The 60,948-nt window shown below is 34.3% G+C and overlaps 2 protein-coding genes and 1 pseudogene across 2 annotated transcripts; all 3 read right to left on the bottom strand.

Moving 5' to 3' along the window:
* Positions 1-19,108: 19,108 nt before the first annotated feature.
* LOC107935123 (pectinesterase) lies at positions 19,109-21,136 on the bottom strand. Its single transcript, XM_016867678.2, has 2 exons — positions 20,005-21,136; positions 19,109-19,914 (listed from the first exon to the last, which is right to left on the bottom strand). Exons 1-2 carry the CDS (start codon positions 20,987-20,989, stop codon positions 19,214-19,216), a joined length of 1,686 nt encoding a protein of 561 aa, XP_016723167.2. The 5' UTR covers positions 20,990-21,136; the 3' UTR covers positions 19,109-19,213.
* A 1,303-nt stretch (positions 21,137-22,439) lies between these two features.
* On the bottom strand, positions 22,440-31,424 carry LOC121206064 (protein argonaute 4A-like; annotated as a pseudogene).
* Positions 31,425-44,330: 12,906 nt separating this feature from the next.
* Positions 44,331-46,354, bottom strand: LOC107935125 (pectinesterase). The gene is made up of 2 exons (XM_016867681.2): positions 45,227-46,354; positions 44,331-45,136 (listed from the first exon to the last, which is right to left on the bottom strand). The coding sequence occupies exons 1-2, from the start codon at positions 46,209-46,211 to the stop codon at positions 44,436-44,438; spliced, it is 1,686 nt and encodes a 561-aa protein (XP_016723170.2). The 5' UTR covers positions 46,212-46,354; the 3' UTR covers positions 44,331-44,435.
* Between the last annotated feature and the right edge of the window lie 14,594 nt (positions 46,355-60,948).

Genomic DNA, 60,948 nt, shown 5'->3' with positions numbered 1-60,948 from the left:
AAGGAAGCATGTGGTAAAATGGCTAAGTGACGCCACTGGGAATGCTATAAGTGGCGTGTGTATGATTGGGAGGACCCAGGTTCAAGTCACAATGACAACAAATAAGGGATTAATTTTTATGAATGGAACAGGTAAGTAGTGGAATTGAAGTGAAAGTCTGTCAGGAGAGGATTTAGGAGTTGATAAGGGATAGGATTTAGGAGCAGATAAGGAAGGAAATCTAAGAGCTGATCAATGAACAAGAGGTGGCCGGCCAAGGGACTTTGGCATGGGAATTTCGGCTAGGGTTAGTGCCAGTATAAATTCGGCATTAGTGGTAAGTGGTGCTGTTTTCTGACCATTCTCTTCTTCTTTTCTTTTTCTCTTCTCTCCATCCACTTATTCTTTTCTGCTTCTTTTCCCCATAGCCGAATCCTTCAGCCACTCTACTCTATACCACTTTCCTTCCATTATTTTTAAGACTATAGCCGATTGCCTCAAATCCCGAAATCCCGAAAACTTGACTCCTTTTGTACCGATTTTTCCCTAGCCAAATCTCTTATTTTTCTCATCATCTTTGGCTGATTCTCTCAACCTCTAAACCTTAGGTTTCTGTCGACAATACCACAAGTAAAAACCCTTATATTTTATCTTTCTCTACACTTTTGCAAAAAGTTGAAACTCCCACACTATCCTAGGGACATAGCCGAATACTGAGATCACTGAGGGCTCGACTTTTGTTAGCGTTTGAGGGCTTAGAACTGCATCAAAATCAAGTAGGAACTAAGGGGGAACGTTGACTGGAAGAATCGGTGGTAAGTCTTTCCAACTTAGTCTATCTTGCATATTTTAAGAAAAGCCGGAATCCCTAAAAGGTTAGGGAGGTTGTCGTTTTTTGGACTTGTAGCCCTATGGGGTTGTGATAATAGTATTATTTTGGTAATAGTGTGATTAAGAGGCTGTTGATCAAGGGCTCGGACAAGTGGAACGAACGGATCTGGATCGAGACACTATTTTTGGCAAAGGTAGGAACGCTAAGGCCTAAGGTGTTGTTGGCTGAATATGGTAAGAAGTTAATATGTAGTTCGTTTCGGTAGTAAGATTAACGTGGTAGTATTATAATTGTAAGCAGTTCGTGTGTGGATCTCATCAACGAATCGTCATAAAACAGGTTTGTAACTGACACCCTCTCATAGACAAGATCGACAAAAGGCGAAAAGCCGAAATGCCGGAAAGTTGGTATCTTGGGAATTTGTGAGTGTGCGAATGCTCGTAAGATAGTTGGGTTTGCATGTTTGGTATTTTGAAGGTAATAAAATGCAGTACGTGCGATTTTGTATATTTTGATAATGTGGGCTTAATGGGCCAAAAATCGGGTTCATGGGCCAACGGGCTCAATTTGGTAAGTATGCGCAGTAAGTATTCTGATAGTACGTAAATGGATAGGATATGCATGAAAACCCTAGAAGTAGCTAAATCACTACAATACCCTTATGTATGGAAAATTACCATGATACCCCTAGGTGTAAATGACCAATATGCCCTTAGGGTTAATTTTGTCTGAAAAGCATGTTGATTTAAATCTGTATGATGTATGCCATGAATGAATATTTGTTTCATGGGGACATGGGTTATATTTTGGAGGAAGCGTCCTAGTGGCTATGCCACAATCATCTGATCTGGTGGCTCTGCCACATATATCTGTTCTGGTGGTTCTGCCACGATTATCTGTATCTGGTGACTCTGTCACATTATCTGTTCTGGCAGCCATGCTGCATAATTCTGTGGCGTGTAGCGGTTGGGTGGGTCGAGTAGTCTCCCCACATGGTGAAAGGTTGGTAAGGGGGTGTATACGGTTGGTTATGTGTTGGGTTCTGCATATACATGAAATATCTGATTTGATCTGTTATGGGCCTATGGGCTTAATTCTGTATTCTGTTATGGGCTAAGGCCAATTTATTCTGTTTCTGTGGTTTGAGCTGATATGGGCTATGGTTGGGTTAATTTTACACACTGAGTTTCTCCAAACTCATCCCCTATTTTCATCCATGCAGGTAATCCCCAGCCATAGTGGGGTTGGAGCTGCGAGGGATTCGGAGTGGCCACTCGTTCTGCAATATGGATTTCTTCTGGTGATTTGGACTTCAATTTTCTTTACTTTGATGATTTGGGTTTTGTTATGTAATAAGGCCGCTTATGATTATTTTTAATTGGGTTTCGATTTATAACTTATCATGATGACCTTAAATTACATTAACTATCAAAATGGGCTAGATCTAGGGTTCGTTTTCCAAAAACATAAACTGATTTCGAAGTAACACGATTACAAACTAGGCTTCTGCTATGATAACATTTTACAAACTTAAATACGTTTTATTCTAAAATAGACATAATTTCAATGGTAACCTAAAAATATACGCGATGTTAGAGTGTGGCAATGGCGGTGTGCATGTCTAGGATTGGATCCGAAAGAGCTTGGTACTTAAGCAGTCCAATAGACTCACCTCCTTTTTCTGGTTTCCTACCTGGTGCACAGCTTCCATTCACTTTAACCCTTAATGAATTAATCCTTTGAACATCAAGTACGATTTTCTGAACTTAGAACGAAAAAATATTTTTAACGTTTTTGATGTGGCACGTCGGATCCGGTCATAACGTCTAAGCCGGGTTTGAGGTGTTACATTTTTTAGTATCAGAGCCAAGTTGCAACAACTCGGCTGTGGAATGAGTTTACAAAAACAAAGATTTAAAAAAAAATTCTGTTTTTAAAATCTGGACTTCTGAAGGTGGCATTCCGAATCTCCGGCCCAAGCCTGTAAGTATTCTGAATTTTTCTGAATATATTCTGAATTATCTGTCTGTACTGAAACTTTGCTGGAATACTCTAGATAGGATGCTACTGAAATCCTAGAAAAGCTTGCTAAAAGACTAAAACTGTAGCTAGACATCGATTCTGCGAAAACCAACTCTGAATTACTGTCTGAATCATAAAACATCTGTAATAAACATTGGAATGATATTAATGCATAAAATTCATAATCAGATAATACGATATGAGTACAAGTGCCACTCGTGGAAGAGGCTGTGGACGTGGCCGAGGAAGGGTTCGAGCAGTATCTTTATCTTCGGGACATATGCCGGTGGCAGATGCACCGGTACCATCGGCAACAGAAGTGGAGTCTTATGATCGTGGTGCCGGGGATGACGCCCTGTCGCAGGCTATGTTTTGAGTTCTGGAAAGGGTTGCCGGGGAAAGTACGGGCAACGGAGTTCGGGGGTCCATTTCGGAACTACTCCGGGCCAACGGAGCGGAGATTTTTAGGGGTGTGTCTGGTATCACTCCGAATGTGGCAGAATATTGGTTGGAGGCCACAGAACGAATTATGGATAACTTGGACTGCTCGGTGGAGCAGAAGTTGAAGTGGGCCGTATTACTGCTGCGAGATGAGGCTTATCAGTGGTGGCCCACCGTGAGGGATGGAACCCCTGATAGGGTTACTTGGGAGCTGTTTAAGACAGCCTTTAAAGGAAAGTACGTTGGGGCAAGTTATGTGGATGCCCACAGAAAGGAATTCCTAAATCTGGTCCAAGGATGTAAAACTGTTGCTGAGTATGAGGCTGAGTTTCTGAGGATGAGCCGGTATGATGTGGGGATAGTCGCTACGGAGTATGAGCGTAGCGTTCACTTTGAGGATGGACTCAGAGATGACCTTAAGGTGCTGATTACTCAGCAGAGGGAGCGGGATTTCGCGGTTTTGGTGGAAAAAGATAAAATAGCTGAGGAGGTAAAGCGTACTGAGAGGCAGATTCATGAGAAAGATCGAAACCATTTTCGGAGAGATTTTGGACCTTCGGGTGGAGCAAATAAGAATATCAAAAGGGCGAGAGTGGAGGAGCCAGTTCGGGCAGCTCCGGTGAATGTGGTTAGACTACCAATTTGTGGAGACTGTGGAAAGGTACATTTGGGTGAGTGTAGGAAACGTTCCGGTGCTTGTATCCGATGCGAATTTATGGAGCATAGAGTTAAGGACTGCCCACAGAGAGCTGATTAGGCTCAGGTTGCTGTACAGAGGGTTGTTTAACCCGCGAGAGGTGGACTACAACCACCGAGAGGACATGGACAAGGTAGGGGCGGAAATGAAAATGGAAATGGTTGAGGTTGAGGGGCGCCTAACAGGGGTGTCGGAAATGTTGAGGCTCAACAGCCAGTGTTGGTGTATGTGACTTGTCATCGAGAGGAGGGTGATGCACCTGACGTCATAACTGGTACGTTTTTGGTTTCTAGCATGCCGTATACTACTTTGGTGGATATTGGATCTACTCATTCCTATGTTGCATGTGCCATATCTGGGTCATTGGGAGTGCATTCTGAAAAGATAGTGAGTGGGGTCTCTGTGTTAAGTCTTTTGGGCCACTCGGTTAGGGTAGACAAACTGAATAGGGATGTACCCCTAGAAACTCAAAGTAGGATCTTTCCTGGAGATCTAATGGAGTTGCCGTTCGGAGAGTTTGACCTCATTTTGGGAATGGACTGGCTTGTTAAGCATAGGGCGACTTTGGATTGTGCTGCAAAACGAATGGTGTTAAGGACCACAGAGGTGAGGAGGTTATGATGATAGGTGAGCGAAGGGATTATTTGTCTAATGTGGTGTCCGCATTGAGGATCAAAAAGTGGATTCGAAAAGGTTGTGAGGCCTATTTGGCATTTGTAAGCCAGTCGGAAGAGAAGGGATTGACAGTGAAAAAGGTAAGAACCATAAAGGAGTTTTAGGATGTTTTTTCAGAGGAGCTTCCGGGATTACCTCCAAACTGAGAAGTGGAGTTTGGAATCGACTTGTTACCTAGAATGGCGCCAGTGTTTATCGCACCGTATAGGATGACACCGAAGGAGTTGGTGGAGCTAAAGGCACAAATTCAAGAGTTGTTGGATAGGGGCTTTATTAGGCTAAGCGTGTCTCCATGGGGAGCACAAGTGTTATTCGTGAAGAAGAAGGATGGTACAATGCGGATGTGCATTGACTATCGCCAGTTGAACAAACTGACCATTAAGAATAAGTATCCACTGCCAAGGATTGACGATCTGTTTGACCAGCTTAAGGAGGTTTCTGTATTTTCTAAAATCGACCTTAGATCTGGATATCATCAGTTAAGGGTCAAGGAGACGGATATCCATAAGACGACATTCAGGACTCGATATGGTCATTACGAATTTCTGGTTATGCCATTTGCGCTGACGAACGCTCCTGCGGCATTTATGGATCTGATGAATCGGGTGTTTCAACCATTTCTGGATCAATTCGTAGTTGTCTTTATTGACGATATTCTGGTATATTCTGAAACGGAAGCAAAGCATGATGGGCATCTCCGTATAGTGCTACAAGTGTTAAGGGAGAAGGAACTTTATGCAAAGTCCAGCAAGTGTGAATTCTGGTTGAGGGAGGTAACTTTCTTAGGACATGTGGTCTCTGCTGAGGGGATTAAGGTGGATCCTCGAAAAATTGAAGCAGTTTTGGAGTGGAAGCCGCCTAGGTCAGTATCGGAGATACGGAGTTTCCTGGGATTGGCAGGATACTACAGAAGGTTTGTGGAAGGTTTTTCGGTGTTGGCTGCACCTCTGATTAAACTCATAAGGAAAGGGGTACCATTTGTATGGAATGAGACCCAGCAAGAAGCTTTTGAAAAGTTGAAGAAAGTTTTGACTGAAGCACTTGTGTTAATTCAGCCGGAGTCTAGGAAGGATTTTACTGTGTACAGCGACGCATCACATGTAGTTTGGGCTGCGTGTTAATGCAGGAGGGTAAGGTGGTTGCATATGCGTCACGGCAGCTTAAGCCTCACGAGGGGAACTATCCTACTCATGATTTGGAATTAGCAGCAGTGGTTTTTGCACTTAAGATTTAGAGACATTACCTGTACAGAGAGAGGTGCACTATATACACAGACCATAAGAGTCTTAAGTATTTTTTGACTCAGAAGGAGCTGAACCTTAGGCAAAGGAGATGGATTGAGTTGCTTAAGGATTATGACTGTTCAATCAAGTATCACCCAGGAAAGGCTAATGTGGTAGCCGATGCTTTGAGTCGTAGAACCGTATCTGATCTGAGATCAATGTTTACTCGTTTGAGTTTGTATGATGATGGTAGGTTGTTGGCTGAATTGCAAGTAAGGCCAACCTGGGTGGACCAGATTAAGGAAAATCTGTTGGAAGATGAGTCTTTGGTCAATCGTTTTCAACAAGTTAAGGAAGGGAAAACTTCTGAGTTCAGTTTAAATGGTGATGGAGTTCTGTGTTTCCGAGGAATAATTTGTGTTCCGAAGGACTCTGACTTGAGGCAGACAATATTAAAGGAAGCTCATGGGGGACTATGTGCCATGCATCCTGGAGGGAATAAGTTGTATCACGACTTACGGGAATTGTACTGGTGGCCTGGACTTAAGCGAGAAGTGACAGAGTTTGTAGGAAAATGTTTGACGTGCCAACAAGTGAAAGCTGAGCATCAATTACCTTCTGGACTGTTGCAGTCGGTAAAGATACCACTTTGGAAGTGGGAGAGGGTAACCATGGACTTTGTGAGTGGGCTACTGTTGACACCATCGAAGAAAGACTCGGTATGGGTGATTGTGGATGGGTTGACCAAATCGGCCCATTTCATACCAGTACGTACCGACTTTTCGTTTCAAAAGTTAGCCAAACTGTATGTGGCAGAGATTGTGCGACTTCATGGAGTCTCAGTTTCGATTATCTCTGACCGGGATCCCAGATTCACATCTCGATTTTGGAAAAAGTTGCATGAGGCATTGGGGACGCGGTTGAACTTCAGTACGGCTTTCCATCCCCAAATTGATGGTCAGTCGGAAAGGGTCATTCAGATTCTAAAGGACATGTTAAGGGGATACGTGATTGACTTTCGAGGTAGTTGGGAGGACTACTTACCGTTGGCAGAATTTGCATACAATAACAGTTATCAGGCGAGTATTCTAATGGCACCGTATGAAGCACTATATGGTCGAAGGTGTCGTACACCTAGTTGTTGGACGGAGCTATGGGAGCGACAAGTTCTTGGACCGGAATTGGTGGCTGATACTGAGGCTAAGGTCAGAATAATTAGGGACCGTTTGAAAGAAGTATCTGATGGGCAAAAATCGTATGAAGATTTGAAGCGTAAGGAGATTGAGTACTTAGTAGGGGATATGGTCTTTTTAAAGGTTTCTTCTTGGAAGAAGATATTGAGGTTTGGTAAGAAAGGCAAGTTGAGTCCGCGGTTCATTGGGCCTTATCGGGTTTTGAAGCGAGTAGGCCCAGTAGCTTATCAGTTGGAATTACCTCCAGAGTTGGACAGGATTCACGATGTTTTCCACGTCTCCATGTTAAGGCGTTATCGTTCTGACCCTACTCATGTCGTGCCGGTTGTAGAAATTGAGGTGCAAACTGATTTGACTTTTGAGGAGGAGCCTGTGCAAATTTTGGATCAAGATGTTAATATTCTGAGAAGGAAATCTGTCCCATTAGTAAAGGTGCTTTGGCGTAATCATGGCAGAGAGGAAGCTACTTGGGAGCCAGAGGAGGCGATGCAGCAACAATACCCTCATCTGTTCGGACCAGGTAAATTTCGAGGACGAAATTTCTTTAAGGAGGGTAGAGTTGTAACGCCCCAATTTTCAGAAATTTTAAAAATGTTGGAAAATTTTAAAAATTCTGTGTCCTGTTTGTTTGTCGTAGGATTAAGTACGTTAGTGGGCCTCTAGAAGGCCCAAGCTTAAGTAAAACCCGGTAGTTTTAATTAATTTTAATTCTATAAGAAAAAGGGGTTCTGGTTAATTGGGCTTTTAGGTATTAATTGTGTAAAATAAATCACAAGGAAGCATGTGGTAAAGTGGCTAAGTGACGCCACTGGGAATGCTATAAGTGGCGTGTGGATGATTGGGAGGACCCAGGTTCAAGTCACAATGACAACAAATAAGGGATTAATTTTTATGAATGGAAAAGGTAAGTAGTGGAACTGAAGTGAAAGTCTGTCAGGAGAGGATTTAGGAGTTGATAAGGGATAGGATTTAGGAGTTGATAAGGGATAGGATTTAGGAGTTGATAAAGGATAGGATTTAGGAGCAGATAAGGGAGGAAATCTAGGAGCTGATCAAGGAACAAGAGGTGGCCGGCCAAGGGACTTTGGCATGGGAATTTCGGCTAGGGTTAGTGCCAGTATAAATTCGGCATTAGTGGTAAGTGGTGCCATTTCCTGACCATTCTCTTCTTCTTTTCTTTTTCTCTTCTCTCCATCCACTTATTCTTTTCTGCTTCTTTTCCCCATAGCCGAATCCTTCAGCCACCCTACTCTATACCACTTTCCTTCCATTATTTTTAAGACTATAGCCGATTGCCTCAAATCCCGAAATCCCGAAAACTTAACTCCTTTTGTACCGATTTTTCCCTAGCCAAATCTCTTATTTTTCTCATCATCTTTGGCTGATTCTCTCAACCTCTAAACCTCAGGTTTCTGTCGACAATACCACAAGTAAAAACCCTTATATTTTATCTTTCTCTACACTTTTGCAAAAAGCTGAAACTCCCACACTATCCTAGGGACATAGCCGAATACTGAGATCACTGAGGGCTCGACTTTTGTTAGCGTTTGAGGGCTTAGAACTGCATCAAAATCAAGTAGGAACTAAGGGGGAACGTTGACAGGAAGAATCGGTGGTAAGTCTTTCCAACTTAGTCTATCTTGCATATTTTAAGAAAAGCCGGAATCCCTAAAAGGTTAGGGAGGTTGTCGTTTTTTGGACTTGTAGCCCTATGGGGTTGTGATAATAGTATTATTTTGGTAATAGTGTGATTAAGAGGCTGTTGATCAAGGGCTTGGACAAGTGGAACGAACGGATCTGGATCGAGACACTATTTTTGGCAAAGGTAGGAACGCTAAGGCCTAAGGTGTTGTTGGCTGAATATGGTAAGAAGTTAATATGTAGTTCGTTTCGGTAGTAAGATTAACGTGGTAGTATTATAATTGTAGGCAGTTCGTGTGTGGATCTCGTCAACGAATCGTCATAAAACAGGTGTGTAACTGACACCCTCTCATAGACAAGATCGACAAAAGGCGAAAAGCTGAAATGCCGGAAAGTTGGTATCTTGGGAATTTGTGAGTGTGCGAATGCTCGTAAGATAGTTGGGTTTGCATGTTTGGTATTCTGAAGGTAATAAACTGCAGTACGTGCGATTTCATACATTTTGATAATGTGGGCTTAATAAGCCAAAAATCGGGTTCATGGGCCAACGGGCTCAATTTGGTAAGTATGCGCGGTAAGTATTCTGATAGTACGTAAATGGATAGGATATGTATGAAAACCCTAGAAGTAGCTAAATCACTACAATACCCTTATGTATGGAAAATTACCATGATACCCCTAAGTGTAAATGTCCAATATGCCCCTAGGGTTAATTTTGTCTGAAAAGCATGTTGATTTAAATCTGTATGATGTATGCCATGAATGAATATTTGTTGCATGGGGACATGGGTTATATTTTGGAGGAAGCTTCCTGGTGGCTATGCCACAATCATCTGATCTGGTGGCTCTGCCACATATATCTGTTCTGGTGGTTCTGCCACGATTATCTGTATCTGGTGATTCTGTCACATTATCTGTTCTGGCAGCCATGCTGCATAATTCTGTGGCGTGTAGCGGTTGGGTGGGTCGAGTAGTCTCCCTACATGGTGAAAGGTTGGTAAGGGGGTGTATGTGGTTGGTTATGTGTTGGGTTCTGCATATACATGAAATATCTGATCTGATCTGTTATGGGCCTATGGGCTTTATTCTGTATTCTGTTATGGGCTAAGGCCAATTTATTCTGTTTCTGTGGTTTGAGCTGATATGGGCTATGGTTGGGTTAATTTTACACACTAAGTTTCTCCAAACTCATCCCCTATTTTCATCCATGCAGGTAATCCCCAGCCATAGTGGGGTTGGAGCTGCGAGGGATTCGGAGTGGCCACTCGTTCTGCAATATGGATTTCTTCTAGTGATTTGGACTTCAATTTTCTTTATTTTGATGATTTGGGTTTTGTTATGTAATAAGGCCGCTTATGATTATTAATTTTCTTTACTTTGATGATTTGGGTTTTGTTATGTAATAAGGCCGCTTATGATTATTTTTAATTGGGTTTCGATTTATAACTTATCATGATGACCTTAAATTATATTAACTATCAAAATGGGCTAGATCTAGGGTTCGTTTTTCAAAAACATAAACTGATTTCGAAGTAACACGATTACAAACAAGGCTTCTGCTATGATAACGTTTTACAAACTTAAATACGTTTTATTCTAAAATAGACATAATTTCAATGGTAACCTAAAAATATACGCAATGTTAGAGTGTGGCAATGGCGGTGTGCATGTCTAGGATTGGATTCGAAAGAGCTTGGTACTTAAGCAGTCCGATGGACTCACCTCCTTTTTCCGGTTTCCTACCTGGTGCACAGCTTCCATTCACTTTAACCCTTAATGAATTAATCCTTTGAACATCAAGTACGATTTTCTGAACTTAGAACGGAAAAATATTTTTAACGTTTTTGATGTGGCACGTCGGATCCGGTCATAACGTCTAAGCCGGGTTTGGGGTGTTACATACTTGAGCATTAAAACTGAATTTCATACATTTAAATACTTTACATAAATATCTCGAAAAAGATTTCTCATTTCTTCATCATTACAATTTAGTTCATATCACACAATTCACAAATATCACATCTTTTTCACACATATACTTTTGGCACAACATTATTACTTAATGTTCAAAAAATATAACTTCTTATATTCTCCAATTATAATTTTCTTTTCAAATTTCATAATCCATAATCTATTATTATTATTATTATTATTTATTTACTTATAAATTTAAATATATACATATATATTACATTTTTATTTCTAAATAATTCTATACTACAATATAAACATCTAAATAAAATTAATTTAAAAAAAAATCTTGTAGTACTTACAACAAAAAGATTGAGATGATGTCTTCCTTCACTCCTTAGCCTTCTCTTTTCCTTTTTTTATAATTAGGTCCTCTCCTTTCTTTTCTTTCTCTTCAATTTCATATAAAACATATAACATTTATATGTTAGAGAAAAATAATTAAATGACTTTCCTATGCTATTAAAAGAAAATAAACATGTATGATATAATAAATTCATCATTTCTTATATTAGCTTACATTTCAATTTATTCCATAACTAAAATTGTTTCTATTTCTATTACAATCTATACTTTATTTTTACTTAAATTCTACTTATAACTTAGTTTAACTCCCAAATTTTCACTAATAAACCCCAATTTCAAACTTCTTATAATTTACTCCTTATTGCAATCTATTTCACAATTCAATTTTTTTTTCAATTCTAATTTGAATTTTTCATAAGTTCAATCTCTAATTTATCCATAAATTCAACATAAACTATATAAAAAAATCTACTAACTCTCAAAATTTCAACATATACCTAATAGTATTTTGTTCTAGGATCATAAAAACTCAATCATTACAAGAAAATAAATTAAATTGACTTACCAAATTGAATTTGAACCCTTGAAATCCCAAATTTTCTTTTTTCTTTTTCTTTCTCCCTTTTTCTCTATTTCGTCCCTGCTATTCTATTTTGTTTCTTCTTTTTATTCTGTTTCTTTACTTTACTTATGTTTTATATATTATATTATATATTATATAATAATATAATATATTATATATTAATACTTAAATATTAAGTTAATATAATATATAATATATATTTTTATATAAAAAATATCTTAGATTTTTTTCTTTCAATATTAAACCGCCTCATTTTATAATAATGGCATATTTCCTATTTAGTCCCTTTTATTTTCTTTAATCTATAATTAAACTTTCACACTTATTTCAACCTAATCCTTTTTCCTAATTACTTCTAATTAAGTCGAATTCACCTAATCAAAACCTAATTAGACACACAACTAGCTTCGTAAATATTTATAATAAATATTTACGAATCCGATTTATCGGAACGAAGTCCCAAGAATGCAATTTTTTCTTTCTTTCTTTTCTCTTTTTATCAATTTAACTATATAATCAATAAAATTTTCCTTTCAAAATTTTCATGCAGTATTCCTATCATAATATAGACTATGCCACAATATTAAAATAAATTTTCTTTCTAGATCGGATTTGTGGTCACGAAACCACTATTCCGATTTTACTGAAAATGGGCCATTACAGGCGGTAACCTAGAATACAAGACCCCGACACGACACTCAATTAGTGGTTTTGATTTCAAATTTATTCAATCGATGTTTAGAGCCGGGAACACTTACAGTAGTGTATGCACAACATAGCATACATAATACTTCATATTGTTGAAATATAATGAACCTTTCTCATGTCCACTATTTCTTTCGCTGTCTTAGGACAATCCTCTAAAGAAAGGTGAAATCTCAATATTAGAAGGTTGATTACCCTTTTTCAAATCAGTTATAGCTTAGCTATCCAATATCTTGCTATATATGAATCTTGCGATAGTGCTATCACTTTTTTCTTTCGATCCCTTAGGATTCGAATAACTAGAACAAAATTAGCTTCTCCCAAATCCTTCATCCTAAATTGTTGGGTTAACCATAGTTTAAATGATGAATATATCCCTACATCATTCTCAACTAGTAGAATTTCACCCGACATATAGAACGAGAAAGACCATGTAATACCCCTACCTGTATTCATTGCCGGAATAGGGTACGAGGCATTACCGGAGTTTACGAATTAATAAATTTTTTTTTATATTCAATATAGCCCTTTTATAAATATCTAACCTTCCCTGTAATATTAAATCGAGACCAATCCACATCAACCAAATCAATTCAACATATTTTCATGATAGATTCATGCATTTATATAAGATAACGTCATCACATATCTATAACCAGGTTTGTTAACCATACTAATGGCTAACTTTACATTCATTTCACGTTAACATTTACTTTGTTAGCTTATACATGCCATTGATTTCCAAAATAAAGTTTCTTTATATACCGAAATCCTGAGGTTGACAGTGTGATGTGTCTCCGACCAAATCCGACCTCCGAGCTCTTAACACTACAAAACAGGGAAAAAGGAAACGGGGTAAGCACTTTGTGCTTAGTAAGCTCATGTAACAAGAATTATACTTACCTAATATTTTCAATACAATACAATAAACATCCATATATCCATTCAATGCATTATTACCCTAATATGCACAAACTCAACATTCAAGTTAGTACAATAATTTCCATGTACCAATAATATATACCATGATTTCCATTTCCTTGTTATTTTTCCATATTTATCCCGTTGAATTTCTTGAAATTTTCGATGGATTTTCAGAGGTACACTTTTAGTGTACAATTCCGGGTCCGTCAATTCATATTCATGTGCGCACATATCCATTTCAGAGAGCACACTCCCGCGAACCTCAACCTTGCAGCGGGATTACCAGTCCAGGCTAAATCCCCTGCAATATAAACTCATTGAGTATTGTCGGGATTACCAGTCCAGGCTAAATCCCCTGCAACGACAATTACTCTAATGAGCTTGGATCTGAATTACCAGTCCAGGCTAAATTCAGATCCTAATTCGGATTACCCGTCCGGGCTAAATCCATTTTACAGATATTCTTCGGGAGGGCTATATCAGGATAGGATCACTCGTCCGGGCTAGATCCTTTTTACCGTCAATTCCTTTTCAGAGATCCATCGAATTTTCCTTTCATTCAAACGGGATTTCTTCCCATTTTATCAAATATATCAATGTTTCATAAATTTTCATACAATGAACATTCAAATCATATTCATATGAAAAACATGCATTTCAAACATTTAAGAATATAATTCAAGTTACATGAACTTACATAGATACTTGTTTGTAAACAGTAAAAATCTATTAATCCCGAACTTTTTCCTTTCCTCGATCTAGCTTCGTATTTGAATCTTCTGGATCTAAATAAATAAATTTAATTATCAATTTAATACATTACATGTTCATATGCAACATTCTCTATAATTCAACTATTTTTTATAGTTCATTCAAAGCTGTCTACTTGAGTCATAGTCACTAAATTATTTATAACTTGAGCTACGGAACTCCAAATTAAGATCCGTTAATTTTACCTGAAACTAGACTCATATATATTTTTACCATAAAATTTTAAGAATTTTTGGTTTAGCCAATCAGTACAGTTTATTCTTCAAAGTCACCCATGTTCTGTTGTCTAACAGTTCTGACCCTTCTTCACTAAAAATAAATTATCTCTTTATAAAGAATTCAAATGATGTTCTCGTTTGTTTCTATTAAAAATAGACTCATTCAGAATTCTAGAAATATAAATTCAAGTCCCTAATTATTTTTATTAAATTTTTTATAAATTTTCAAAGTCAGAACAGGGGAACCCGAATTCATTCTGACCTTGTCTCACAAAATTCATTATATCTCAAAATTTACAAATCCATTGCTTACAATATTTCTTCTATGAGAAACTAGACTCAATAAGCTTTAATTGCATATTTTGTTCATCTTCTAATTAGATTCCTACAATTTTTGGTGATTTTTCAAAGTTAGTCTACTGCTGCTGTCCAAACTGTTTTAGTGCAAGCTGTTTATTACCATTTTCCCTTAAACTTTTAATAAATGATAATTTCGTCCCTACTCAATTAGCCTCTCAATTGAGCTTATTTTTCTCAATTAACATTTTATTCTATCACCTTAAACTAGTTTACAACCTTTAGGAATCATAATTTCAGCAATAGACTTTAATTCCAAACATTTTCACAATTAGGTCCCAAAAATCAATTTCCATTGAAATTGCCTAATAAAATCATCTCATAAACAAATTAAAGCTTTAATTTCATTCTATTTCATCATAAACTTACAGCACTCAACCATGGTGACTTTCAATTTCATCCATGAAATCAAAAACTAATGAATTTAATAGTAGGACCTAGTTGTAAAAGTCTTAGAAACACAAAAATTACAAGAAAAAGGCAAGGATTAACTCACTTGGTGCAAAAATTATGAAATACCAGCTTAGAGAACCCTCCTATGGCGTTTTTAGCTGCTGGAATTGAAGAGAAATGAAGAGAAATCTAGATATTTCCTATTTAGTCCTAGTTTTATTTAGTTAATTTTGCAATATTCCAATTTTACCCTTAATTTATCAATTTTTCTGCTGACTTCATACCCTTGCCGTCCAGCCCAAATAACTTTTGGGTCTAATTGCCTTTTAAATCCTTTCTCATTAGACTAATAAGCTATTTAATCACTCTAGCAACTTTTACACCTATTACAATTCAGTCCTTTTCATTTAATTGACTACCCAAACATTAAAATTTCCTAACGAAATTTTAATACCACATTAATAACATTTCATAAATATTTATAAAATTATTTTCGACTCGGTTTTACGAGATAGAGGTCCCGATACCTTATTTTACCCAATTTCTTCAATAATTTCTTTTTCTAACTAATCACTAAATCGATAAAATTTTCCTATCAATATTTTCATACGATTTTCCTATCATATAAATTTTCAAGCAAAAATATTGAAATAAATTTCTCTTTAAATCGGATCTATGGTTACGAAACCATTGTTCCGATAACCTTGAATTTAGGCCATTACAGGCCACCTTTTCATCCCCTAAAAGTTTATAAACATAATGTTCTTCTATGTTTTGCTCAAATTCAAAAATCTTGACTGCTTGAACAAATCTTTGATTCCATGAGCGGGATGCTTACTTAAGTATATATAAATAAATATATATAAAAAATAAGATTAATTTTTTTATAATATAATTGTTTTTATTAATTTTTAATATTATATTAGTAATTGTTTCTTAATAAACTATTTTTTTATTAAATCTTGTAATTAAGTTTGATAATAATCATTTTATTAATCTATTTAAAGTAAGGTGTCTACATTAGGAAACAACATTATTTGTAACATCCCTTAACCCTAAATCGTCATTGAAATAGGGTTACGAGGCATTACTAGACATATTGGACAATTTACAAATAATTCTTAAATAAATAACAAACATATTATAATATAATCATAACTTCATATATATATTTTAAAGAAAAAATTCAATATAAACCCTTTATAAATATTTAATCTTCCCTGCAAATTTCAAATAACAACTAAACCAATTCTAGTATTTCAACAAATGCATTTATATACTCAAATATACTTAAATCATACTTGGCATATTAACTTAACAACTTAATTAATGAAAACTCTATTATCATTTCTAATTAGCTTATAAAACTATTCAAACCATTTCAATTCAATACCAATGCCATAAACAATTTTTACCATTTCACTAATTTAATTATCAAAACACCAAATAGCTTTCTTTACAACAAATTTTATATAACATACCAAAATAACCATTATAATCCCTATGTACATGCCACTTTCACTTAAAGGAAGAAAACATTACCAAAATCTTGATGCTGGGGTCGAAATCGTTCGGATGCTGCATTGGGATACTGGACTCCTATAAACCTGCGCACGGAAACAACCGTGTGCTGAATATCACAAAAACAACCGTGTGCTGAATATTCCTTACTCAGTGGTATTACCATAATTCAAATTATAATAGCAATAAAGAATTATAATTACTAATCATGTAACTATCCAATTTTTCAAATATCAATTCATTCTTAAACTTTCATGAATTAACAATAACAATACAATTTTTAGCTATTCTTCAATTTCCATCACATATTACATGTAACAATTTCAATCACTACATGAACATTAAGTTCATGCCTTTCATTTTCAAACTCAATTTTAATCCATAATTCAACTTTCTCATTTCTTTCAATATTTTCAATAATATAATCAATCAATTTATTTTAAATTTCTCATTTCAGTTGTTCACCCTATTAACAAACTCGGACTTTGACGGATACACGGATTCCAACCCAAACACACCAGTACGGCACATTGTACCTAAAATGGTGCATAGTACCTAATCAGTGTACGACACATAAGTGCTTGAAACGACACACGAGGTGCCTGATACGACACACGAGGTGCCTGAAATACAACACATAAAGTGCCTGATCGGCAAAGCCGATAAATCTCGCACTCTTCCAAATCCTATGGCATGCCAATTATATCTGACTCAACCCCACAAGTTAATAGGGTATTTCGTATCACTTTTCACTTTCAATTTCATTCTCAATTTAATTTCAACTCAATTCAATACACTTTATCATTTCAATTCTCATGCAATTCATTTTCAATACATATTCATTATTCAATCAAATTTTCATACAATTCAACTATAACACTTACCTTAAAATTTACTTACCATATACATAGATTAATTTAACATCTAATGAATAAATAAATAATTTGAATTATAGTAATACAAATCCGAATTTCACAGTTACTCCTCGACGACCTTCTCCTTCCCTTTTTGTGCCGATACCTCGAATTCTTTATTAGCTACGAAAATTAAATAATTATACTATTAATTACAGCACTAATTTTACAATAATAATTGAATTTCTATTTAATTTATATCCTAATTCCAATTTAATCCTAATTAACTCATTTACTTTTTTAACTCAATTCACACTTTATTTCCATTCAATTTCCTTCCATATTCTACTTAATTATCTAATGTTCATAATAAAACCCTAATTTAAAACTTCTTTCAATTTAATCCTTTAATCAATTCTAACTTAAAATTCATTCAATTAAATCCCTAATTCACTATTTTGCTCAACATGAACTATGTTCAAAAACCTAAAAACTTCCAAAACCTCAACTTAATTTCAACAAAACTTTGTTCTAAAGCTTCGAAAACATCAAAATTAAAAGAAAAGAACTTAATTGACTTACTAATTAAAGCTTAAAGCTTAAAGCTTCCAAACCGTAATTTTTCCTTTTTCTTTCTTTCTTTTTCTTTCTTTCCTTCCCCTGTTCGAATGCTCTCTGTTTCTTTTTAACTTTGTTTCTTCTGTTTTATGTTTTTGTTTCTTTTATTTCATTTACTTTATTTTATTTTAACATTTAACTAATATAGATTTTTATTAATATAATAATTTAATATATAATATATAAATATCTTTACTTAAAATTTAAGAAAATATATCATTATAATACAAGTGTTTAAATACATATTTTACACATGTACTATTCCATCATCATATATTTGTCATATTTTTATTTATTCATCCTATGAAAATCTCATAATATAATTAATATAAATTATAATTTAATAAATTAATAATAATACACTATAGTAAATAACTATTTAATAACAAGTATAAATACTACAATTGTACACATATATTTTTATACATTTGTACAATATCATCACCATCCATTTGGCAAATTTTTAATTTATTTATCATACAAAAAAATCTTATAATATAGTTATTTAATTAATAAATATCTTTTAACTTAATAATTATAATAAATAATAAATATTTTTTTACTTAAATAATAAGTAATTAAGTATTTAATTTGCAATTGTACAAATATGATTACTACACACACATGTATATTTTATTACCATACAATTGTCTTTATTTTATTTATTTCTTATAATATAATAACTTAACTTTAATTAATATAATTTATAATGTTTTAATTAAATAATATTTTTATAATATAAATCAAATTTAAGATTTTTCCATGTATTGCCGCTTCATCTTAAGCCATTGGCTTATTCACCTATTTAGTCCCTCTTATTTTCTTTTACTTTGTAATTAAACTTTTGCACCTTATTCTATTTAGTCCTTTTTCCTAATTATTCTTAATTAGACTAAATTCACCTAATTAAATCTTAATTAAGCACTCAACTAAACTCATAATTACTTCTAATAATTATTTATAACTCAGTTTACTAAGACGGGGCCTGATATTACACTTTTCCGATGCCCGTGAATTTTGGGTCATTACATTATCAATCCAAATAATCCTTAAAAAAATATTTTAAATTAAGTTCAATAATATTTAAACGTTGACTTAATTTTTGGGTTTTGCAAACATCATTAATAAGTGAATGGAAACAACAATCGGGAAAACAAAGAATTTAACATATATACACAGATAGATAAAAGATTAAAAAAACTATTTAATTAATTAGTAAAAAATGACATAATTAGAACAGTGATATGATAATAAGCATACAAATGGCGTTGGTATCAATAATAAGCTGTTTAGACTCCAGGGACCATGTCGGGACTATAGGGAACGCCGGAACTCGAAATCCAAGTCTCAGATTCGAGATAGACGCGAGGAGTCCATTTGTTGGCTTCATTTATATCTATCTTTTTGATACCTTTCCATGCTACCCTACGACTGGTATCGGCACCGGGTCCCCTGTTTCCAAACTCGGCAATGAAAGAAGTGTCTATTCCTATGGTGCCTGTCATGGGGGCATAACCCTCTGGTTGAATGATGTCGTCGATCTGAGATTGCATTATGATAGACCTAGCGAATTGTTTCCAGGGACGCCCCAAGTACGCCTTGTTCGTATCCTTCACTGGGATGTAATCAGGGGCACCCGAGATGGTGCAGTTTTGAAGCACAATGGCTGAGTTTGTTCCAAGATCATTCCTTCCTTGTGCAGTAACCATGCAATTTTGGCCAGGCCCTGGCTTTCTCATGATGAGCATACAGTTCTGGAAAATGCTCGCCGCATCCCCGAAGATGAAATCCACCGTTCCAGTGATGAGACAATTGCTATATAATTGTCTCTCTCTGTGAGCGTAAAGAGTGTCTTGGTACCCAGTGAAATGGCAGTTGAACATGATGACCCTATCAGCAGTGGCCCTGAAGGCCACTGCTTGATGACCTTCGGGTCCTGCTGAGTTATCGAATCCAATGTCCTTAGCCATGAAACCAGCTCCATCCACACCTAAAATATTTCACAAACACACATACATATATACTAGTTAGCCACCTCACCTCACCACCAAAACTTATCTATGTATATAATACTACTTACCAACAGTTGCAGTGCGGTATGTTCTAACCGGTGGATTCTTAGCGACACTAATGTCATTTGTGATGATGGTCTTAGTTGGGCCATCACCGATGAATACAACATTAGTCATCTGCTTGGTCACGTTGATTTTTTCCTTGTAGGTACCAGCCTTAATGTGAATAACAAATCGATCGGGACTTTTCACGGGGACTTCAGCCAATGCCTTGTTAATAGTATCATATTTCCCGCTACCATCTTTAGCAACCACAATGTTAGGCTTCAAATCCATTGGTTTTGCTTGAAGGAGTTTCCGGTCAGCTTGACTAATCCACTCAAGCATATCTTCAGTCGACAAAAGCTTACGATTGAACCCCGTGCTGTCGATGTTGCCGACATTTGGAATGTTAAGTTCTTTCACGATGGTGGATAACCCATTAAGCATCGCTAAAGCATTGCTAGTAATCTCCATGCTAGTTTTCAAGATTGATTGCATCTTCTGCGATGATTCGTTACTTGATTGCGCGAATGAGTCTATACATGTCTGTTGACTAGTGAATGCACCACTTAGCCAGGTCTTCAATTCCAAAAGGTATTTTCCGATCTTGCTCATGTCGTATTCCCCTAGCATGTCGAATGACTTTTGAAAGTCATCAATGGCTAAGTCCAACACCTCTTGGCAAACACCAAGTGCCGCTTTGTTGTTCTCATCCTTGATCAACTCTTGGACAGTCACTGAACGGGCCAACACATTCTTTATCTCGACTAGCCCGGCTTGGAAACCTGTCCTTATCAGCTCCTTAACATCGCTAGAATTTGACGACGCCAAGCTTTTCTGGCATGTCTCTTTATAATTCGTGGGTTGACATAGGGCTTGCACAGCTTTGTTTGAACTCGATATCTCTTCACCATCGTTCTTGTTTTTGATGTGTGTAACACCCACCACCACGGCTACCACCAAGGCCACCAGGAACACCGCACAAATACCAATAATAGCATTATTCGCCATTTTTAAACAACTCTTTTTTGTTTCAAAAAAAGTATCTTCTTCTCTCTTTCTTTCCCTTGAAGAAATGAAAGCAAGAAAGAAGAAAACCTTTTTGAAGTTGTAGGGTTGCTTATTGCTTATCACTTATGGCCCGTTGAGTACAGGCTTGAATAATATGTTATTGAAGTTCCCTATTTATATTAAAAAATGAATCAGTTAAAGCCCTAAAAATGGCCATAGTTAGTTTAAAATGTTTCATGGTGGAGAGTGCCCTACGGATGTGAAAGTTTGTTTAAATTTCAAGGATATTAATCGCTCTATAAAATTATGGTGTTTTAATATTCTTTTTCTTATTCTTTTAAAATTCCAGGCATTGAAATTGTTCAAAAAAAGGCTAATGCTAGGATGTAATTTATATACTTTTTTTTTTATATATTTGGTTGAGTAAAATAGTTTTTAGATAAACTAATATTTTAAGTATCGAAATAATTAATTTATAAATGTAATTTAAATGCTAAATTGTAAATTAAATATTAGTTTTTTAGAAAAAATTTCACATTCCACACAAGATTAACTTTCACATTTAGGATTTTTTTTTGACACTTCTAAATTACAGCTTTGTGGATTAAATGGTAACTAACTTCGTTTGAAACATTTGTAAGAAATCATATCATGTCATAAATAATATAATATAATAAGGTATATAAATTCATTCTTTCTGGCATTCATTTTTTTTCAAATTTATTTTTAATTAAAATATTATTATTTAAAATTATTTAAAAATAATATTATAAAATGCATTATTATTTATTTATTTTTATCAATATGTTTAAAATTTAACTTTTATTATGCGTTCTTTATAGTGAAAGCAAACCTGTGCATGAGTAGCAATTGTAATAATTATTATTATAATCATAAGATTATCATGTAAAATTATGCAGTACAATAATATTACATGTATTGAATTCAAATAATTTTGTATTATTAAATTCTATTTTTTATATTTAATATTTCTTATCAAATTTTTAATATTTTTATGTGCATCGGCTGGTCACTTTCCATCTTCAATTTATTTAATATTTTTTTTATGTATTTGCTCTCCATTACTTTCACCTCAATTTAATATATATTTTTTATCATAGTGGAAGTTTGGGATGAAAATAATGGAGTTTTGGACAAAGAGAAACAAGGCATATGAGAAAAATCGAAATAAATGATCCAAAAGAATTCTTTGTTTCCTTCGAGACTTAGCATGTAAGATACTATTGTTAGTGTTTAAAAAACCCATATGCAGAAACCATATAGAGCCTTGAGATGGGGAGAAGTTTCAAAGACCATGGTTTCATCTGTCTGTCAGACTTTGGCAATGAATCCTAAGAGCATCCCAAATCGAGAGAAGATCTTATTTTAGAGAAACATAAGATAGTTTGCATGCTAGCGCCGGGGATTCATGGGAAACATTAGGAAAGGTTCAGAGAAGAAAGTTTGAGGGTACTGACTGGTACACCAAAGAAAAAACAAAATCAAACTTCAACATTCTTTGAACTGAGCTAACTCTAATTGCTGCCAAATGTCTCAAAACTTCATCCTCATCTCCACCAACTTGTAATTCCGCAATCTTACCCAACTTCAACGCGTTCTTCCTGTTTTTGAAGTCGGAATGTGTTCACCACAGGCCGTTGGTTTCTTCTTTCTCAATTTTCTTAACTTTGTTTTCTCCTTTGACTATATAGTCCTCTACAATATCCTCTTTGTAATTTCAACCAATTCCTTGCCTGCAGTCATATTATCTTTACCTATCACCTCAGTTGTTTCAACGTAACCTCGATTCTGATTTGAATGGCTGAACGCTAGTGTCTGATCCATCTCTAAAATTGGACTTGCACACTCACTTTCTTTGCCTCGGTTACTTACTTCCACTTCATCTGTCTCATTTACACCCATGTTATCAGTACTAAGCAACGTCACCCCTTTCATGTCACCTTCAATATTTGACTTTCTTCCATCACCTCCCCATAATTCAAGAGATTCTCTTACATCCGACAACACTTTCCTGTTAATAGTAATATTTATTTTTCCAATTGCTTCAAATTTTCAACCGCAACAATATCCTCCCTAACCCGAACCAAATATTATAATTAGATCCTAAAGGTTACATTGACGATTGAAATGGCCTAGTAGAATCATTCAATTCCTGTAACGTTTATTTTTTTTTATTTTTAGAAAACTTAGAGTAGTTGTCATATATTTGTCAAAAACATCAGATTTTAAGTCGAGTTAATATTAAGGTTATAAATTTAATATGTTTGTGGCATTTTGGGGGTAAACTTAGTTGCTTTTTGTTTTGTCGATTTGCTTTTCATAACTCCTTTCCTTGTTTCGCATTGGAAAAATTGAAACCATCAGTTTTTACTTTAAACCTTATTTAGTGTGATGTTAAGCAGATTTATTAGGTCGGTTTAGTTTAATGAAATTGAATGCATACAGAAATTCAAACTTACAAAGAACCCATGCCACAACTTAAAATTAACAAAATTACAGTCCCAGAAACCATAACAAAATAAAGCAAAATTTAAATTGCTTTATTAAATAAAATTGAGACGAAACCTCCGAATGTCATGTCCGATCCTAATCTCAAGGATTATCTATAAGGATAAAATTATGGAGGTGAGCTACAAAAAACTCAAAGCGAGTCTGAAACATAGTAAACATTGTATATACATGCAGACATTCAAACTACAGTAAAGCGTATAGCCAACAACATTTCTTAGATCATTGTAGACATCATAAAAATATAGTATATACACATGGACATGCTCATATGAAAACAATATATATTTCCTACCCATCCATATGTTACACACCATGATTTACCAGAACTCATTATTCTAACATCAAAACAGGAAGAGCCGTAGCTCAATGAGGATAAACTATTGGTAACAATTTTTTCAATTAGACTTCCAATAATTTGCAAAAAAACCGCTAGTACTCCGAACTTTTCCCTAGGTTTGCAGATTAATTGCCAGTATAATATTACAGATAAATTGCTGGTACTCCACGAAACTCCTCTGTCACCAATCAATCCCAATCCCCATGCAATGCATTATGATATACAAATAGTGTAACATATCATGCTTGTCAATAATAATTTCAATCATGGTGGCATGCTTAACATGTATTCGGTAAAAAAATATCAATCAGTGAAATGTTTTTTTTTACATGCAATCCATTTATATAGTAACAATCAACATGCTTAACAATACAAGACATGTAATAACATGCATTTGGCTAATCAACCAATTACAATAGGCATACATCTGGTTAACCACTTATAGCACTTACACACTTGGTTATTTACACTTTAAGGCCCTAGAACATTTGACCAATGCCAATAAAGTACATATAACGTTTCAACAATCACCAAACATACAAAGTTAGGACCCATACCTGAATAACACAAATCTGAAACACTAACAGTAGTCTGCAGGTCTTATGCTTCAGATATGATTAAATCTGGTTTAGATCTGTACCTAGCACAAATAAACAATTGTTAGAAATCAACCACTAATCACCCTATAAGGTTCGGCCAAATCGGAGAAAACAATGGCTATTCAAATCTGATTTTCGGAATCACCACATACACTGTTTCGACTTAAGACGGAGATGCGAATAACCTTTGATGTCAACAGTGATCTGAGCGATTCAGATTTTAACCTTCAATAAACAAATACAAATAGAACACATGTGAGAATCGACATGGACTTTTGATAGATTCGACCATTATAGAAAAGAAATATGTATTCATCTATTAAAAGGAAACTGAGCTTAGATAATAGATACACTAAGTACATTAGGAAGTACTTGGTATAGTCAAAATTGCATGAGTAATTAGAAATTTTTATTTTTAGAGCAACATTTTCTGTGCTTCTTTTGCTAAACAAGCTAATGAAACTTGAGCAAATTTTTAGAAACAAAATATTGCTGAGAACTGAAGTATAAAATATGCTTTACATTGTTTGACATTACAAAAGGTAATTATATTGTTGTGGTAATTCATTTAGGTATATTTTGCTTAAGGACAAGCAATAACTTAGGTTTAGGGGTGTGATAACTCTTGAAAAGAGTTATATTTCAGGCTTACAGACTTGGTTAATTGTTCGTACTTGAGTAAATTTAGTTGCATTTTAGGAAATTATATTAGTACTTTTATAGTATTACATCATGAAGCTTGGATTTTGCTTTCAATGTGACTATATGTTACTTTTACTCGTAAGTGTAGAAAGGAGGAAAAGAAGTGAATGAGTGAAGTTTTGTCATGTCAAAAGGTTGGATAGATTGCCAGTACAAATGCCATGGAAATTTCAGGAAGATACTGACTCAACTGTTAATTCGTGGCACTATCAGCCAGCTGTACTTGTACTAGAAATATCCACCTAAAAAATGAGAAAAGAGTTGTGCTGAGAGGGGATTTACCCTATAAAAAGAAGGAGAAAGAGAGGAAAGAGAGCGGTTTTTCCTCTCACACAATTTCTCGTGGGAGATCTAGAGATGCAAGGAAAGAGGGTAGCAACTAAGGAATAAAGTAGCAACGTAAAGAAGAAAGAGAAGCATTCAATCCTGGGCTTCGCAAGATATTGCAGCACTAGAGTTGGGCTAGATCGGCAAAAGCTTCTTGAAGTTCTTCCTTCACTATCTTAATTGATTTCTATGAATTTAAACTGTGAAAATATGTTATTGAATGATTATTTCATTTTGGATTTTAATTTCCAACTCATGAGCTTATCTCATTGGGTTGGGATTACTGGATGAATCTTTAGTTCCTTTAATGACCAAGGTATTATCTTGATTAGATTTACTATTTCATTCGATTTGGGCTATTTTAAAATGTATGCTTTCTCTAGACATAGATAAATGTATGGTATGTCCATAAACTTGATTTAATTCTGAAAAGGTTAGATGAGTTGGATTGTGATCAAATGATACAAGGGATACTCGATAAAATACTCGTAGCCCTCTAGACATAGAGTTGCGTCTGTATAGAGAAATGAAGTAATAGTACTAGGTATCATTCTTTAGGCTTGTAAACATGTAAAGCCTTAGGTAGGGTAGCTTGAAGTCCGACTCTCGAAAGAAGTTAACTATCTTAGATTTGTCGAAACCATTTTCAAATTGAGTTTTGGAAAATGGGAATCGACTTTAAGAAAAATGAAAACGGGAGTCGCCACCAATCTTTTTAGGTGTGATTGGATCACCTTATAAAATGTTTTGTTTTAAAATCATTAGTTTTAGTCTACGAAATCAGAAAATGGGTTCGGGAGTCGGTTACGTACGAGGAAGGGTTAGCACCCTCGTAACGCCCAAAAATTGGTACCTAATTGACTATCAAGTGTCTTTAATGTCGGAAATTCAAAAATTTTAAGATGCAATCCTCTTTGGAATATTTTGATTTTGCAAAATTGAGATTCACTTGTATCAAAATATTGACACTAAGTTAGCCCCTCTTTTTGAAATCCCTATCTCGAAACGACAAAATGCCACATCCAATAAGTTAGGACACAATGCTTTGAAATTCCAAGACAGTTGCTCGTATTTTGAAAACCTTAAAAAAAATTAGAAGGGTACTTGACTATTCGAACTCAACGAGAAAAGTTGCAACCCAATAAGTTAGGGCACTACTTTTTCGAAGCTTCCAAACACCTAGCATTGCCTTTTTATTTTTGAAAACTTTGAAGTCTCGTTTTTAAAACTGATGCATGAAGGAGCACATTAACATAATAAAACATAACATACAAGATAACATATTGTAGAAATAGGTAAATAAAAGCATAATAACAATAACATAAATGTCATACATTAATTAATATATATATATAAGAAATATAAAATATGGCAAATTTTAAATAAGTAAAATATACATACAAAAAAATAACATATATTAAAGAAGAATAGATAAAACATATAAACATGTAATTCAACATATATTTAAACATATTAATAAAAGAGAAAATGATGCATGATGTATGATTGTATAAAAACAAAACAAGACAAACAAATACAATAATATATAAAAATAATAATAATAATAATATAGTAACATATGTTATCAAGCAATCAACACTTTATAAAATCATGAAAATAGCATTTAATACATGGACAATTTATAATATAAAAAAATATAAAAAAGTTTAATAAAATAAAGTGAGTAATTTGGATATATGTGTATATAATTAAAATACAATTTAGAAATGGGTGATAATAATATATTATAGATAAACTTTAATTTTAAGATAAAATAATAAAAAATATGATATCGTATTATATCAAATAATATAAACATTTAATAATACATAAAAATATAAGATTTAATAGTGAATTTTAAAATAGATAATATATGATAGTATATAAAAATAATAATAAATGAAATAATTTATAATATATAATATAAAAATGTAAGTTTTTAAAATAATGTATAATATAAATAAATAAATATATAAGATATATAAGTTAAAATATAATATATAATAATAATTTACAAATTTTGAAAATATAAATAATATAATAAATAATATAAATAATAAATTAAAAATAAGTTTAAAAGTATATAAAAAAGGGGTGAAATTAAAAAAAGTTGAAAAACTAAGATAGACGAAGAATAAAATAAGAACAAACCAGAGAGAGTAAGAACGCAAGAAGGAGAGAAATTTGATTGAATGCTCTCAAGAATTCTTATTGCTTCCAAAAACTCCCGTCCTCTACAATGAAGGGAGAGGCCTATATTTATAGTTGAGCCTCCCCAAATCCAACGGTACAGATCAATTACATCAACGGTTAAGATTAAAGGATATCTACAAATTAAATCTCCAAGATTACAAAATCATATCTTCTAAGATTGTATATCATATCTAAGATTGCAATCATATCTAAGATTGTATCATATCTAAGATTGCAATCATATCTAAGATTGTATCATATCTAAGATCGCAATCATATTTAAGATTGTATCATATCTAATATTACATATCATTGAAGATTATATTTCCATATGAGTCAAGCTTGTAGATGGACCTTAAATCTTTTCAAGTAATGGGCCATTCCGATCGGGCCAAATTATATTTGTAATTCTGGACTGAACTTGGACTTCGTTTTTTTTGGGGTTTATTATTTTAAATACTGAAATGGGCCGGGCAAAATTGAGTGTCTACAGCTGCCCCTCTGTGCTCATTGCTATGTAATAGGAATTGAGCAAAGACCATAAAGGACCAAATTTGCCCGGCCTAGCCCAATCTTTGCGATCTTTTCCTCGAATGGTCTTCTACCTTCTCCCTACGACCTCAAGAATGCTATGTTGATATCTTTGATCTGTTTTCTGCCGAACACAGAGACACTGAGTCTGCTTCTTCAATTTGTAAGGATGTCAAATCATCCTGAGTCTGTTTGAGAACATTTGAGAATCATATCTGCAAGGTCCTCGACTTGTTGAGTCTGTTTGAGAACATTTGAGAGTCATGTCTGCAAGGTCCTCGATTTGTTCCTTGTAAGCATAAGGATGCCAAACCATCTTGAGTCTGTTTGAGAACATTTGAGAGTCATATCTGTAATGTCCTCGATTTGTTCCTTGTAAGCACAAGAATGCCAAACCATCTTGGATCTGCTTCAATATAAACATCTGAAGGTTAGATCTGCTATATTTGAGAACGTCTGAGAGTCAAATCTGCTATGTCCTCGATTTGTTCCTTGTAAACACAAGAATACCAAATCATCTTGGATCTGTTTCAGTATAAACATCTCAAGGTTAGATTTGCTATATTTGAGAACGTCTGAGAGTCAAATCTGCTATGTCCTCGATTTGTTCCTTGTAAACACAAGAATGCCAAATCATCTTGGATCTGCTTCAGTATAAACATCTGAAGGTTAGATCTGCTATCTTTGAGAACGTCTGAGAGTCAAATCTGCTATGTCCTCGATTTGTTCCTTGTAAACACAAGAATGCCAAATCATCTTGGATCTGCTTTAGTATAAACATCTGAAGGTTAGATCTGCTATCTTTGATCTGTTCCCTATAAACACAGGGATGCCAAATCTGCTATCTTCAACTTGTTCCTTATAAACACAGGGATGCCATGCTGAAATCTTCAATCTGCTTCGCTGTAAGCACAGGAATGTCAGATCTACTATCTTCGATCTGTTCCCTATAAACATAGGGATGCCAAATCTTGTTTCTTTGATCTACATTGTCCCATAAAAGATATAACCTGTAGAATGCGTATGAGTTCATGCCTATGATCGAAGTGAGTCAAATTCTCCTAATTAGACATGTTATAATGCAAAATGTTATGAATATGACCCTTATTTCGGGCGTCATCACTCATTCCCTCATCGAAGTTTTAACTTTATACTTCTTGATGTATCAATTATACTCTGCTTGTATGCTTTGAATCACCTTAGTCCTATTGTGCCATTCTCTAAATGTTGTGACCCGCTGGAGATGTTTATGAAATGATCCTTTCTTAAGATCAATTTAAAATGTCCAACCACCTTTTGGACTGAAGAAGAAATTTCCCCGAGTACATCCGACCCTCAAATATGGAAATTTTTTAAACAATTGTCTTGTTTCAGTTTCTTGTATTATCTAGAAATTTCCAGAGTAATATGCAAAACTTCGTTTGTAAATATATTTAGTTCATCAATCATTATTTCTATGCAACACACTTTATGAATAATGGGACGAATAAATTGATCTTGAGGATAATGATTTATCAAAAAGACAAAGGAGGTTAATCTAGGAATCTATCTTTGAGAAGAAAGAGAATCCAAAGATAGTAAACAGGACAAAAAATCAGATGCCCCAGATATCGCCGCTTGAGCGTCTATACACCAGCTCTATGAAGACTTTCTTGAGTTCAACATGTGTTTAAAAGATCCAAAGTAATTCGTTGATGCCTCGATATGTAACATACTTCACTTCTCGTCGAATCCGGTATAGCAAGGTCACTGCATGACTTTCCAAATTTGAGCCGCCCTTTCGGGTTTTCAACTCAAAACCCCTTTGGTCTTAAGGGGCCCTTTGCGGGTTTTCACCTTGGCCTCTCCATTTTTTTTCTTTTTTCTCTTTATTTTTTCTCTTTTTCTTTTCTTTATTTTTTCTCTTTTTTTTTTGAAATAGAAGTCCCAAAGTGCCCTTTGCGGGTTTTCACCTTGGCTTCCCTTCCCCTTCAGACAAAGTACTCTTTGACTGAGTCCGAATTCACTGGATCAGATAAATTCTTCCTATCCATTTCTTGTCAAAATCAATGCACCTCTAGAGAAAGCCCTCTTCGTAACATATGGCCCTTCCCAATTCGGCATCCTTTTGCAAGGTTTCCTTTATGAGATTCTTTTGGACGAACCTTCTTTGTCATAAGTCTGTGTCATCCATTCTTGGTACATTTGCTTAGGATGAATACTTTCAAGTTAAGTTTACTAGAGGTATTCAATTCTTGACTCCATCAAAGCTTGGAGGAAAAATCTTGATTCATAAACCTATGAGAAAGGGATTACCCCAGCAGCCGTCCTGGCTGTTGTTTGTCAAACCCTACAAAAAGATGGTTCAATGATTCTCAGCAGACAAGAATGAAATTGCTGACTTTATCCTTCAACCTGGAAAGCTGAGGTACAGAGATTACTCCTGGAGCATACATCTCACCATGACTTGATGATGTTTCTAAAGCATCCCTAATCTTCATAAATTGCCCCCAACTGTGAAGCTGCCAAATGAGCGTAGCAAATAGGAGGCACAACAAATATGGCTGTAGTGCTCATTTGATACATGTAGGATAGAAAATGAACAAACTCTTGCAGATCATCAGCCGAAAACCCAGCCTAGTCTGAGAGAACATGATAGTGGGTCTGCCTTGTGATTCCAATCATTCCAGCATGGGTACCAAGGTAAAAATCATTGTTCTTTGGATGGCATACTTTGTTGTCAATGACAGTACCATGTAGTACATTGTCAGGAGATCCCTGCTAAAAAAAACTTGGTATGATGGTTTTTTGTACAATAATAACCACAATCTTTAGGGTTCCACTTCTCGCCAAGGAACTTGCAAGCCTCAATAACTTGATCAAAACTTGATTGAATTGAGACTCGCTAACCCTCTCCCTGAAAATAATGATTTGATCAGGTTTTCTCTTCTCTGAACTTGTATAGAAGTCTAAGAGAGCTTCCTTCATGATACCATCATCAACTTTGTCAGAAACTGGTTTTGAAGAAAGAATCTATCATTTTAAGCTTCAGAGACTGTGCACGGCCTGATGCCCCATAGCTGAAAATCAATGGCCACCGCCTGAAGCTAACCATCGCAGCTATTGACGGCACATCAGACTGCTCAGGAAAGCCAAACAATGCACCCATTCCAAGGATGATGGTTGGAACCTTTGAAACAACTGGAATTGAAGGTGTTTGCCCCAGCGTAAGCATAGAGAGTAGGCGCTAGTTTCTTATGCCAATTTTTACCAGTCTCGGTCATCTTTTGTAATTTGTTTTTTTTCTTCTTTTTCTTTTCTTTTGGCAACCTTTGTTGTACTGTGGTATGGCGCATTATCTTTGAAAAGACTGCAAACTTTTGGCATTGTGCAGTTATATATAATCTTTTTTCTTTATCTTTTTTTTGAGATAGATGACTTTTGACTTTGTAATATTGGCATATGAAGCTATCTCCCCCTCTTAATGGAGTAGTTGACGTCTACAAAGATGAGTCATTGTCAGCTTGAAACTTTTGATGAGCTCGGGCCCATAACATACATGCCCCATAAGTCTTTACTCCTTTAAATTTGGCATTCATTGTACAACTGATGCGATCCCTTTCCATGGTGGACAAACAGTGCCCCAAAACCTCATGTTTATCCTGGCAATTGCAAATCCTCCTGCATGCGTCTTTGGACCATATTTTTGAATTCCCATAATAGTCTCAACAAGGTCTTGTTTTGTCTCCTCAGCTAATTCCAATTTCGCAATCTTTCCTTCCTCTAAGGCTATATTTCCTACCACCACTTCATGGGGTAAAAACCATTTTCAACAAATTCAGAAACAAGTCACAATTTCTGTCACCTTCAAAGTACTGAGATTCCTCTAAACACATATCGCACTCAAAAGGAACTCTGAATCTATAGTATCGTTGCCCGTGTCATTGATATCTAGGGATCTATGATAGGCACACAAAAGAATATAAAAGGAATAAATGAATTCAAAAATGACTATTTACATGAAATGAAAATTTATAAAGAATGTCAAAGGTCAAAAGAATCAGAATGAAAGAATATTTACTCGGATAAATAATAAAAGTATGTTTTATTGAAAATAAAAATGTCTGAACATGAGTCCACTTCTCAAAAGAAATCTCATTACTCCTAGGCTTTAGAGCAACAAGAGTGTTCTGAATATTACTCCGTAAAATTCCTAAAGATTACAGGAAGTTCTTCTGCAGTCCAATTGTTTAAAGAACTTCCCGGTTCGTAAGGGTGAATGCCCTCAAGGTTTCTTTGTTCAGTCCTTTCCTCATGTATGACATTGATGGGATTATTTTCATTTCCAAACACCCCTTTCTCCGGGTAAACTATCCCTCTTGACACAAAAGTCAGGGATATGTAAGGGAACGTCTCTTTTTCACTTAGCCGTGACCCTTTTCTCTCTCTCTCTCTCTCTCTCTCTCTCTCTCTCTTTTTCCTTCTTTTTTAATAACTTTAACTAATTATGGTCTTTTTATAATTTAAATGCATATAATGCGATGTGATGTAATACAAATGCATGAATGTAAAAAGATATCGATCTCGACTTAATTTCATTTAGAAAACTTTATTTAGAAAAAGAATATCTTTACATATGAATGGATTACAAATACGCCTTCGTCCTATGGCCCAAAGTTTTAACTCAACAAAGCTAACTCTTGACAATGATCTGACTGTGCTCAATGTATCAGCTTGTACCTTCATGGTCCGTAAATGATCTACTACCATCCTGAATTTGAGCTATGGCTTCACCCATAAGATAATCCCTACATCTATGGACACCTCTTCCAATGTCTGTGAAGTTGTTTTGATTATCTTGAAAGAAAGATTGGCAAACAAGTGAGCATTCCTGCTTAACATGCTGCCTTAAAATGATATCCAACACCTTTAGGGTTTCTTGAGAGTTTTCAGATTCCTGTCCACGCAAAGCATTTTGAAATGCTTAGATGGGTATCTTCTAAGTATAGTTGATCTCTACTTTAAAGGTCTTTTAAATGATATGGACTTCTTTAATCTCATTCTTTTGCGTCCATTTTGACAGATCATCAGGGCTTGCATTTCTATTATCTCTGATAAGTGCAACATAGTGAACTCATGCTTGTTGTTTGGTCCTATAATAAATAAGCCTTTTACCATCATTTCTTTCCATCCAACTCACCTTTGTAGGTCCATGCATTCTGTCAATCACTTTTCTTCCAACACTCTTACATCGACCATTTTCCTATGAAAGAGAAATGTTGTAATGGTGGAAATGTCCATCAATACTCTTCTTGTTCACCTTAAAATGATTGGTGAGTACATTACCTTTTTCCCTGCAGCACGCCTTGCCATAGAGTGTCGAACAATCTTCTTCGTATCCAATTCTGCTTTGATTGGAAACAACATTAAGACGCACTAGTGGCGGAAGAGGCAGGAATTCCAAGACTGTCCCTTTTCCCTCCTACTCTTTCCATTTTAGCTCACTCCCTCTCCCTATGACATTCATCAACTTCCTCACAAAAGTTGGAATAAAGTTAGCCCTTGAGTAAACTTTATCAACTTGAGTCATAGGACAATGCCACAAAATTGAATATTCCTCCACCACGGGTACCATATAGGCTTTTCCAAACGTAAAGCAACTGTATACAAGATTCCACTACTGAGTGATGGCCCGAAACAAATTCTCGTCTATTCCCAAGTCAAGCAAGTACTGCAAGTCCCTATGGTTGTTGTAGAACAGCTGCTTGGCTTCGCTACCCCATTGATACCATATTTCCTTTAACTCATGATGATTATCCTGTGTGATACGAATGTAGTCTGACAGCTCTGACACATATCCCATGGCTAGACTATTTTCCTTTACTAACTGAGTTTGCTCTGACCATATATGGAAGTTAGCGTTGTCTTCCACTCTATCAAGAAGTCTGTTCTCCATAATAAAACTCTCTAACTTAGAAACTGACCGAAAAGACCGAAAATCGACACCTTTTAAATGCGAAATGATATGCAACAAAAGAAAGGAGATAGTTAGTATCACATGACAACAATAAACTCAAGGATAACCTGTAAGGGTAATAATTACGGTATAATTCTATCTAGGTTGAACTCTTATGGTCCTTCTATATGTGGTTTAGTTCTAAAGTTGAGGTACCTGAACCAGCAGATTCCTCGATCCTCACCCATTATAGGCTCATTTGAATCGAGTTCAGTTCAGGGGGACACATTTCCCTATGGCTACACGGAGATGAAAATCGCACGAAACCATAGGTACGGATGTATCCCGAAAGTGATCCACTATCCTGCACGGAGGTGAAAACCTCACGAAGGCGTAGCTTCTCACTCCCACTTAAGGGTGTGACCACAACGGTCATGCAAATGCAATGCGTATTAGAATATAGCAACACATGCAATAACACAAACACATGTAATGCAAAGAAGATTAAATTTTAAAATTTTTAATTTTCGACATTAAGACAAGAGATAATCAATTACACGGCTTGACTCTCTTATTAGTCCCCAGTGGAGTCGCCAAGCTGTCGAAACCATTTTCAAATCGAGTTTTGGAAAATGGGAATCGACTTTAAGAAAAATGAAAACGGGAGTCGCCACCAATCTTTTTAGGTGTGATTGGATCACCTTATAAAATGTTTTGTTTTAAAATCATTAGTTTTGGTCTACGAAATCAGAAAATGGGTTTGGGAGCTGGTTACGTACGAGGAAGGGTTAGCACCCTCGTAACGCCCAAAAATTGGTACCTAATTGATTATCAAGTGTCTTTAATGTCAGAAATTCAAAAATTTTAAGATGCAATCCTCTTTAGAATATTTTGATTTTGGAAAATTGAGATTCATTTGTATCAAAATATTGACACTAAGTTAGCCCCCCTTTTTGAAATCCCTATCTCAAAACGACAAAATGCCACATCCAATAAGTTAGGACACAACGCTTTGAAATTCCAAGACAGTTGCTCGTATTTTGAAAACCTTAAAAAAAATTAGAAGGGTACTTGACTATTCGAACTCAACGAGAAAAGTTGCAACCCAATAAGTTAGGGCACTACTTTTTCGAAGCTTCCAAACACCTAGCATTGCCTTTTTATTTTTGAAAACTTTGAAGTCTCGTTTTTAAAACTGATGCATGAAGGAGCACATTAACATAATAAAACATAACATACAAGATAACATATTGTAGAAATAGGTAAATAAAAGCATAATAACAATAACATAAATGTCATACATTAATTAATATATATATAAGAAATATAAAATATGGCAAATTTTAAATAAGTAAAATATACATACAAAAAAAATAACATATATTAAAGAAGAATAGATAAAACATATAAACATGTAATTCAACATATATTTAAACATATTAATAAAAGAGAAAATGATGCATGATGTATGATTGTATAAAAACAAAACAAGACAAACAAATACAATAATATATAAAAATAATAATAATAATATAGTAACATATGTTATCAAGCAATCAACACTTTATAAAATCATGAAAATAGCATTTAATACATGGACAATTTATAATATAAAAAAATATAAAAAGGTTTAATAAAATAAAGTGAGTAATTTGGATATATGTGTATATAATTAAAATACAATTTAGAAATGGGTGATAATAATATATTATAGATAAACTTTAATTTTAAGATAAAATAATAAAAAATATGATATTGTATTATATCAAATAATATAAACATTTAATAATACATAAAAATATAAGATTTAATAGTGAATTTTAAAATAGATAATATATGATAGTATATAAAAATAATAATAAATGAAATAATTTATAATATATAATATAAAAATGTAAGTTTTTAAAATAATGTATAATATAAATAAATAAATATATAAGATATATAAGTTAAAATATAATATATAATAATAATTTACAAATTTTGAAAATATAAATAATATAATAAATAATATAAATAATAAATTAAAAATAAGTTTAAAAGTATATAAAAAAGGGGTGAAATTAAAAAAAGTTGAAAAACTAAGATAGACGAAGAATAAAATAAGAACAAACCAGAGAGAGTAAGAACGCAAGAAGGAGAGAAATTTGATTGAATGCTCTCAAGAATTCTTATTGCTTCCAAAAACTCCCGTCCTCTACAATGAAGGGAGAGGCCTATATTTATAGTTGAGCCTCCCCAAATCCAACGGTACAGATCAATTACATCAACGGTTAAGATTAAAGGATATCTACAAATTAAATCTCCAAGATTACAAAATCCTATCTTCTAAGATTGTATATCATATCTAAGATTGCAATCATATCTAAGATTGTATCATATCTAAGATTGCGATCATATTTAAGATTGTATCATATCTAAGATTACATATCATTGAAGATTATATTTCCATATGAGTCAAGCTTGTAGATGGACCTTAAATCTTTTCAAGTAATGAGCCATTCCGATCGGGCCAAATTATATTTGTAATTCTGGACTGTGCTTGGACTTCGTTTTTTTTAGGGGTTTATTATTTTAAATACTGAAATGGGCCGGGCAAAATTGAGTGTCTACAAGATTTAATCTGAATAATAGATTGGTTAAGATTTTTTTATGGCATTATTATGTTATAAGGAATGAATCTTACTAATCCCAACCTTCCCATTCAACAACGTATATCTTCTCAAATTTGTCTCCGTACATTTGCTACAACATTTTATGTTAGTTATTTGATTTTAATATTGCATACGTGATTATTCCTCTACAAATTGTTATTCTGTTTTGCCATAACCTGATTTATATAGTTTATAGTAATAACTTAATCAAATTAATCCTATTCGATCCCTGTGGAGATGGTTTTACTTACTACTTTATTATTTGATTCGACGTGTACACTTGCACATTCGCATGCTATATTTACACACCCTAAAATGTTAATTTGTATTTGCCCTCTTTCTTTGGTCCTGAACTGCATGACTATAGACGGATGACTATACGTATTGAGGGTTAAGTAGATACATCATGACGGATTTCGTAAAAATAAAGTGAAATAGGAAAGATTAGTGTGATATAGTAACTATAGGCTAGCCTAAAGTGTAGAACAGAAGAAAAATTCAAAAATAAAATCAATACGAGTAGAAAAAAGTACTTGAAAAACAAAAGCATTTGTGAGTGAGATGTATTGAAAAAAGAAAATGGCAAAGTCATGAGAATAGAAAAACTGGTTCATTAGTGCACGAAAACTGGTAAGCTAGTCGTAGTTACTATATTATGCTGTGATTTCTTATATGGAGAGATAAGGAAGGTGAGAGAAGGAGAAAGAAGGCGGTGAGTGGGTAAGGGTTGATAAAGGGAAAGAATAAAGATCAATATGATGTGCCAAACTATTTTCCATTTTGATACTTACTATTTTTAAATTCCATATCAGTTCTAAGCCTTAAAATGTTACAAGCTGAAAAGTCCTATGTGAGCTAGGTATCGTTATGCATAAATGAACGTTATACTAAACAATCGCATAAGCTGCTATTTGTATTCTGCGAGGATAATCAAATTACTTGTATGATTTGTTGATGGATTCCTACAGGTGAGACCTTTAATGCTTGTATATTATGTAATGCACTAAACTTAGATGTTTGAAACCAAAAGTGGTAAATCAATTACTCATCATGTCAAAATTATTCATAAAGAGGAAATGCCTAGTTATGTGCTTCAAAGTCAATGCTTGTATCATATTGGCGCAAGGATCGTTTTTTCTATTTTTTGTTTTTGTTTGTGTTGCTTGAGGACAAACAATGACTTAAATGTGGGGGAATTTGATCTGTCATAACTCGGTGTAGCAAATTAAACTAATTTTTTCACTTTAAGAGCTTGAAAATAAATATTATCATTAGGTTTCAATTATGTTTTGGTAAGTTTAATTAAATGCAATAAAATGTGCAAATTGAGTCTTTTATTGACTTTAGGGGCCGAATGAGGCCTAAGGGTAAGTTAACGAACTTTGTAAGTGTGTAAGAGACCATGAGAAGGTGTGTTAAATCGATACTGGTCACTATGTCGCAACATGGAGGTTTTGATGTCGCAATATAGGGAGAAGACTGGACAAATTTTGAGACTACCTTTGACGTCACGACACAGCCTAAGGGTATCACGACATACCTCTAAAGACATCCCAAAGAAAAGTATAATGAATTCTTTGTCTCGACACAATTAGGATGTGTCACAACATAGACTCTGGATGGGAATTAATACGAGCCAAAAGGCATTTTGGTCTGAAAAATACAACTTAAAGCTCGAAAACGTCAACTAACCTAAGGTTAAGGATGACAACCACCTCAAATCTATAAATAAGCTCATTTGGCTTATGTTATGGACAACAATTACTTAGCTTAGGATCTCTCTTTTAATTTCAGTTTAGTTTTTCTCTTTTATTAGGTTTTAGATTTATTTTTAGATTATTCTTTGTTTTATTTTGAGAGATCTGATTTCTGGATACGATCAAACCTTGTGGATTCACTTTAATTCATAATACAAATAATAAATTTTCTTAAAGTATATACTTTCAATTCAATTGTCATGTTTATACTTTATATCAATTCTCTATTGTTTATGAAAACCATGAGGAGCTAAATCTTCTATGGGGGATTAGCTAATGGATGTATGATCTATGAACTGTTTTGTAGGGCTATTCAACGGATTAGCTGTTTGGGAAAGGTAGAACCTAAACATTAGGCTTGTCAACCCTAGGAAGTCATCAAGGTGAGAATTAACCTAAAATTGGTTTGACCTATCTGTGAACACCTTTACCTCAAGCTAGTCTAGACTGTGAGGTTGAAAGATAAGTAGTCCTTTGTAATACCCCGAAAATTACTACAACAAGAAAGTAAGATATTATCCTTGATATAGTTAAGTAAGGAAATAAAGTGACAAAAAGAGAAATTTTATTATGTCAACATTGGGAAGTATATTATGATATATTACATTATTAATTCAAGAAAGGACTAAATTGTAAAAGTGAGAAAATTTTTGTTGTCCAAGAGTAAATACTTAAAATTTGAGGGGTTAAAATGTAATATGAAAAAGTTAATGAACCAATAGTGTAAATATTTTAGGAGTGGGATAATCTAAAAACTAAGGAAAATGGATGAATTAGGACCAAATTGAATAGGTGAAGAATTATGAGAGACTAAATCGTAATTTTCCCAAATTAAGCTATGACTCAATGATGAAATATTAAAAGATTATAAAGGGCAAAATGATCAATTAGTAAAAGAGAGAATTCTAGAATGTAATGATTATGTTGATAATATTTTAAATTAATTAATTAGATAAATATTATTTTATTGATATTTTAATAAGATATTTATGATTATTTTATTATTTTATTTAGTATATATGTATGTGTGTGTGTGGAAAGAAAACACACATACACACACATATACCATCTATAATCTTTCCATGCATTTCAGTTAGAAGAGAAGAGAAGAAAGAAAGTTTTGCTTTCTTTACAATTTAGTCATTCCACAAAAAAATTACCATTTTCACCTTGAAATCAAAAGAATTTCCATAGCTACCAAGAGAGAAAATTGTTAAGGAGATTAAAGGGAGTTAGAATATCAAGTTGGATTCAAGAAATAGAAGCTGGAGGAGAGAGAAAAATCAAGGTAAAGATTGAAATCAATAGGACAAGGTAAGAACTTTAAGACTTCAATATATTTTAAGTAGAGTTTCTCATGTAAGGTAATATCAAAAGCTTGAAAATGATGTTAAGGTAGAGTTTTCTTATATAAGGTTCTATGTTCTTGATATACTAGTGAAGGGAAATAAGAGAAAATGATGGGAAATATTGTAGAGAATGGAAATAAGGGTGTTATAAACTTGGTAATCAATATGTTGCACTAAAATAGTTTTGGACAGCAGCAGTAGTTAAACTTTGAAAAATTACCAAAAATTGTGGAAAACGAATTAGAGGTTGAATAAAATATTAACTTAAATTTTATTGAGACTAGTTTTTCATAGAAGAAATGGTGTAAGCAATGGAATTGTAAATTGTGAGATATAATAAATTTTATCAGACAAGGTCAGAATAATTTCGGGTTCCTCTATTTTGAATTTGGGAAATCATAAAAAATTGGATAAAAATAATTAGGGGTTAAATTTATATGTTTAAATCCATAATGAGTCTATTCTTAATAGAAACAAACAGAAACATCATCCAAATTCTGTACTAAAAGATAATTAACTTTTAGTAAGGAAAGGACAAAGCTGTTAAACAGTAGAATAGGGGTAAGTTTGATGATTTTACTGTACTTATTGGATAAATTATGAATTCTGAAATTTTTATGGTAGAAAGATATTTGATTCTAGTTTCAAAAACACCAAGATTTTCTTAATTTATAATTCTTTAGCTCAAGATATAAATAATTTAGTGACTATGACTCAAGTGGACAGCATGATATGAACATATGAGAAAATTGTGGAATTATATATACATTAAGGATATGGAATGGAGACGAGGAGAAGGAAAATATATATGAATGTTTAGTTAGCATGAGTTACATTAAAGTGGTTAATTTTCATGTTTTAGGCTCGGGGACTAAATTGAATAAAAGTAAAACTTTAGGGGTAATTTTGTAAAAATATCAAAAATGACCAAATTGAGCGAAATGAATTATTTTATTGTCTAAATTAATAAATGGAATGAAATTATTAATTTAAATCAAGGTTGGTTGAAAAATCGAGGAAAATAAAAAATTACCGAAATGCTCTTGAATCTTGGTATTTTTGCAATTTAGCCAGATAAGTTCGTGAAACCTAATTATGTGATATAAGGAAATATGAGTTGATGGTACATGAAATATTGATATAATGAATTAACTGATTTATGTTTATGAAGAAACGGTAAGAGAATGATATTTATCATGACATGTAAATATGTGATTATCTTTGATACGTTGATACAAGGAAAATAAGTATGTTTAAGGGGAAATATGTTTGATTTTGATTGATCCCAAATATGAATTCCAGATGAAATAAAATGTCTGATAAATAAATTTTTAACTCCGGTAATACCTCGTACCTTGTTCTGGTGACAGATATGGGTTGGGGGTGTTACATCCTTGCTAACTCGTTATTTTAGTAAACGTATCAGAAGATCTTGCTAGGATATTGATTAGTTGATTGACGAGGAACCCGAAGCGATAGTTGATGAAGATTATCGAAGCAAACTAATCACCCATAATCAGTTTTGATTAATTTCACTTTTCAATTTCTTGAAACTTATTTATTTGTTACATTTTTATTATTATAGAAATCTTAAAAATCCCTTTTATTTATATTTGCATAATATAACTTATTTCAAGTACTAATTAGATCTTTTGATGTTTAGGTTGAAATTGATCTAGTACTAAGCCTTTGCTGCAGTATTCACACTCTGCGCGTTCATACGTCCGGAGGTGGTTATTAGACATAAAATTACCTTTCTAGTTTTTTCATCCGTTAGGTAGTGGTATTGTGATACTGATTTGCCGTAATTTGGTGTACCAAATTAAACTAGTTTTTGCATTTAAAGAGCTTGAATACAAATATTTTCGTTAAGTTTTCTTAATTTTATTTACATTCAATAAAATATGCAAATTGAGTCTTTTATGGACCTTAGGGGCCAAATGAGGCCTAAGGGAGAGCTAATATACTTTGTGAGTATGCAAGAGACCATTAGAAGATATTTTAGACCGATACTAGACGTTATGTCACAACACGAAAGCTCCAATGTCGCAATATAGAAAACAAAATGGACAAAGTATGAGATTGCCTTTGATGCCGCGAAACAGACTTAGGATGTTGTGACATACCCTTGAAGATAAGCGCAGAGGAGTATGCTGGTTACTGTGTCGCGACACAAGTCCTAGGTGTGACAACATCGATTCTGTGACGGAAATAAAACTCGAAGCAGGGGCATTTTGGTCTGCAAAATCAAACTTTAGTGCTCGGGAACGTCAGCTAGCCTATGGTTAAGGACGACAACCACCTAAAGGCTATAAATAGACTCATTTATCACTTGTTATGGACACCATTCCATTCGTTTAGATTTGTTCTTTAGATTTAGTTTTGTTTTCCTGATTTATTAGGTTTTTAGATTTTAGTTTATTTGCTCTTTGTTTTCCTTTAAGAGCTTTGACTTGTGAAGACGACCAACTTCTATGGATTCATGTTATTTTTTATATAAATAAGGTTTTTCTTAAACCTTTTACTTCAATTCATTCACCATGATTAATTCTTCCATCTATTCCATGTTGTTTATGAAAGCCATGAGGAACTAATCTTTTTATAGGGGATTAGCAAGTGGAGGAATGACCTCTTAACTGTTTTGTAGGGTTAATTAGTATATTAACTATTTGGGAAAAGAAGAGTGTGAAACAAACCCTAGGCTTGACAACCCCTAGAAGTCATCAAGGTGGGAATTAACCCAAAATTGGTATTGCCCATCTGTGAACATCTTTAAACCAAGCCAGTCTAGAGTGTGAGGTCGGAAGTTAAGTAGTTCTTGCTGACTTATTATGTTAGTGGAAGATCAAAAGTTCTTGCTAGGGTAGTGACTAATTGGTTGACCAGAAACTCGAGACGACAGTTGATTAGGATCGTCGAAGAGAGCTAATCACCCATAATTAGATTTGATTTATTCTTCCTCTTCAATCTCTATACTTTTATATTTTTATATTATATATTTTTTATTACCATTACTACAAAAACCCCAAAAAATCCTTTATATTATATTTTTTGTACTATAACTCAATTAAAAGTACTTACTATTAAAAGTACTTATTAGATCTTTCAGTGTTTTGGTTAGAATTGATCTAGCACTCGCCTCCCTTGGGTACAATCCTCAGAGTACTCACCCACTTTGTTGTAAAACTATATTACCACTCGACCGATATACTTGCGGATATCACCTTGTCTTTCTATATTTTATTACAGTATTCACACTCTGGACATTAGTTCGTCCAGAGGCGGTCAGAAACCCAGGCTTGAATATCGCGATACCTCCAACAGTCTTGAAATGGGTGGTTTTGGGATGTCTCGCTAATGCGATACCCATCACACAGTATAGCGATGTCATCATAGCTAGCCTCGATTCTCTTCATTTCAGCACTATAAGGGGTATCACGACTTCCATACTTTCCTACCGTGATACCCTTCTCATAGGTGAAGTTTTCTTCATGCTCAGACCACCATTAAATCTCTACTTTTCCGTAAATACTTGAGTATATGCTTAACTATTTGCCAGTGTCTTAGTCTTAGATTCACCTGATGACTACTCACCAACCCTATTGTAAAATAGATCTCTGGTTACATGCACAACATAGTATACTTGAGTCTTCCTATCATTGAAGCATAATGAACCTTTCTGAAGTTCTCTCTTTCTTCCAATGTCTTAGGACAATCCTCCAAAGAGAGGTGAAATCTCGATATTAGGAGGTTGATTACCCTTCTTCGAATTAGTTATACAATAGCTTTCCAATATCTTGTCTATGTATGAATCTTGCGATAGTGCTATCACTTTGTTCTTTCGATCCCTTAAGATTCAAATTCCCAAAAAAAAATTAGCTTCTCCACAGTTTAAACGATGACAATATACGTACATCATTCTCAAATAGTAGAATTTCACCCGACATATAAAATGAGGAAGACCACCTTTTCTTCCCCTAAATGTTTATAAACACAATGTTCATCTAGGTTTTGCTCAAATTCAAAAATCTTGACCACTTGATCAAATCTTTGATTCCATTAGTGGGATGCTTGCTTAAGTCTTTATATAAAAAATATATATAAAAACTAAGGTTCATTATTTTGTAATATAATTGTTTTTATAATTTTTTGATATTATATTAGTATTTGTTACTTAATAAACTATTTTTTATTAAATCTTGTAATTAAGTTTGATAATAATCATTTTATTAAATCTATTTAAAGTAAGGTGTCTACATCAGGGAACAACATTATCAATCCAAATAATCCTTAAAAAATTATATTAAATTAAGTACAATAATATTTAAACGTTAACTTAATTTTTGGCTTTTGCAAGCATCATTAACAAATGAATGGAAACAACAATTGGGGAACCAAAGAATTTAACATATATACATAGATAGATAAAAGATTAAAAAATCTGTTTAATTAATTAGTAAAAAACGACATAATTAGAACAATGATATGATAATAAGCATACTAATGGCGTTGGTATCGATAATAAGCTGTCTAGACTCCAGGGACCATGTCGGGACTATAGGGAATGCCGGAACTCGGGATCCAAGTCTCAGATTCAAGATAGACGCGAGGAGTCCATTTGTTGGCTTCATTTATATCTATCTTTTTGATACCTTTCCATGCTACCCTACGGCTGGTATCGGCACCGGGTCCCCTGTTTCCAAACTCGGCAATGAAAGAAGTGTCTATTCCTATGGTGCCTGTCATGGGGGCATAACCCTCTGGTTGAATGATGTCGTCGATCTGAGATTGCATTATGATAGACCTAGCGAATTGTTTCCAGGGACGCCCCAAGTATGCCTTGTTCGTATCCTTCACTGGGATGTAATCAGGGGCGCCCGAGATGGTGCAGTTTTGAAGCACAATGGCTGAGTTTGTTCCAAGATCATTCCTTCCCTGTGCAGTAACCATGCAATTTTGGCCAGGCCCTGGCTTCCTCACGATGAGCATACAGTTCTGGAAAATGCTCGTCGCATCCCCGAAGATGAAATCCACCGTTCCGGTAATGAGACAGTTGGTATATAATTGTCTCTCTCTGTGAGCGTAAAGAGTGTCTTGGTACCCAGTGAAATGGCAGTTGAACATGATGACCTTATCAGCAGTGGCCCTAAAGGCCACTGCTTGATGACCTTCGGGTCCTGCTGAGTTATCGAATCCAATGTCCTTAGCCATGAAACTAGCCCCATCCACACCTAAAATATTTCACAAACATACATACATATATACTAGTTAGCCACCTCACCTCACAACCAAAACTTATATACATATATAATACTGCTTACCAACAGTTGCAGTACGGTATGTTCTAACCGGTGGATTCTTAGCGACACTAATGTCATTTGTGATGATGGTCTTGGTTGGGCCATCACCGATGAATACAACATTAGTCATCTGCTTGGTCACGTTGATTTTTTCCTTGTAAGTACCAGCCTTAATGTGAATAACAAATCGATCGGGACTTTTCACGGGGACTTCAGCCAATGCCTTGTTAATAGTATCATATTTCCCGCTACCATCTTTAGCAACTACAACGTTAGGCTTCAAATCCATTGGTTTTGCTTGAAGGAGTTTCCGGTCAGCTTGACTAATCCACTCAGGCATGTCCTCAGCTGACAAAAGCTTACGATTGACCCCCGTGGTGTCGATGTTGCCGACATTTGGAATGTTAAGTTCCTTCACGATGGTGGATAACCCATTAAGCATTGCTAAAGCATTGCTAGTAATCTCCATGCTAGTCTTCAAGATTGATTGCATCTTCTGCGATGATTCGTTGCTTGATTGCGCGAATGAGTCTATACATGTTTGTTGACTCGTGAATGCACCGCTTAGCCAGGTCTTTAGTTCTAAAAGGTATTTTCCTATCTTGCTCATGTCGTATTCCCCTAGCATGTCGAATGACTTTTGAAAGTCATCAATGGCTAAGTCCAACACCTCTTGGCAAACACCAAGTGCCGCTTTGTTGTTCTCATCCTTGATCAACTCTTGGACCGTCACTGAATGGGCCAACACGTTCTTTATCTCGACCAGCCCGGCTTGGAAACCTGTCCTTATCAGCTCCTTAACGTCGCTAGAATTTGACGACGCCAAGCTTTTCTGGCACGTCTCTTTATAATTTGTGGGTTGACATAGGGCTTGCACAGCTTTGTTCGAACTCGATATCTCTTCACCATCGTTCTTGTTTTTTATGTGCGTAACACCCACGACCACGGCTACCACCATGGCCACCAGGAACACCGCACAGATACCAATAATAGCATTATTCGCCATTTTTAAACAACTTTTTTACAAAAAAATTATCTTCTTCTCTCTTTCTTTCCCCTGAAGAAAAGAAAGCAAGAAAGAAGAAAACCTTATTTGAAGTTGTGGGGCTGCTTATTGCTTATCACTTATGGCCCCTTGAGCACAAGCTTGAATAATATATATTGAAGTTCCGTATTTATATTAAAAAATGAATCAGTTAAAACCCTAAAAATGGCCATATTTAGTTTAAAATGTTTCATGGTGGAGAGTGCCCTACGGATGTGAGAATTTGTTTAAATTTCATGGATATTAATCGCTCTATAAAAATTATGGTGTTTTAATCTTCTTTTTCTTATTCTTTGAAAATCTCGTGCTTTGAAATTTTTCAAAAAAAAGCTAAGGCTAGGATTTAATTTATATACCTTTTTTTATATATTTGGCTGAGTAAAATAGTTTTTAGATAAACTAATATTTTAAGTATCGAAATAATTAATTTATAAATGTAATTTAAATGCTAAATTGTAAATTAAATATTAGTTTTTTTAAAATTTTTTCACATTTCACAAAAGATTAACTTTCATATTTTAGGAGTTTTTTTGACACTTATAAATTATAGCTTTGTGGATTAAATGGTAACTAACGTTGTTTGAAACATTTGTAATAAATCATATCATATCATAAATAATATAATACAATATAAGAAGGTATATATATTCATTCTTTGTGGCATACTTTTTTTTCAAATTTATTTTTAATTAAAATATTAATATTTAAAATTATTTAAAAATAATATTATAAAATGCATTATTTATTTATTTTTATCTAATATGTTTAAAATTTAACTTTTATTATGCGTTCTTTATAGTGAAAGCAAACCTGTGCATGAGTAGCAATTGTAATAATTATTGTTATAATCATAATATTATCATGTAAAATTATGCGATACAATAATATTACATATATTTAATTCAAATAATTTCGTGTTATTAAATTCTATTTTTTATATTTAATATTTCTTATCAAATTTTTAATATTTTTATGTGCATAGGATAGTCACTTTCCATCTTCTATTTATTTTATATATTTTTTTATGTATTTGCTCTCCATTACTTTCACCTCAGTTTAATATATTTTTTTATCATAGTGAAAGCTTGGGATGAAAATAATGGAACTCTGGACAAAGAGAAACAAGACATATGAGAAAAATCGAAATAAATGATCCAAAAGAATTCTTTGTTTCCTTCGAGACTTAGCATGTAAGATACTATTGTTAGTGTTTAAAAAACCTAGATGCAGAAACCGTATAGAGCCTTGAGATGGGGAGAAGTTTCAAACACCATGGTTTCATCTATTAGTTAGACTTTGGCAATGAATCCCAAGAGCATCCAAAATCGAGAGAAGATCTTATTTTAGAGAAACATAAGATAGTTTGCATGCTAGCGTCGGGGATTCATGGGAAACATTAGGAAGGGTTTGTGGAAAATGTTCTCAATATAAAATTGTTTTCTCATATAAAATCAAAAGCTTACAAACTATTTATAGGCTATAGTTTACCATTTAAAACAACAAAAATTGAAAATATTAAAATCTAATAATAACCATAAACCAATGACTCTTGACCTTTCATTTTCCTAAACAAAAAACTACTAATTTAAACCCATTAAAAAATAATATAACTCTTGACCTTTCAACTCTTGACCTTTCACTTACATGACTCTTAACTTTCATTTAAGTTTATTTAACAAAACTCCCCTGTAAACTTAAATGCTTCTGCCATCCTTCATGCCGATTAATTTCTTGTAGTTGTCGAAGAGTATCATCGGTAGCGGTTTTGTAAAGATATCCGCGACTTGGTCCCGACTTGCCACGTGCACTAATTTCACACTTCCTTCCTTTACATGATCTCGGATGAAATGAAAACGAATGTCAATGTGTTTGCTTCTCTCATGATTCACTGGGTTCCTTGCCAACTCAATCGCTGATTTATTGTCAACTCGTATCTCAGTTGCACCAAGTTGTTGTTGCTCCAACTCACCCAACAAATTTCTGAGCCATATAGCGTGACACACACACCAAGATGCTGCCACATATTCAGCTTCACATGTCGATAGTGTCACGATTGGTTGCTTCTTTGAAAGCCAAGCAAATGCTGTGTTACCCATAAAGAACACATATCCCGATGTACTTTTCCGATCATCTAAGTCTCCGCACCAATCACTGTCGGAATACCCAATCAACTTGTAATCTTTCATATTTGAATAAAATAACCCGTGTGACACCGTTCCTTGAATGTACCGTAGGATTCGCTTCAACGCCTTCCAATGTGAATAAACCGGCTCCTCCATGAACCGACTTACAATGCCAACACTTAGCGAAATGTCAGGCCTTGTGCAAGTGAGATAGCGAAGGCTTCCCACCAAACTTCGGTATTTACTTGCGTAGACTCGTTCTCCTCCATCGAATTTCGATGTGTTGATACCGAGTTGCAATGTGTCATCTTGTACTTCTTCAAAATTTCCTTTGCATATGCCTCCTGTGACACAAAAATACCTGTCCTTTCTTGTCGAACCTCCAAACCAAGGAAAAATTTCATTAAACCCAAATCTGTCATCTCGAATTCTTGTGTCATTTTGCTCTTAAAATCCAGTATCATCTTACCATTGTTCCCCATAAAAATGAGGTCATCGACATAAAGAGCAACAAATAACATATTACCTCCATTCTTCTGCACGTAGAGGGCATGTTCATAAGGACATTGTTTGAACCTATTCTCCTTGAAGTATGTATCGATACGAGTATTCCATGCCCGCGGTGCTTGCTTCAACCCGTAAAGTGCCTTCTTTAATTTCAGCACCTTTTTCTCCTCTCCATTTTTCATGTACCCGGGTGGTTGTTCGATGTAGACTTCTTCTTCGAGCACACCATTCAAGAATGCCGACTTGACATCCATTTGAAATATTGGCCATTTAAATTGTGCCGCTTGTGCAATGAGCAACCGGATTGTCTCCATTCTTACAACAGGAGCAAATACCTCATCATAATCGATCCCCTCCTTTTGCTTATATCCCTTTGCAACAAGTCGCGCCTTGTACCGTTCTAACTCGCCTTGAGCATTCATCTTTCTTTTGAACACCCACTTCACACCAATGGGTTGACTTCCTTTCGGCAATTCTGTTAACTCCCATGTGTTGTTGCGGTCAATTGCTTTAATCTCCTCATCCATAGCAGTTTGCCACTTCTTGTCCCGTGCAGCCTCTTCAAAACTTATAATCTCGGAATCTGCCAAAAGGCATACAATATGTACCTCATTTGTTGAATCATACAAATCTTGCAAACTTCGTATTTTTGGTTGTTGCGGTTCATCTTCATCATCGGTAGTTTCAGGATTTGTCGGTATGATTGTTGGTGTAGCGATTGATGATCCTCCATCTTTGGTGATAACCTCCGTTGAGTTATTCCAATCCCACTCGCTTGCTTCATTGAATCGTACATCACGACTTACCACAACCTTCTTACTTATCGGGTCGAGTAGCTTGTATCCTTTTATTTTCTTATCATACCTAATAAAAATAAACATTTTGCTTTTGTCTTCGAGCTTCGTTCTTCGCTGATCCGGCACATGTGCATAGGCCTCACTACCGAATACTTTAAGATGAGAAATTGATGGTTTTTGTCCGCTCCAAGCTTCTTGTGGTGTTTGATCATCCAACTTCGCATGTGGACATCGATTTTGCACATAGATGGCACATTGCACGGCTTCCGCCCAAAATTCCTTCGGCATCTTCTTGCTCTTGACATTGATCGAACCATGTCGAGAATAGTCCGATTCTTCCTCTCGGCCACACCATTTTGTTGGGGAGAGTACGGTGCGGTTAGGAATCGTCTTATGCCTTGCTCCTCACAATACTCCATGAAAGCCGTCGAAGTATACTCGCCACCTCTATCAGACCGTACAGATTTGATGTGTCTACCAGTTGTTTTTTCCACCATCACTTTGAACTTTTTGAACACCTCCAATGCCTCGGATTTTTCTTTAAGAAAATAAACCCAAGTTTTTCGTGAGAAATCATCGATAAAAGAAATGAAATACCTTTTACCGCTAAAAGATTCAGGGGTGATTGGTCCACATATGTCGGTATGAATCAATTCGAGAAGTTGCTTAGCCTGATATTCTGCCTTATTTTGAAACGAAGTTCTCGCATGCTTACCGAGCACACATTCTTCACAAAATTTTCCCTCATAGTCCATGTCTAGTAGCCCATGCACCAAATTCTTCTTTGCCAACTCGTTTAGACCACCATAATGTAGATGGCCAAAACGGAGATGCCATAGCAACGCCTTGTCTTCAACATCAACTCGCAAACATTTTCCTCGAACACTTCTCAGATTCAACCTGAACATGCGATTTCTCTCTATTTCAACTCGAGCGACCAAACACCCTTCCTTATCTTTCAAGTATAACACCCGATCTTTCATAAGTACCGAATAACCTTTTTCCATGAGTTGCCCCATACTCAAAATGTTGCTCTTGAGGTCTGGTACGTAATACACATCATGGATTGACCCAATTAACCCGTCATTTTGTAAATAACAAATGGTACATTGGCCTTTTACCTCAACCTTCGACGCATCTCCAAATGACACATGTCCCGTTTCAACCTTTTGCATCTCTTTGAATAGGTGCTTGAGCCCACACATATGGTTGCTTGCACCCGTGTCAAGGTACCACACCATGTTGTTGTTGGTGTTGACTTCGTTGTGTGCCATCAAGAGAAAACCTTCTTTTGCCTCCTCATTTTCCGTGGTTAGGTTGGTTGTCTCTTCCACCTTTTTCGAGAAGTGACATTCTTTCGCGAAGTGTCCCGCCTTACCACAATTGTAACACTTATCAGAGTTACAATCCTTCGCATAGTGACCATATTTGCCACACTTGTAGCACTCGACATTGGAATAATTCGACCATCCGCCTCTTCCACGACCACGTCTTCTTCCCCGCCAATTTTGTTGGTTTGAATGCTCCTTCTCTTCATAATTCCCTTCTTGACCACGACCTTTTCCACCACGACCATTTCCTCGATCTCCACGACCACGGCCTCTACCTCGAAAGCTTTGAGAATAGAGAACCTTTTCGTCTTTGATTGATGCCTTGGTTTGAAGTGCTTGCTCGAGTGTCTCCTCTTTCTTCTTCTTCTTACGTTGTTCATGTGCCTCGAGAGAACCGGCGAGTTCATCGACTGTAAGCGTTGCTAGATCTTTTGACTCTTCTATGGCACATACGACATTTTCGAAACTGTCAGTTAACAATCTCAAAATCTTCTCCACAACTCGTGCATCAGTTAACGCTTCTCCGTTTCGGTTGAGTTGGTTCACCACGGTTTGAACACGCGTGATGTAGTCGGAGACACCTTCTGATTCCTTCATCTTCATGCCTTCCAGCTCGCCACGAAGAGTTTGAAGTTGGACTTGTTTAACTCGGTCGGCTCCTTTGTACACCTTTGCTAAAATGTCCCACGCTTCTTTTGAAGTTGTCGCACTTGCAATCTTCTCAAAGCCCGACTCATCAACGGCTCGAAATAACATGTACAATGCCGCCTTATCTTTCGATCGCATTTCTTTCAACGCCTTGTTTTGAGCCGCCGTATATCCCGCAGTAGTTGTCGGTTCTACGAAACCTTCTTGGACCACCTCCCAACCATCTTGAGACCCGAGAAGAGCTTTCATTTGGATGCTCCAATTCTCATAGTTCACCTTTGTTAGTCGAGGCAATGGCACATTACTAGTCACACTCTCCATAGCTCTGATACCAAATTGTGGAAAATGTTCTCAATATAAAATTGTTCTCTCATATAAAATCAAAAGCTTACAAACTATTTATAGGCTATAGTTTACCATTTAAAACAACAAAAATTGAAAATATTAAAATCTAATAATAACCATAAACCAATGACTCTTGACCTTTCATTTTCCTAAACAAAAAACTACTAATTTAAACCCATTAAAAAATAATATAACTCTTGACCTTTCAACTCTTGACCTTTCACTTACACGACTCTTAACTTTCATTTAAGTTTATTTAACAGGGTTCAGAGAAGAAAGTTTGAGGGTATTGACTGGTACATCAAAGAAAAAACAAAATAAAACTTCAACTTTCTTTGAACTGAGCTAACTCTGATTGCTGCCAAATGTCTCAAAACTTCATCCTCATCTCCACCAACTTGTAATTCCGCAATCTTACCGAACTTCAACGTGTTCTTCTTGTTTTTGAAGTCGGAATGTGTTCAACACAGGCCGTTAGTTTCTTCTTTCTCAATTTTCTTAACTTTGTTGTCTCCTTTGACTATATAGTCCTCTACAATATCCTCTTTGTAATTTCAACCAATTCCTTGCCTGTAGTCATATTATCTTTACCTATCACCTCAGTTGTTTCAACGTAACCTCGATTCTGATTTGAATGGCTGAACGCTAGTGTCTGATCCATCTCTAAAATTGGACTTGCACACTCACCTTCTTTGCCTCGGTTACTTACTTCCACTTCATCTGTCTCGTTTACACCCATGTTATCAATACCAAGCAACGTCATCCCTTTCATGTCACCTTCAATATTTGACTTTCTTCCATTACCAGCCCATAATTCAAGAGATTCTCTTACATTCGATAACACTTTCTTGTCAATAGTAATATTTATTTTTCCAATTGCTTCAAATTTTCATCCGCAATGATATCCTCCCTAACTCGATCCAAACATTATGATTAGATATTGAAAGTTACATTGGCAACCGAAATGGCCTAATAAAGTCATTCAGTTCATTTTTAGAAACTTAGATTAATTGTCATATATTTATAAAGGACATCAGATTTTAAGTCGAGTTAATATTAAGGTTCTAAATTTAATATGTGGTGTGGCATTTTTCCAATTGCTTCAAATTTTCAACCGCAATGATATCCTCCCTAACTCGATCCAAACATTTTGATTAGATATTGAAAGTTACATTAGCGACTGAAATGGCCTAATAAAGTCATTCAGTTCCCGTAACATTTATTTTTTTTATTTTTAGAAAACTTAGATTAATTGTCATATATTTATAAAAGACATCAGATTTTAAGTCGAGGTAATATTAAGGTTCTAAATTTAATATGTGTTGTGGCATTTTTGGGTAAACTTGTTTGCTTGTGGCATTTTTTGGTAAACTTGTTTGCTTTTTGTTTTTTTGTATGCTTTTCATAACTCCTTTCCTTGTTTCGCATCAGAAAAATTGAAACCATCAGTTTTTACTTTAAACCTTATTTAGTATGATATTAAGCAAATTTATTAGGTTTTTTCAGTTTAATGAATTGAATGCATGCAGAAATTCAACCTTAAAAAGAACCCATGTCACAACCCAAAATTAACAAAATTACAGTCCCAAAAACCATAACAAAATAAAGTAAAATTTAAATTGCTTTATTAAATAAAATTGAGATGAAACCTCCAAATGTCGTGTCCGATCCTAACCTCAAGGATTATCTGTAAGGATAAAATTATGGGGGTGAGCTGTAAAAAGCTCAACACGAGTCTTAAACTTAGTAAACATTGTATATACATGTAGACATTCAAACTACAGTAAAGCATACAGCCAGCAACATTTCTTAGATCATAGTAGAGCATGACATCATAAAAGTACATTATATATACATTGGCATGCTCATGTGAAAACAATGTATATTTCCTACCCATCCATCTGCTACACACCATGAGTTCCCCAGAGATCATCATTCGAACACCAAAATAGTAAGAGTCGTGGCTCAATGTGGATAAACCACCATTAACAATTTTTTCAATTAGACTGCCAATAATTTGTGGATAAATCGCTAGTACTTTGCGGATAAACCGTCAGTACTCCGAACATTACTTCAATTGCCAGTATAATATGATGGATAAACTGCCGGTACTCCACGGACCTCCTCCATCATTAATCAATCCCAATCCCCATGCAATGCATTATGGCATACCAATAGTGTAGCATATCATGCTTTTCAATAACAATTTCAATAACAATGGCATGTGTAACAATTTAATTCGATAAAAATAATATCAATCAGTGACATGTTTTTTTTAATGCAAGCAATAAACAATGTATCAATCAATGGCATGCTATATTTGCAATCCATTTATATAGTAACAATCAACATGCTTAACAATACAGTACATGTAATAACATGCATTTAGCTAATCAACCAATAACAATATGCATAGAATTGGTTAACACTTATAGCATTTACACACTTGGTTATTTACACTTTAAGGCCCTAGAACATTCGACCAATGCCAATAAAGTACAAACATGATTTCAACAATCACCAAACATACAAAGTTAGGACCCATACCTGAATAATGCATATCTAAAGTACTAACACTAGTCTGCAGCTCCTACGCTTCAGATCTGATTAAATCTAGTTTAATTTGTACCTAACACAAGGAAAAATTGTTAGAAATTAGCCAATAATCACCTTATAAGATTCGGCCAAATCAGAGAAAACAATGGCAATTCATATATGATTTTTGGATTCACCACATACACTATTTCGGCTTAAGACGAAGATACAAATAATGTTTGATGTCACATTGATCTGAGTGATTTGAATATGAACCTTAAATAAAAAACACAAAAATAACACATTTGAGAATTAGCCATGGACTCTTGATAGATTCAACCATTATAGAAAAGAAATATGTATTTAGATTTGACTAATAAACAACTTACACTTCGCGGATCTCAGACCTTTGATGACAAATAATCACAAAATGGATTCATCACTTGCAGAGGGCCAAAAAAGATTTGACCAAAAATGAATGGTGGTTTCGTCAGCAAAAGAATGAGAGAAAATGAGAGAAGGAGAGGAGAAGCAAAAGGGGCAATAGTAGTGGTGGCTGATCAACTAGGACGACGTCAATGAAAGAGAAAATATGAGGTTTCAAGGGGAGGCAATAAAAAAGATAAGAGAAAAGAATTATTGAAGAAATGATGGGAAGAGAGAAGGTAGGACGCAGATAGGGTGAGCAAATGAGGCTGAAAAGAAAAGAAAAAAATACAATATGTACCTAGGGTTACAACATCGGACGACAACACCTAGGGTTTTTGGGCAAAAATACAAAAAAGATAAAAATTATGCGAGGGAGGGGATTCAGACTCGGGTTTTAAAGACAATTTCACTAACACTTAACAATTGGACAAGTAACTTATTTTTTAACTAACGGGTAAGGATAATAATAAAATTTGAAATGAAAGGCTTATAAAGTTGTATTTATAGTCTATTACTATGTAATCTAGCATTGACTAATTTACCATTAAGTGAAAAATAAACTTAAGTTTGTCGGACATAAAATTGCCTTTCCAGTTTTTTCATCCGTTAGGCAGCGATATTATGATACCCAAACTTGAATATCGTGATACCCCTAACAATCTGGGAATGGATGGTCTTGAGATGTCTTGGTACCGCGATGTCATAGTAGCCGGCCTCGATTTTCTTCATTTCAGTTTTTTCAAGGGTATTACACTTCCATGCTTTGATATCGTGATACCCCATTGTAGGTGATGTTTTCTTTCTGTTCGGGCCACCGTCAACTCCCTATATCACTTAATCAACTTGTTAGGTTTCCCATGCCACAATTGGCCAATTTGGGTGTCAGAAATGACTTGAAACTAATTAAAAAATTATTAAAAACAAAATTAAAAATCGAAAAAACCATATAAAAGACACTTAAATTGTTTTAAGATAAGCTCCTTAAGTGTATTAGAAAGTTTAGTTTGACGTATCAAATTAAGTAGATCACCTAGGACAACAACACAGCCTGCTATTGATTTCCTCAAATCTCGACACGTTTGGAAGTCAGAATCAGTCTATCCAATAAGAGTAAGATCTCTTCCATAATACACAAGCATAAAATCCTTTATTCTTTGTAAATACTTGAGTATATGCATAACTATTTGCCAGTTTCTTGGTCTTGGATTCGCCTAATATCAACTCACCAACCCTATAGCAAAATAGATATTTGGATGCATACACAACATAACATACATGAGACTTCCTATTGTTGAAGCATAATGAACATTTCTCATGTTCTCTCTTTCTTCCACTGTCTTAGAACAATCCTCCAAAGAGAGGTGAAATCTCAATATTAGAAGGTTGATTACCCTTCTTTGAATCAGTTATAGCACAGCTCTCCAATATCTTGTGTAACTCCCCTAACTCGTATTTGGTGTCGTAACAGAGTTACGAAGCATTACCAAAAAAACGAAACAGTAAACCATTCAATTCATACACTAGTACAATAAATATTATAAATTCATTCAAATACATTCATAACATCCCTTAATTGAGTCCTTGAGACTCTAAGAATATAAAAGAATCAATCCGGGACTAAATCAGAAATATTTGGAAAGTTTAGGAAAAAGTTGAAAAATTTGGACTACAGGGGTCATACGACTGTGACACACGCCTGTCTCTTAGGCCGTGTAACTCGCTGACTTGCATGCCTTTAACCTACAGGGGACACACGATAGTGTCGTATGGCCGTGTGTCACACAAGGTTGAGACACTCGCCCGTGTCTCAGACCATGTGTACCAAAAATGAACCTTAAAACACAAGATTAGCATTTCAAGTTTGCTTGGACCTTAAGAAACTCAAATGCCAACCAAAATGCCAAATCAAAATGACTTTAATCGAGCCAAAAACACACTAAAACAACCTATTAAGTGCCTAACCAATGTACCCTCATTGGTACCACAAGTATATATAATTATACATCAAAATAATTATAAATTCATTCAAGCAATACCTATCCAAAATACCTATCAAAGGTATCTCAATCACAACATTTCTTTAATACATATCATTCACATTAGCATATAAACTATACCTCATTCTCATATATTATATAAGTTGACCATTTACACAAAAAATCATCTATAGTTTTTATATAAACCAAAACATTAACGATAATCACACAAGAGCCTATACATGCCATATAAGCTAAATTAAACATTCCAAAAACTATCGAATTGAGTTGGATAGTGTGACATGAGTGCTGATTCGGTCGTCCAACCTTCCGAGAATCTACAATAATATTAAAAAATATAAGTAAGCTTAAAGAAGCTTAGTAAGTTCGACATATTAAACGATAAATCTTACCGAAGTAAATACAACAGTTCAAACAATAATAATCAACCATGAGAGTTTGTAATGACCTGAAATTCACGGGCACCGGAAAAGTGAGTTATAGGGCCTCCGTCTTAGTGAAATAAGTTCTAAAATAATTATTAAAAATATTTATGAGCCTAGTGGTGTGTCTAATTAGGATCTAATTAAGTGAATTTAGCTTAATTTAGAGTTAGTAATAAAAAGGATTAAATTGAATAAAGGGTAAAAGTTTAATTATAAAGCAATAGAAAATAAAAAGGATTAAAATGGCAATTAAGCCATTGACTACAAATGAGGTGGCATATTGGTGAAATAAAATCAAAGATTTTTTTTAGGTTTTATATATTATAATAATTATTATTATGGTTTTATATTAAATTGTTATGATTATTTAATTGATAATATATTATAAATAAATTAAATAGAAGACAATTGTATGGCAATAAAATATACATGTGTAAGAATTGTATGGGTACATTTGTAATTTAAATATTTAATTACTTATAATTTAAGTATAAAAATATTTTATAATTATTAATTGTATTAATTAAATCATGAGATTTTTATTTAATAAGCAAATTAGATAATGACATTTGTAATAATATAAATATGTACACTTGTTATATAATTATTAATTTACTTAATATTAAAGTAAAAGATATTTTAATATATTATATTAATATTATATTATGTTAATAAAATAATAAAGTATAAAAGAATTAAAGAAATAAAGAAATAAAGAAACAAAAGGAAATAGAAACAGAGTTGAAAACGGGAAGTAGGGGAGAAAAAGAGAAAGAAAAAGGGAAAGAAAAATAAAAGAGAAAACTAAGGATTTGAAGCTTGGAGTTAATTTGGTAAGTCAATTAAGTCCTTTTTAGTTAATTTTGATGTTTTTGGAGCTTTGAAACAAGATTTTGATGAAATTAAGTTGATAGTTCAAGAGTTCATATGTTTCCAAGTAGGGTTCATGTTGGAAAAATTATGGAATTAGGGATTTAATTGAATGAATTCTAAGTTAGAATTGATTAAGGGATTAAATTGTAAACTAGGCTATAATTTTTATGTTGTAGGGACTAAATTGAAGAAATTTCGAAATTAGGGAAATATGCTGGAAATTTTATAGTTAAATATAAGTTTAGACAAAATTTGAATAGAAAAAGAGAGTGAATTGGATTAAGAAAATAATTAAGTTTAGTTAGGATTAAATTGGGAATAAGGTAGGAGTTGTTTAGAAATTTAATTATTTATTATAATTAATGCTGTAAATAATAATGTAAATTACTATTATTTTCGTAGCCAACAAAGAACCGGAAGCATCAGCATCGAAAGGAAAGGAGAAAGTCATCGAGGACTAAAACGGGAGAATTACGGTGTGTATTACTATAATTCAAATTTTAATTATTATTGATTGCTGAAATTTTAATTGTTATGTATGGTAAATAAGACTTGAGGTAAGTATGTGAAATCAATATGAATATTGAGTGAAAATGAAAGTGATATAAATTGAATCAAGTTGAATTGAATAAGTAAATTATGGAATATGTGATTATTTGAAAAGTGTATTGATTGAAAATAAATAAATTGTGACAAATGTATGGTGTTGATGGTATACACTTGTGTGAAAATTAAATTGTATATGAATTAAGATAATAGATATTTGGATTGAATGGGTATTGAAAATTTTTCTGTAAATGAAATTGAAATTAGAAAAAAAATACCCTATTAACTTGTCGGACTAAATCCGATACAAATGGCATGCCATTGGATTTGTGATGTGATGAAGAGATTGTAGTTCGGCCGAGAGGATGTTTCTGTTATTATATACTTCGGTTTATCCGAATAGGCATTTAATGCCTTATTGGTGTGTTTGGGAGGATATATTATACCGGTGTGTTATGGAGGATTTACAATATTCCAGGTGTGTTTGGGTTGGACATTCTGGTGTGTTTGGATGGAATCCGCGTATCTGTCATAGTCCAAGCTTTGTTAATAGGGTAAATAATTGAAATGAAATTTTGAAAATGAGATTATTTGTTTTAGCACTATTGAAAAGTACGAGAAAGAATGTATGAACTAAATTATGAATTGAGTTAGTATGAGAAAAATAAATTATGAATTTAAGATTTATGAAGTAAAATAATTTTATATAAAAGTAGTTTAAATAATTATAAAATTTGTGGTTGATGTTTGTAATTTATTAATGTTAAATAGTCTTGATTTATAGTAATACCATTGAGTATATCCATACTCGGCGTATGGTTGTTTCCGTGCGCAGGTTAGTAGGAATCAAGTGTCCCGGCTCAGCATCCAGAACAATCCTGACTCCAACACAAACTTGGTGATGTATATTTTTCTTTTGGGTAAAGGTGGCATGTACATAGGTGTTATTTAGTCACTTGAATATGTATATTACTTTGGGTAGTGAAGGATGAATTATAAAATTTAGATGGTTAAATGAAATGGTAAGGAAAGTATATGATATTTTGATACATGAACATTAAGTTGTTAAATGAATGAAGTTTTTAATCAATTTTGAATGATGCTATGATACTTATTAAATTAAAATTTTGTTAATAATATAAATATTAGTATATGAATGTGAAATATTGGTGTTGGTTGTTTTGGTTTGAATTTGTAGGAGGTTGAGGTAAAAATAAGCAGAAATGCTGCCGAAATTTTTATAAAAAAAAATTGGAATACTCGAACAAGTCCCGTTCTACTTTTAATACGTGTTTGAACTTCGAGAGTTCAAGATAAGGACTTAATTATTATATTATACTATGAAAGTTATATTAATTGTAAATTATTCGTAAGTTGTCTGATATGTCCGGTAATGCCTCATAACCTTGTTCCGGTAACGGTTTGGGGTTAGGGGGTGTTACAATTGTTGGTATCAGAGTTATCAGGTTTAGTCGATTCTCGGGCTAAATTGGGCTCAGAAGTGAGTTTAGAAGTACATGCCACTGTCGAGTCGAAATTGAGTCGGGATTTTTGGATGCTAATGTATTTATTTGATTTTGTTTTATAGATAAAATGTCAGATGAAAGAATGGATAATGTTGAACAGGAAATGTATACTGGAAGTCGAGAATTAGAAGAAACTGAATCTGTTACACCTGGTGTGAATCCGTTAAATAATCAATCTCCTAACGTAGGGAGAGAAAGAAATACCTCACAAGTGTTAAGAGATATAGCTGATGCATTACAGCACATAGTAAGAGCTATACCTGCTACTACATCTGTACCTACTGTCAGACAGGCCCCAATTAAAGAGCTACGAAAATATGGTGCCACAGAATTTCAGGGATTAAAAGGAGCTGATCCATCCGTTGCTGAAAATTGGATAGAAACAACAAAAAGAGTTTTGCAACAATTAGACTGCACCCCCCGAGAGAGTCTGATATGTGCTGTATCACTGTTACAAGGAGAAGCGTATCTGTGGTTAGACATTTGCCGGATGATCAGGTAACTTGGGACTTGTTTCAAAAAGAATTTCAGAAGAAGTATATTAGGGAATTGTACATCGAAGAGAAAAAGCAAGAGTTTTTAGTGTTGAAATAGGGGAATATGTCAGTACTGGATT

This window comes from Gossypium hirsutum, chromosome A09 (genome assembly GCF_007990345.1).
Source record: "Gossypium hirsutum isolate 1008001.06 chromosome A09, Gossypium_hirsutum_v2.1, whole genome shotgun sequence".
NCBI lineage: Eukaryota > Viridiplantae > Streptophyta > Magnoliopsida > Malvales > Malvaceae > Gossypium > Gossypium hirsutum.
This window is presented reverse-complemented; position numbering and strand designations above follow the sequence as displayed.

Bases quoted from the DNA above. Each gene is read 5' to 3' on its own strand.
- LOC107935123 (XM_016867678.2), bottom strand. From the start codon at position 20,989: ATGGCGAATAATGCTATTATTGGTATTTGTGCGGTGTTCCTGGTGGCC. The intron at 19,915-20,004 runs GTAAGTAGTATT...GAAATATTTTAG, and splicing joins ATACCGCACTGCAACTGTTG to GTGTGGATGGAGCTGGTTTC.
- LOC107935125 (XM_016867681.2), bottom strand. From the start codon at position 46,211: ATGGCGAATAATGCTATTATTGGTATCTGTGCGGTGTTCCTGGTGGCC. The intron at 45,137-45,226 runs GTAAGCAGTATT...GAAATATTTTAG, and splicing joins ATACCGTACTGCAACTGTTG to GTGTGGATGGGGCTAGTTTC.